Source organism: Haliotis rufescens, unplaced genomic scaffold (genome assembly GCF_023055435.1).
Source record: "Haliotis rufescens isolate VD_foot unplaced genomic scaffold, xgHalRufe1.0.p SCAF_1, whole genome shotgun sequence".
NCBI classification, from domain to species: domain Eukaryota; kingdom Metazoa; phylum Mollusca; class Gastropoda; order Lepetellida; family Haliotidae; genus Haliotis; species Haliotis rufescens.
Genome location: NW_025963779.1, coordinates 50,371,949 through 50,444,037, shown reverse-complemented (window position 1 = coordinate 50,444,037; position 72,089 = coordinate 50,371,949). Strand labels below are relative to the sequence as shown.

The 72,089-nt window shown below is 39.3% G+C and overlaps 2 protein-coding genes across 2 annotated transcripts in view; both read right to left on the bottom strand.

Moving 5' to 3' along the window:
* Positions 1 to 14,144, bottom strand: part of LOC124131459 — a 22,756-nt gene extending 8,612 nt beyond the window's left edge. Inside the window, exons 1-2 of the mRNA XM_046494744.2 lie at positions 13,975 to 14,144; positions 12,907 to 13,049 (exon numbers count right to left, since the gene is read on the bottom strand). Of these exons, the coding sequence (XP_046350700.2) occupies positions 12,907 to 13,049; positions 13,975 to 14,029 (198 nt within the window). The 5' untranslated portion in view covers positions 14,030 to 14,144. The remainder of the gene's footprint in view (positions 1 to 12,906; positions 13,050 to 13,974) is intronic.
* Positions 14,145 to 39,734: 25,590 nt separating this feature from the next.
* On the bottom strand, positions 39,735 to 67,476 carry LOC124131444 (putative ammonium transporter 3). The gene is made up of 8 exons (XM_046494728.2): positions 67,220 to 67,476; positions 58,832 to 59,381; positions 44,169 to 44,240; positions 43,565 to 43,624; positions 42,987 to 43,063; positions 41,792 to 41,940; positions 40,986 to 41,153; positions 39,735 to 40,624 (listed from the first exon to the last, which is right to left on the bottom strand). The coding sequence occupies exons 1-8, from the start codon at positions 67,347 to 67,349 to the stop codon at positions 40,337 to 40,339; spliced, it is 1,494 nt and encodes a 497-aa protein (XP_046350684.1). The 5' UTR covers positions 67,350 to 67,476; the 3' UTR covers positions 39,735 to 40,336.
* Positions 67,477 to 72,089: the final 4,613 nt, after the last annotated feature.

The following is a 72,089-nucleotide window of genomic DNA, read 5'->3' as shown; positions in this document are numbered from 1 at the left end:
CGTAGATGAAAGTGTCAATTTTGAAAAAGGGGGCTTACGTGCCTACTTTGGTCCAATGAATTACAATCACGTGAATGTGACATGTGCAAACTATGCACAGACAAGCAAACGAACTCTCTCAGATACCGGTAATAAAATCAGAAGTGTTATCGACTTGTTAATGTTTGGAAATGTTGACAATATTGTTTGAATCAGGTGGAAAATGAGAGAATGTTTGTTTGCCTTGTCACTGGATTGTTTCGTGTATGCCTACCTATGTATTTTATGCCGGTGGATCCGGGTATGTTGCGACAACTATACATATGCTATGTGTTTGCATGGGCATGTCCATTAGATGTGTCTCCCACTTCTCCTTCTCTCACGTTCAGAATTCGAAGAAAATTTATCTTTGACAAACAAATAACAGTGCTTTCTTCTGTTTTGTGTCAACAGATCTTTTAGAACAATTATTCATCCGATGTTTGTTGATTGTAAAAAGCTACAAAGTCGGATTGCCTAATCACCAGATATATCGATTGCCTCATATGTGCCCAGTGTGCACTTTTTTGGAACTCATGTTCCATATCTGGAAATATTAAATCCCGATGTTTGCCATGAATAAGAAAAGGTGTTGTTCTCCATTTACGCCCGAACAGGTTGTCAGTCGTAATGTGTAATGCATTATACCTCATTTCGCACGCGAGATTTCATTGGCTGGTTTGGATCTCAAAACACAGAATTACATTCTTTTACGAATCGCCAATAACAGAGACCGCATAAAACGTGGCTCTCAATAAGAAAACAACCGCAAAATCACAGGCATGTTATTGTGAACTGATACCTCAGAATAACCTATCTGAGGATATATTACACAAATAAAGTCAAGTAACGAAGTAATTATGGTTTAGCGGGAGTCGAATAAATGTATGGTGCCACCAACAACCTATTAAAAAAGGATCATATCCAAATGGGACAATCTATATATAACAAATGGCATGTATCATGCTTCATGTCTGTCTATGTTAGTTGGGATGCAAGCCCGAGGAGTACTTATGACAGCGTTGCTTCCTCAACAGTTAAAACTTTTCAACGATAAAAACATCGGTTGTGTGCTGTCTCGTTTGTCTGAAATACCTATTGTAACATGAACACTAAACCATCAGAGTGAGTGAGTGTTATGCTTCTTTTGGAACTATTTCACCAAGAATCGGCGGCAATCGAGACCGTGTCTTTAGCGTGATTTAGGAACACTTTAAACCGATACTGCCCCATCAGCTCGTCAGAGTTATGTACTTTTATCAAACAGTACATTTACATGCAGTTAAACTAGTCTTAAAAGACAATATGAAGTGCATATTAAACACAGTGCGAATATTTAGGTTTCTCTTTTCCGGAAAACTTCCCTCAATAAGTGGTAAGTGTGAAACGCATAAAATACATGTGAAAAATACCAAGAAAGTTAAAGATTGTTGATGGAATCTGGCAGGTATCCGGATGCAGCTTTCCCCCACTTGATTATTGCACTAATAGTAATCTCATTCCTCAGTATCCTCAGAACGTCGAGATCCATGGACGCGCACACTGCATATGGACGTGTCTGACATAATCAAATGTTGCAGCATATAAAAAGTCACTAAAAGAGTATTCGGTAAACGTTTAGTGATCGCTTTTCTGCTAGTCTCCATAGGGAGTGGAGGGGGACAGTGATGCACATCCATGTTGGAGACTGTTGGTCTGATGCTCATGCCTTCCTGCTGACAATAACGTCGACATGTACCATGTGTAATATAATTGTCAATATATATAAACGCCAACGCCAGAGGCTAATCAGTCTCCGAAACAGATTCCATTGAGTAATATAGCAGTGAAAATCATATGAATGGATCACTAGAAATCAGTGATGACACCAGATGTTCGCGAAAAAGTGTAACCAAGATAACCATTGAAGTTATCAATCACCGAAAGATAGGTGACGGCGACGAGTTGTCGTGATCGATCGAAGCCAAACAATTATAAACGTTTGGTGATATCTTTCAATACATTGTACAACAAGGACAATGTCGACTGACAGGCAGATAGCAGGCCCATTTTTTGTATACATTGTACCTTGTACCGTGCACATATTTTTGTGTGTAATGTTAAGTTTTCAAGTAACAGCCAGACTTCTCAACAATGTACAGCAGCAAGAAGGATTACCTGTTTCCAGGCACTAGTGCATGCAATGAGACTTAGACCCCGGATGCGCAGTCCAGATTTATGGCTGCCTGCTTGGTTAAAACTATCTTTCTCAGCTGAATGTTTTAGACTAATAATACACCAGTAAAGACGACAGGTTGAGCAAAGGGAATATCAGTGTCATTTATCCTACATTTACATACACGATCGCCTCTCTTTCACCTGGGGAGAGGATAAACTTGTTTGCACAGCGACCAGAGATCACTGAGGTTCCGTGTGTACACTGTGTATTTACCCACACTTTCATTCCATTGAATTGCTACGTTAATTTTATTTAAGATTGCCTTGGAGGGAAAATAAAATGAGGGTGTAAATATAATGGGAAACTTTAATAATCCGAAACGCACGAGGGACACTCGGTTCAACCTTTTTATATACTCTTAAAAAAAAGTAACTTGACACTGACTTTCAAAATATGATATAATGCGATTGTTTCAAAATAGGACACAGAAACCATAATTGAAACACTGTTTGAAGATCAATGTACACAATGTTCAAAACATTAATCGTGTCACCTAGACAGACACACGTACACGATACAGTTAATGTCACAGGGGTACAGAAAATGTCAGTATCGGTTGTGCCCACCACGTGCATCAATCACCGCTTGACACTGACGACCCATAGATGCAATCAAGTTGTCAATAACACGCTGTTGGATGTGCTGCCATTCATGCTGAAGTGCATCAAGAAGCCCCGGAAGTGTTTGGGGCGGTGAAAACCTTCTTCGAACGCGTCGATCCAACTCGTCTCACAGATGCTCAATCGGGGACAAATCTTGTGACCGGGCTGGCCAAGGTAATGTCTGGATGTTGTTGTGCTGTAAGAAGTCCTGACAAACACGTGCAATATGCGGTCGAACGTTGTCCTGCTGGAACTGTCCACCATAAACGTTGACGTGAGGAAGAACGTAATGCTGTAGGATCAAGTCTCTGTAGCGCACACCTGTCAATGCACCTGCCACATGCACGAGAGGCGTCCTACCACCGTGATGAATTCCGGCCCATACCATGACATTCCCGCCGCCAAATGGGACAACCTGCTGCACACAGTTGGGGGCGTAACGTTCACCCCGATGTCTGTAGACACGTGCGCGCCCATCAGCACGTGTGAGTAGGAAACGGGACTCGTCAGTAAACAGTACATTTCTCCACCTTGCACGTGCCCATCTAACCCTCTGTTGGCACCAAAGCAGACGGTCCGCCAGATGACGTTGGGTCAATACATGACGTCGAACAGGTCTTCGTGCAAAAGGTCCAGCCTCCCTCAGTCTGTTGCGTACCGTTTGATCTGATATTCTGCGTACCCCAGGGATCTGTGTGGTTGTAGACGTGGATGTGGTAGTGCGGTCTCGGAGGTGTCGCAGCCGGATGTATCGATCTTGTGCTTGGGTTGTCACCCTTGGTCTTCCTGACCTTGGTCTGTTGTCAACTCTGTTGGTGTTGTTGTATCGGGTCCACAGTGCGGAGATTGTCTGTCTGGATACGCCAAAGTGCCTGGCCACTTCTTGCTGAGTTGCTCCAGCTTGTAATCTCCCAATGGCGTTGTTCCGTTGAGCTGCATTCAGTCTTGGCATTCTGTCACCGCCTCTACTGTCGTTATAAGGACTGTATGAACAGCCGTTGATGTGGATTTTTATACCCATTCAGCAGGGGGGCCTGCATGCCTAAATGCAGGATCCAGTGCTGGACGTTTTTAACAGGCGGTTGCGTTTGGATGAAGCTGTAAAATTGATCCCCAAACGCTACGTTTATGTGCTTTGCATGACTGTGTTTTCGCGAATTATAGACACATCATCTTTCTGTTTGACTTATTTGGTTCTCATTTAATGTAATTATTTTAGATATTTGGCAAAAAGTGGTTTTACATCTATGTCAAGTTTCTTCTTTTGAAGAGTATATAATTGAATGATGTTTATTTGTTATATATTCCTGCCATATGACGGCGGTATGTAAATACTGGAATCTGAACTAGACAAGCAAGTGATTGACACAATGATCATCGATCTACGAAATTGGGATACTATTTCAAGAATCAACAAGTCACCGACCCTGACCACCTGATCACCATAGTCGCCTCTTACGACAAGCATCGTCACCTGTTACGGCAAGCATGGGTTGCTGAGACCTATTCTAACCCAGATCTTCACGGATGTTAAATGATCAAATGTTACTTTCCATAAATAAAAGAAGGGATTGACAGCGTATATGTTTAAAATGCATGTGAACGTCAATTCCCACAATTAACCTATTGGTTACGTTCTACCACTTTTCATGGGTTTCATTGTAAATACAGAATGACATCATGAAGTTCATAAGAGTGTATGTGGATGCATTTTGTCCAGTTGATTCATTCCATTATTATGACATTATGTGGGGTTTTAATTATGATGTGTTTTCGTTAAAATTCAAGACTATCATGTCAACTTTTCGTGCTTTACTCATCATTAAATCTTATTCTCCAATAGTTTTCAATGTCCATGACGTATTGACAGAAGATACTGAGAAAGTAACATGTATGAGAAGATAAGGAAAGGTTGTTATGCATGAATCCAGTTAATTAATACCAGATTTAATGTTATGAATTGGAAACTAAATTCTTAAATCGAAAAATATAATTCATTTGTAACATAATGCCAGTAAAATATGTTTTGCATACTGAAACTAGGGTCTCAGACAGGGTCTTTCATATTTACAAGACTGTGAATTCAAATTGTATTCATAAGACATGACTGACCCTTAAAATTATCGCAGGTTATATGATATGACCCCTGTCTTTGGTATTGGGCACTTCCACCCACTCGAAGACGGCTAGTAGGTAACTACCCTATAAGAAGATATTCCATCCTTTTGGATTATCGTTTTGATCCCTAAACGTGTTCTCCACATTTTGTTTCAAAATATATTTATTCATATGTAAGTTGACCACATTTATATCATGATTAATATGTTTGTAAATTTTGCCAAGAAATGTACTTGTGTATTATGCTCTGAGATGGTTACAATAGAACAACGTCAACGTATACCAACGCGTGTAATAATGGAATGCCACTACATGTAGACTATATTCCATGAACCTTTAGATCCGTTCATGTCTAATGTTTCATCAACAAATGTATTTTAACAATAGCAACAAACAAACACCTTTCCATAATCATAAAGTTGCAAATTAAACTTACGTTTGTGTTTTTGAATTACTATCAAGGAGTATTGACACCTGGTTTTCGAAAAATGGTGAGCGTATCCTGCTGATCGGTTGTACGCGTCACAAATACATGAAAAGAGAACATATGGTACAAGACAAGATAGATAGATAGATAGATAGATAGATAGATAGATAGATAGATAGTGTTCACTTGTATACTCATAACAAAACCCTAAGCGCCACCTGCATTTGCAGTGATTAACACGACCAATGTCTTCCCGAAGATGTAGTCATAACAAAATGAAACCTGGCAATATTAAAAACTGAAAATTCCAGTTATTGAGGAAATAAACGTTGAAAATCTGATCTGTTCAAGGAAAAAGCCGTTTTTACAGAGAAATTACAAATGCATACATTTTTAATAAAAAAAACATATATAGAAAAAGCTTTGCCGTCAGTTACTCAAATGTCAATGCGACTGAACTGGTGGGTCCCAGAAATGTCATTCCTAATGTCAAGAAAGAGTTCGGACTGAAACTTCTCAGTAACGAGTGTATGCGCCATGTGCGAGATTACAGACTTCACATTCCGTCTCAGACGTTGAATTGTAAGTTGTGTCAAACGCTGCCACTCCTGATGTTAGGCAGCATATAGTGACTACCTCACCTTGATCGCCACGTGCATCGAGCAGCACGCACTAATCGCTTGAACTGTCGGAGGACGATCACAATCTATGTATGGTAAAACTGTTTTGTCATATCAGTTTGTCATGTTCAGTTTCACTTTGTAGATGTCATTATTTGGGACTTTGGTGAAGGTGGTGCTTAACCTTTTGTTTTGAGTGAAAACGAATATAAATATGACCTAGACTTTTTTCAAATCGTTGAAAATACACATTTTTGCTAGGTCACATTCTCTCTGCAGAGTGAGGTCCGTTAGGCGCGCAATGATCCTATAACATAGGACTGAGATTCTTCCTCTTGTTTTGTCAGCACGATAACCGTGCTCGTGGGTTTCTTCCACGAACAGTGACAGCTGTGAAAATGACTGAAATACCGATCAAAGAAGCACTGGCCCCAACTCACACACACCACAACGTCTAGCAATTTGTTATAACCACAATTATATTTTTATCTTTACTCCTTCGGTTGAATTCATGTATGTGCACAAATGCCATGGCTAAATATAAATACACGACTGATGCTCCTAATTAATCTTTGTAGTATGCCCTACTACAGACTGGTATAGTACTGACAAATCTCCATTTCCTTTCGAATATGCGCTAGGTTTCATGGCATTAAGGATAAAAATAACCCCAATCACCATCTTAAAGGAAATAAAGTGCTTAATCTTAATCTTTGGAAACACTTTGAACTTCAGTCTGGCCTATGCACACATTTGAGACAGATCGTCTGATGAACACTCATTTTTCAGCCATCAGATATTATGTACAAATGCAAAACGTGATATCTGTTAATAACCTGTCTATTTTATAGCCTGTTTGTGATTGTTTATCGTGAAACATCAAAGGGAATCAAGCATATATTGTGACATATGACACCTATTGGAAAATTCGAGTATACTACTAAGTTCAGAGCATGTAGATGCAACATCTATAACCTTGACAAAATTAACCAAATCCTTTGAAAATAATCCGAAGCTTGTAACCAAATCACAAGGAAGAAGAGATTTTTAAAATAGTTTCTACAAAAATATTTTTTTGTGGTACATGTACATTGTATTTGATTCTTAACACATTTGATAGTTGAAGATGTAGCACACATGTTCAGGTGTGCCACAACGGCAGAGTACATGTAACATTAGTGACTGAGGCACACACGCGCATTTGTGAAAATAATTCAATCTCTCCAAAGAAATGTATCATTATTTACATACACAATCATATGGATGTTGAAAAGGTGCCCGAGACACCGTTAAAGGAAAAGGGTTCATCCCAGTTTCTGTGGCGTGTATACTGCATTGACCGGGCTTGTGGTCCATTCTGTTGGATTCTGAATTATCGGTTGCTACATTTGTCCAGTTAGACGTGAGGTTATCACAACGGAATGTTGGTGTTGCTCAATACCGATGACGCTTCCTTACCGATGGCGTAAAGACAGAACACCACCAAATCGATTGTCTTTGTCTGGTACGTAAAAGTGATAAAACTCTTTACTCCTAGTATTTAGACGCGTGTTTATCAGTGCCATCCAAAAAGAACATTGACTCATCTACAGGCACCAAAGGTTTCCAATCTCCATGATGGGTGGCGACGTGTCTGAACGCTGGTCTACTCAGTACGTCTAGTTATTAATAAGCTTGACCCCAACAACCGGACGTGTTGCTTGGGGTATGCGTCTTTCTTTATCATTGTTATCCGCCTTTGTTCATGCCTAATATGACTGGTTACATCAGTTTGTATTAGGAGCGAGGGAATGATGGGAGATATGACACTTATGTACAAAATATATCTTTGAAAAAATTATTTACCTAACATTGACCTACTGGTTTTGATTTGTAATAGACACTGTGACCGCTGCCTTCTCGCACTAATACTTGCCACGAGCCCTTTCGCGTGGAAACAACAACAGCAATAAAATTATATTTCTGATGCAACATTTACATATTTGTTAAGTTATTTTCACGTTGAAAACAGATATTACAGGTTGAAATGTTTTCATAACGTCATGTGAGTAGTGCATTAGAGCTTTATCAAACAATGCACAATTTCATCGTTGAATGCATGGCAAACATAATTGCACAAGTCTCCGATTATGGATTGTATATGTAACCTTATGTGACAATCCGTTATATTTAAACCACACTTTCTACAATGTCGCTATAACTTTTCCAGACTTTGAGGATAGACGTCTCAAAAATAGATACATTTCATTGCCAAATCAAATCAGAGTTAATCTTAGTAGCGAGATAGCCGCAGATTACTGTATTGATTTTATGTTGAATCTCATCCTTTCAGAGCAAGAAATCTCTAAAGAGTCGTTGCTGAAATAATAAAAAAGATGTGTATATATTCCCGATGAACCATTCGAATTAATTATCACATTCTAGTCTGGGTAACATGTAAACATGTCAACGCTGCAACTGATCTGATCAAATTCAATTAAATATCAATATCATAATATAAGCGAAATCGTGTGTGACATTTTCATTAGATGAAAATCGATAGTCACTGGTTAGATCTTGATTGAAGATCCCAATTGGGTTCCTGATATGAACATGTATGCAATACTTTACGGAGCTGCTAGGACTTACTTTCAAGTTCTTTACCCTTATTATATTCTGTGAAATACATTACACGATGAAGTTTGCATACGTCAGATTGCAAAAGCAAACTGTGCATGGCATGCACATAATAATGGACTTTCGTGCAACCTATTGGTGTTATACTTCGTTAATTATATTCTATTTCAAATATGCAGTGGCAGACAACTGCGTGGACACTTTCGTCTAAAACTAGTTGCAGGGTGTTTACAGTAAGAGGCTTGCTCATAGCTGTGTCGTCCTCATTCTGTAAAAATAATTTGATGTCATTCAGCTGTATAAATATGCATGTCGGAAAATTGTGTTTGACGTTTTATTTGTCTCGTAACACAAACGTTATGAATTGAATACAGTTGGCGGAGATAAATAGCTTTCCAGATTAGGCTTGAGGCACATGCAATTAATGACCCTCCTGTAAAACTTTAAACCGAGAGTGGCTTTGAACTATGTGTTTTGCTTCTTTTCGTTCAGGTTTTACGTTTACAAACGATCTGTTGGGTCATCTTTTATTGAGTGTAAAATACGTCATTTTGAAATGTGGCTGTTTGACTAGTGCTTTTGAAGAACACACATTTTGTCGTAATCCATTTAGTGTTCTTCATACACGTATACTGTCCAAATATTGCCAACCACATCATATTTATGAGATAAGAATAGGAACGCGATGATTCATCTGTCCTACCTTTTCATCAATGCAACCCACTAGCGTTCAGGTTTGAAAGTTTTAAAATATTTCTGATTTATCCCAATGGAAACATTTCATCTACAATGCGAGTGCGTAACGCTGCTTTGAAAATATGTCATTCCTATCACGACAAGTAAGCTATATATTCTTGATACTATCTGCTTCTACTTTGTTTCTACTACCACATCGTAGTAAGACTTAAAGTACAGAAGCAAGAACGTTCACCACTGATCAGAGGTAAGCAGCTGACAGATATATAAGGTATCACAAGATCAAGTATCGGCGAGAATACAAGAATGGAACCAACGACTTTAGCCAACAGTGCATCCTAGCAGTAACGGATGAGCACAAGTGGGAAATCATTTAATACAAAGCTATGTATCATAATCTGTGATGTTCTACTTTGAAAATCAGTGTATGCATGTACGGAGATAATTAACTTAGAGGCATTACGGGGACGTGTACTGGCATTTTCAACTTTGATGTGCCAATAAATCTGACAGGTGTTTTTCGGATGTGACATCACCTTACCAAAGTTTATTTCTAAATGCCTGTGTATATGTCATGGGATATAGCTTGGCGAGGACTCCATAATAGATTCATGCCTGAAGTCACCGGACTTGTGATACAATTTCTGATAACAAATGGTTACCGGTATTGACAAAATAAAGTCTGCATTAATTCCTTGTTTGGCTTTTCAAATATTAATATGTTTCCCATTAAATACATAACTATGTAATAAAAAGACACATGCTGCTGTTACTTTCGTGCTTTATGCATGTCAATTTAACTTCAGTAGCATTTGATTATTACGAACAAATCAAACAACTAACTGAAGCCACACATTTAAAAAAAACCGTCTTATGTAAGTCTTATGTAAGAATTATACAATCCATATATTCATTGTATCATAATTTTATCGATCAAATGAAAGAATGTTATATTTATTAATAGCCTATAAATAAACATTTATTTCTGATCATTTAGAATTAAACATCAAAGAGAAAAATGACAGTTTCCATTTCGATATCTAACGGTAGTCGAACAACTGAATATTCTACTTCCTTTTAAGCATTAAACTGCTTTTTCGGTAGGCTTTATCTTGTGCAGATAATTCAAATTCAGTATCTTACGAAATGCGGTAAAATTGAAACTACGCTCGGTTTACTGGCAGTCCAACCAGATTTCACTCTCGTCCCTCAAATAAGAGTGAGATGGTCTGCTGGATCACATTGTATGACGTATACCAATTTAGCAGTTAATAATAACACTAATTACGCTAAGTTACACGCGTGGCATAGTGGCCCTCTGATATATAGCAAAAGAAGAAACAACTACTAGTTTAATCAATGCTCCATGTGTTCGGTTCAGCAGAGTTATAGCATAGAGCTATTCCCTGTGAATAAAGGAAACAAACCTTCAATGAACACCTTCAAGTGTCTGTCATTTATGGATACCTGAGGTATCAAATTGTCCCCTGAACAGCGCAAAGGTCCCTTATCAGGCGAAGTTAAGCAACGCTCATCGTGCAGATATTGAGAAGCTGTGGTTTACCCCGGAAAAATACGGAACGTGGAGTAGGGAGTGGTCGGCACGCCTCACCCTCGGGGGCGTCTCACCACAGCCACCTTTCGACTTTTAAAACAACACAGCAAGTCTCACAATAGCGAACTGCGGTATTCTTTGAGGATTATAAATTTTTATAACATGGGGAGTCGTGTCGAGAACAAGATTAAGTAGGTGAGCGATAACTAACCGCTGGTAAGAACAGAGTGATCAAGCGATGATAGATTGATGTAGCATCTATTGGTGAGTAAGGATTTCGATGTTCATCATCACTTGCATCATTGCTGAATCACAACTAGATTTGTAGTATTATTCCTTCCCGTCGTGGAGGCAAAATATTGTGTTTCGAAGGTTTCATGTACAGATACTTATAACAAGACCAAATATGCTTGGGAGATAATCGACAGTCAATGACAGCTCAACACAACCATTTATGATTATATATTTTAACAAAATGTTTCAGGTGTGTTGTAACTTGCATTGTATTATGAGCCACACTAATAAATTCTCTTTTTTATTTCTTGTGCATGTGACTTTTGTTTGAATTGTGTTAAAATTTGTATATTAAATCTAACAAAAGTTATTGTTTTAGAAACAATATCGAGGATACTACAAACTACAAAACCGTAAAAAGATGACATAAACGTCTGAAGAAGATATTAAAAAGGCACACCCTGGTCTGAACGAGTTCGTTACATTCCTGAAGACAGAAAAGAAGACCAGCGCAATACAAGTGCAGAATGCGACAGGCGGCCCCAAACGTGGAGGAGAAACTGCAACGGAGAGGCCATATTCCAAGTCCTGAACGATCAACTTCTGATGGGCGAACTGACACTTGCAGACATTGCTCATGAAGTGGTTCGCACAAAGCGTGCCTCTGTCTTATTTTTTAGACGCTCCCCGTACGCGTATCTCCCATTGTTCCCCCCTTCGACTACATCAGCCAAAACGACTTCCAGTCCCACCAGAGCGACCTCTTTCACTTTTATTTTGGACCCAAGCGAAGCTAAGGTCGTCCTCGTGACACCCTTCACACCCCATTCCAAAGGCTACCGCTACCCAATCCATGTATGTTATATTACAAGTACAATATGTGGTACATTTTTCACTTCACTTGCGGGGCCACGGGTGGCCCAGTCGTCTAAGGCGCCGCGATTCGCTGTGCAGAGTTGCGTCCCTTGGGCACGCCAGAAACCTATGATTGTGGGTTCGAATCCCGGTTCGCCCCGATTATGTTTCTAGGTTTCTCAGCACCATACCCGTGCACGTGGGTTTCACCGAAGTGGTAAACGTCTGAGACCTGCATCACCTCGGGCTTTCCTCCCACATTAAGCTGACACGCCGCGATATAACCGGAATACTGTTAAAAGCTCACTCACTCACTTCACTTGCCCTTTAAACACAGCACCTTCGCCTATGATGCATATATAACAGAAACCAATATTGTTTGATCTGGATCTGTTCCACACTGACACACATATTCACACGAACTCTTCAGTTACTTAGACCTATGCCGCCATAAGGGAGAAGGATTAAGCAGCTGGCGCCTCATAAACGCACTAATATAACAACAATAGTGTCACTAGTAGAACACACGTAAGCAATCCTGGAAAGACAAAAACGAAGCCACGGAAATATACCTATTGAAAAGTTCCGGACTGATGTGGATCTAGTTTTATGCAGTAGAACTAACCAGTAAGCTCATCTTATAACCCGGCATGTATAAAAGTGTAAAGACCACACAAAGACACGTTCGTTTGGGGTAACCATCAATTGTCATGCATTGCAGTTGCGTAGCTTTGCTTTGGTCAACTATTGCGCGAGACTCACAATCGTATGTTCGATTGAATATTACTGATAATCTTATACACAGGGTTTTCAAGATGCTACAAATAATGCAACATGTACTACAACAAAAGGACTTTATTTCGGAATGACAGATAACTGTGACAATATATCTGAAACACATTATTGTTTATCATTTTCGTCCGATCAATGATGTGTCGGTCCTCTTATCCGTCAAGAGGTAAGTGCGCGCAAGCCATTTCTGTGCAGAAGACAAAACCATTCGTGCAGCCGCAGGTATTGCATCCATCAGTTGATTTGAATCCTTCACCAGTGTGGTATATTTGCCCATTGTAGTTACAAGTCTTCTCGGCTGTGGAGAATGATGTTATAGGAACTCACTACAAGATATTTGTTATATATATTCTATATGCCCTGTCGATGGAAAACAAGGGACAAAAAGACAAAAGAAAAAGAAAGTCTGAAAGTTTACATACTACCACAATGCGCACTCGGTTACACATTCAATTTCTTCTGTGAAGATCCGGTTTCGAATAGGTCTTCAGCAAACCATGCTTGTCGAAAGAGGCGACTAACGGGATCGGGTGGTCAGGTGCTTTAATATGACTGGTCCACCCTTGCCCACTAGACAGTAACATAAGGTGATTTATAATGTATTATTTTGTGTTTCCTGGCCTCAGTAAAGCTTTCAAAATGTTTTATGATTGGCATTTGATAATGGTCGGTGCTAATCTGGTGGGTATACACGTGGAGGACAGTGACAAAAATGATGTCCGATGCAATTCCCTATTTTGACTCAAACCAAATGTTCACGTTGTTTTCAAGTGAACAACTGACTTGCCTTTGCATGTGTATGGACTGGGTGGCATCGGTGGCGCAGGATACTCTCACCTTTTAGCGAACACCTGGTATCATCACTATGTGATAGTGATTCGTAAACATGTTTATTATATGGTCAGATTCGTACCATAACCCTCCTTTTAGCTACAAATTGTTATGAATATGGAAAGGGTTTTGTCGCCTATTTATGCAGAATTATCTACACATAATGTAGTAATTTGTACACAGTTGTAACTTAATTTACCTGTCTTTATAACTGAATATTTTATATAGCTTTAGTAATTATGAATTATATTAAATATAAGCCTCAATTTTACAATTCGCGGATGCCTAATAATTGTTTGTATTACTCGTTCATCTTACATTTATCTCTGATCACAATATAAAAATCAAAGAGGAATTATTTTTATCCAGAAATACAATCAAGATGGTTTTACCTGCTACAGTAGTGACTAGAAATCCGAGCAAACAAATCAGAATCGGGAGCTTCATTTTTCAATGGGTATACGAAAATTGTCCACGCAATCTGTGAATGATTAGGCGAGAGACGTGAAACCAAGCAGGCAAGGTGTGGCACCAAAGTGTGTCAGAGAATGGCAATTCGACCAAACTACGGCCATCGGTGTCAATGTGTGCCTCTAATGGTTATTTCCACCGATCCCTTGCCGCTACTATCAAGTAAAGTGTAGCTTAACCGCGTGTGTTGAAATAAATCAGAATCTAGGGTAGCTATGTGGCGGCAAAGCACCGAGGATTACATTTGCCTCACTTTGACCAACAATCCAGCGAAAGGAAATGACTTTTATATGAGACAAAAAAACTCTTGTCCATTCGTAAGATCGGCTAAGAAGATTGTTGTCATTTGCTGGTGCAAACAAGCTTTCACAAAGCTTTCAGGTGGAATTATTGGCTTTTCCGACTCGATAAAAGTAGCTATTACCACAATTGTTTTCACAGTGTCGTGCAAAGCTATGATGCATCACGCCAACGGTTATCTAATGCAACATGGTCGTTTGAGTCCTAAGAGTTATTCCCCTTGACTTGTTTTGTAAGGAATAGAATTGATACATCAATAATTATCTTTGAAAAGAAAATAGCCGTAATTCGTGACAGTGTTATCTGTGTCAATGGTACGTGTGATATGTATTTTGGCTTTGAAGCATGTATGGATGAACTGCAGTGCAAATGTATATTTATGGGGAAGAAATGTTTTTTGAACATGTCGGGAACAAAAGCAAGTACCTGGATAAAGAGGTTAGCTGATTGAAATGGCTGAGCTATGTATTTCAACGATTGTATTGTCTTGTCTTGTAACTGAATCGTTATGTCTTTTCATACAAAGGATAAACTCCGGTAAAGGATCATATTTAAAACATGTTGAATCTTAACTTCAAAGAATCTTGTTTTCAATTGGTTTTATAAAGGTCACACAAGATGAAAAAGATATATGGAAATATCTTCATCCATCGGTTTGCCTTTTTGATGTGCTTTTTTATTATCGAGATTTGCACACACCCTTCGCCTTTGTGATCGAAACATATTTAATTTCACACAAATATGAAAATGGATTGAAAAGCAAGCGACACATAATACATGATACAATTCATACACAAGTGAAGGTGAAATGTAACTAAAGGAAACATGCGAAACTAGATGTGTATATATGATAAACATATTTGCGGTTATATCAATCAATTCATTAACTGGTCTGCGTTAAGATCACTGCAGCCAAGCCTGAGACGACTTTGAAAAACTTGACATAACCGAGATGTTTCCATAATTCAGTGCATCGCATTATCTCCCCTTCTCATGAAACAAGTTCTAACATTTGGTAACGGCCCGTCTTAGGTTTTCTGATGGCATATTCCAAAGATTTGTTGTAGCTTGTATACCTGAATCTGAATATGCTTTACAATTTACTCTTCACTATTTGAACATTAGCTTTATCTATTAAGTTACTATTCTGGTTTATGTATTAGTACTAAGCCTACAAAGATATTCGGGTGAACTTCATTTTGTAAAACGTGACCAATTTTGCATTGTATCCGCTGCCTTTTAATAACTTAGAATTTGATTCTTTGGAAATTGTCTGATGCGTCGTTACCCGAACAGCACCACATATGGTTCTGTCTCATAAATTAGCTTGTACAATAATTAAAAAAACAATAATAAAAACAATGGTCAAATATATGCGATATATGGGGTAGTTCGGGATAAAAGACCTTTATATCTTCTTAAACAATTAACCATCGGTTGGCTGGTTTGTTGTTTAAAGCCGCACTCAGCAATATTCCAGCTATATGACAGCGGTCTGTAAATAATCGATTCTGGACCAGGCAATCCAGTGATTGATATCATGAGCATCGATTCACGCAATTGGGATCGATGACCGTGCATCAACCAAGTCAGCGAGCCTGACCACCCGATCCCGTTAGTCGCCTTTTACGACAAGCATAGATATGAACTATACCCATCATTAACAACCTTTTGATATCGATTTTCTAAGTAACTATCAAACCTTCTCATCAACTTTCCACAGAAACCATAATGTTGTAGTTTATTAATTATCCCCTTTTGACAAACTTTATCAAAAGCTTTACTCCTATCACAAAATGCAGCTCTAACTTCCTTACCTTCATTTACAGCCTTTGCAATAAAGTCATAAAAATTTCAGCTGATTTGGAGCATGACTCCAGATTGTAGGCTAGTAAGTATACACTCTTCAAAAAAAAAGAAACGCACAGGTAGTATGTAGTTCATTGAACCTGACTACCAAAAAAATCCGGTATATAAATTGGATATATGTTACTGAAAAATGTTGGTGGCCTGATATTCTACAAACGGTGCGTCAAAACGCAGCCATTGTCGACTTGCAATGTCTTAAACGGCATTGTTTTCACACTTGTTCGAAAATGTCATGGAGGAAAACAGTAAAGCAAAATGCACTTGCAAGCAATGGCATTCGTAACTCGTGGTAGTGGCTATAAAAAGGCAAGCATAACCCAATTATTAGTCATTCAATTGTCAACATTTCGAAAACGCCGAGACTCGGCGCTGCCGATCGGAACATTACCATAGGACGTATCCAAATAGGGGAATCGCAGTCTTCTGTGTCCGCCACTTCAACGTCCACCACAGCACTATTTGCCGCCTTTAGGAGGACCGATACAGACGCCCAGTCAGCCTGCTTCTGCCTCGAAATGTTCAATGCATGTCTTGTTGTTGTTGCAGTAAGTATTTAAGAGGTCGCCGTCTGTTTAAGAAATTTCGGCTGACCTGTCCCTGTTTGGGACTCATGTGTGTACGTAGGGTACACATATCTATTCTTTTTGTGAGTTTGGTATTCACATATTCACATAATTGTTGACAGGATTCTTGGATCCATCAGAGTATATGGGCCCAGCTGTCCCAGGTAGTTTGAATTTTAGTGATAGCTACTGATGGTAGTAGGGTTGGGTTTTCCTTTTTAGTGACTTCTGATGTTAACTTTGATAGTTTTTAAAGTCCAGGGAGGGTGTAACCCTTTGTTGTGACTTTCTGTTGGCTACATGTCATCACAATTGTGACTTCGGATGAGATCTCGTACTAATATCCAAGATGGCTTCAGTGAGGGATTTTTCCGAGCTCGGGCTTCATCACGAGTGTTTTTGTCTTGCCATATCTTTTTAACGAAAGGGTTTGATGTTTATCCCCAGGACGATAATATTGCCTGCTCTCTTCTCAGTTTCGATGGGAGTATACTTGTAGTGCTTCTAGTGATCATGAAGTGCCTGCTGCTGCTGCTCCTGTCCAGCATTAGGCTTTGTATTGTATTCTGTCGGCTCAAGACTGTATTTGATGCTCAAGACTGTATTTGATGAAAGGCCTCACAACCATAGTCTATTTTTGATCTGATTAGTGATTTGTAGAGGTCCAGCTGAGTGTCCCTCGATGTGCCCGAAGATGTGCCCGTAATACGTAATACGTCCTGGTCTTTTTTATTTCTGTTTTCCACATATTCTATATGTTTGCGCCAAGTGAGGTGTTGATCAACGATCACCCCAAGAAATATTGCGGATGTTTCGAATTTGATTGGTTTGCATTCTATGGAGACACGGGGTATCGTAGCATCTTTCCCCTGCGAACTCCCAACAGTTTTTTTCACTTGAAAGGGTAAAACCCTCATTTATTGCACCATTGATCTACTCCGTCCAGGGCTGACTGTTTTTTTTCGGATTTGTGAAATATCTCTGTGTTTTACCCATATGGCTCCGTCATCAGCGAATTTAGAAGTTTGAGTAGGAGAGCTGACATGATCAAAAAGATCATTAATCATGATGTTAAACAGGGTTGGGTTTATAATGCTGCCTTGTGGCGTGCCATTGTCCAGTGACATCAGATTGATTGTTCCCTATTTTAACTGATAGCGACCTGTCTTGCAGGAAGCTCTCTATGAAGTTTGCCATGTTTGCCTTTTACTCCATTTTGTGATAGTTTTGTGTGCCATACCATGTCGAAGGCTTTGTTGAAGTCCAGAAATACTGCGGCTAGGTATTGTCTGTTTAATTGAGCTTTTTGATTTCATTTTCCAGTCTTAGGGTATGATTTAGACATGAGTGTCCCTTCCTGAAGCCGCTTGGGTCATATTTTATGTGGGTGCCAGTTTCAAGGTGATGCATGAGCCTCCGGTTACAGGCCGCCTAAGCCACATTTCGAAAATAGATAGCTTAAATTGATGTGGCTCTCGTGGCAATGGTTACGTGATTGTGGAATGTGGCTCTCGTGGCTATGCTGTCAAAACATGCTTTGTGATTCTAACAGGTTACCGTATTTAACAAAACAAGTTTTGTTTTCTCATTTTGTATTCAGATCATAACAGGGATAATTTATTCAACATTACATTGATGGATATCATGACAGGTCATATTACATTGTCACATTACAGGTCACGATTGTGTAATGAATTGTACTTCCTTCTTCGTGAAGGTTCTGACCACTGGTGAGAGGGTCTCAGGACTGCAACCTCTGTGAGTGACTGCTCGCGCTGAAAGAGCTTCACTACCTCGTAGATCGGCACTACCTCGTAGATCGGCACTTCGGGTGGCACTTCTTGACAAGTCTCTTTTTCTTGTTGTGCCAACCTTCTAGGTGATTGTACGTACGGTGGCCTTGTGACGAGGTGGCGTGAAGCAACTCACCCTGAGTTGTGATCCTTGCAGTGCACTCCTTGACAATACAGGACCAGTATCTTCTTTCACCACGACTGCTCTTACACCGAAACTTAAAGCCATCATAGTACAAAATGACGCCTCCTCTGCCACTTTCAATGAACTTTATTTGAACTTGTGCATTTGCCATGGTTCTGACATGGAGTGAACAGGACGTCACTTAAATATGTTATGAATAACAGGATTAACTCAATGTCAATTAAGAACGCCATTGATCTCTAAAGAACACCACGCTAAGTAATCTCTACAAGCTAATTGAGGTGAGTTTACTCAATATAAATGTGAACGTACAATCGACCATGAACTATACACCTGTGAAGACCTACCAACTAATTCAAACAATAAGTAAGTATGACAAATAAAATGTGTTATGCTAAAAGATAATTATCTAGCAGCCTGTCTTTTATAATAGATAGCTTGTATGCAGGCTGATAGCTGCCACTGAACCTGGTCAGTGCTCATAAGCCAAATTATAAGACTAAGACTAGTAAAAGCCTTATCAACATTGTCATATGATCTGAACAACATACTTCTGAACTCGTAATTGGAACATTCCTACAAGAAATGTATTTCATCTTCTATAACGTTCTGGACACACCCTGTGCAAAGTCTACCTTCTAATGGTGTAACCGGCTTGTTGTATATTCATCGAGCCATCTTTCCACATCTTAGGGATGCTAACAGTCTCCCCTGATGTCTTGGAATAGACATACTGACACATGCATATGTACTTATGTCTTGTTTACAAAACGATTACGGAGAGTGTGATTTCAACATTTTCGCTTGGGCATTTAAATGCTTTCTATGAATATTATTATTTTTCTCTTTCGGAAATTGAATAAATATATCTAAGAAAATTGATATTCGCAACAAGGACGCAAACATTGTTTTTACTTTACTTCGCCTATGATGCACATACAACAGAAACCCATATAGTTTGATCTGGATCTATTCAACACTGACACACATATATATGCGAACTCTTCAATATTGCTAAGACCTATGCCGCCATGAGAGAGAAGGATTAACCATCTGGCGCCACATACATACCAAATCACAAATATAACTCACAAATATAACAACACTATTTTCACCAGTAGAACACATGTAAGCAATCTTGAAAAGGAGACCACGACATTTGGTTTCAAATATACCATTTGACCAAACAGCCCGGACTGACGTGGATCTAGTTTTAAGCCGCAGAACTAACCAGTAAGCTCATCTTATAACCTGGCATGTATACAAGTGTAAAGACCACACAAAGTCACGTTCGTATGGGGTAACTATTGATGGTCACGCACAACAGTTGCGTAGCTTGTTTTAAACACTTGGCTTTGACAAAATATTGCGCGAGTCTCATAATCGTATGTTCGATTGAATATTACTGATAATCTTATACAAAGGGTTTTCAAGATGCTACAATTTATGCAACATGTAGTACAACCAAAGGACTTTATTTCGGAATGACAGGTAACAGTGACAATATATCTGAAACACATTATTGTTTATCATTTTCGTCCGATCAATGATATGTCGGTCTTTCTATCCGTCCAGAGGTAAATACGCGCAGTCCATTCCTGTGCAGAAGACAAAATCATTCGTGCAGCCGCAGGTATTGCATCCATCAGTTGATTTGAATCCTTCACCAGTGTGGCATATTTGCCCATTGTAGTTACAAGTCGTCTCGGCTGTGGAGAATAGTGTAATATAAACTAACCACCAGGTATTTGTTTATCTATCGGCAGCGTTGATGGGAAACAAGGGACAAAAGAAAAAAGAAAAAGAAAGTCAGAAAGTTCACCTACTACCACAATGCGCTCTCGGTTACACATTCAATTTCACCCGTGAAGATCCGGTTTCGAATAGGCCTACAGCAGCCCATGCAACTATACTTGTCGTAAGAGGCGACTAACTGGATCGGGTGGTCAGGTTCGCTGACTGGGTTGATGAATATCATCATACCCAAAATGCGTTGATCAATGCTCATAATGTCAATCACCGGATTGTCTGTTCCAGACTCGAGTATTTGCAGACCGCCGTCGTATAACTCGATTATTGTTCAGTGCGGCAATAAACATTCTTTGTAATCATTCTTTTTGTATTTCAGAATATATATCAACTCATTTGTAAGATAATTCTTCTCCGAGGTGTATACGTCCATTAACGTACTGCAAGAGAGTGGACACGTTCCCACTACAGCCTCCGTTTCACGAGCTTTTGCATCAGTATGATATGTTTTGAGAAATAGCTCTAAGGTTGATTATTGTAAATTAAATATAGGTGATACAATGGTGTATGTGTGCGCGAGCGACTTGTGCACGAGGGGATGTCTGATTGACTCTTTTCCTTTATCTATTATTTGTTAAACTAAGATGAGAATGGTGTTTAACGTCGCATTCAAGATAATGTTAAATGATTTTAGATTAGATTTTATGTTTGGATAACATTAGTCCCTTTCACTGACATATTTTAAAGTTAATTAACTTTGTGAGTTCCACTGTCCACTTAAACACTAACGTGTTAGTCGACTTTAGTAATCAGTTGGGTTTTTTACTAAGTGGCGTGTCGTCACTAACTGAACATTGTGAAGTAGTAATCAGATATACTTTCATTGTCAGCTTCCTGTTTGGCATACAGCAACAAATTGACGAACACAAAGAATTTTATACCTCGGTGGTATTCGAGTCTGCACCCTATTTATTTGTATTCCGCCACGCTTCGATCCGTGTTACGGACGCCGTTGTCACCATAAGTGTCCATTTTCCTTGTCAGCATGAGCTTGGTTTATTTGTCCATTTTTATGTTAATATTGTACCAAGTTCGTGGCGGTATATGGGGTATGCAAGTGCAAATATATATGTCATACATCTCCATATTTTAATCGTCTGATGATATCACTTCATTAAACATGTTTATATTCTAAACATGTTTAAAGGTGTTTAAATTCTAAACATGCCCTAAACGTGTTTAGAAAGAACTTACCAAAACATGTCTTGTATGTGTTTACATTCTTAACACATTTTTGACAGTGTGGTTTAAGTAGTGAATTATAAGTAAGCAGAATTCACTAGCTTTATTGATTCATTTTAAAACTGGTAATCCGTGAGTCTTATATGACTGGATACTGTCCTGAAGGATAGAACAGGAACTTAATTATGCCCTGTGTTGTACTCGTTCATACGACTATTGACACATATGGGATACAATATACTGTTAGCGACATACGCGCCAATGAAGAAAAGGTCATTCAACGGTCCTTTCTGAAACAATTACATTATTTTTATTTAATCTAAAAGCTAATTTTATTTCTACGCATAGTGCCGACAGCGGTATGTCACGGGATATCGGATATAGAGCTATTAACAGACCCGACGCTTGAGAAACATGATAGTAGGCAGATCCTATCTTCTTCCCGATTAATACGTTGATATGTTTAGAGCGGCGTTGTGTAAGGGTTTAAATAAGACTCTTTGTAATTGTATGCAAAGTTCAAAGTGCTGACGAAACGTCGGGTTATGGTCGGTGCTAATCTGGAACACCACGACCAGCATATCCTTAATTTGTTTGGTAAAGGAACGAACATGGCGAATGTAGATGACTGTGCACCCTTGTCAGTAAGATAAGGTGATTTATGACGCATTGTTGTATATAATTTTGTGTTTCAGGGCCTCAGTAAAGCTTTCAGAAAATGTTTTTGGGTATACACGTGGAGGACATGTTCAGTTCGACGCATCAGTGACCAAAATGATGTCCGATGCAATTCCCTATTATGACTCGAACCATATATCCACGTGTTTTTTCCAAGTCAACGGCCGATCTGCCTTTAAAGTGTTTATGGTGGGTGCCACCGATGGTGCAGGATACGATCACCTTTTCGCGAATACCTGTATCATCACTATTTGATAGTAATTCATAAACACATGCTAATTATACAGTCGGAATCGTACAATCTGCTTTTAGCAAATATTTCTTATTAATAAATTATGGAAAGTGTTTTGTAGCTTGTATATACAGACTTCACTTCCTGCAATGTAGTAAGTTGTGCCAAGTTTTAACTTTACCTTTCTGTATCATTGAATATGTTATACTTTAGTTGTTATGAATGTTAAATTTAATCCTTTAGGAAGCCTTCCTCGTTTTTTACAATTCGTGGATGCCAAATAATTGTAGGGATCGCTTGTTCATTTTGCATATATCGTTGATCACAATGATGAAATTAATTTGGAATTAGTTTTATCCATAAATACAATCAAGATGGTTTTACCTGCTACAGAAATCCGAACATACAAATCAGAATCGGCAATTGTCCATGCAATCTGTGAATGATTATGCGAGAGACGTGAAACCAAGCAGGCAGGTGTGGCACCAAAATGTGTGAGAAAATGGCAATTCGACCAAAGTGCGACCAGCATTGTCAACGTGTGCCTCTAATGGTTATTTCCACCGATCCATTGCCGCTACTATCAAGCAAAGTGTAGATTAACCGCGTGTGTTGAAATAAATCAGAATCTAGGGTAGCACTGAGGATTACATTTGCCTCACTTTGAGCAACAATCCAGCAAAGGGAATTGACTATTATATCAGACAAAACACTCTTGAACGACAAAGGAGATTGTTGTCATTTGCTGGTGCAAACAAGCTTTCACAAAGCTTTCAGATGGAATTATTGGCATTTCCGACTCGATAAAAGTAGCTATTACCACAATTGTTTTCACAGTGTCGTGCAAAGCCATGATGCATCACGCCAACGGTCATCTGTATGCAACGTGGTCGTTTGAGTTGTAAGAGTTATTCCCCTTGACTTGTTTCGTTAAGGAGCAGAATTTATACCTTTGACATCAATAATTATCACTGAAAAGAAAGTAGCCGTAATTCTTGTTATGTGTTCCAATGGTACGTGTGATATTAATGTCGGTTTTGGTGCTCTATTTAAGAATTAGTAGTTTGAATTTTAGCATGTATTGATGAACTGCAGTACAAATGTATATTAATGGGGACGAACTGTTTTTGAGCATCTAGAGAATATAATGTAATACTATTGTATTGTCCTGTAAATGAATCCTTATGTCTATTTAAACAAAGGATATAATATCCGTTTTTTACTATTGAACATTTATATTGATATTTTGTTCATTAGCCACAACACGTACTGATCGTTTCAAAAGTATTGTTTCCCATTAATATAACTTTGCAGGTTACCCGTGAAGATCCGGGAAAGAATAGGTCTTCAGCAACCCATTCTTGTCGTAAAAGGCGACGCTGCTTGTCATGAGAGGCGACTGACGGGATCGGGTGATCAGGCTCCTGACTTGAGTGGATCGATGCTCATGACATGACATGACAATCACTGACAATCACTGGGTTGTCTGGTCCAGAATCGATTATTTACAGACCGCTGTGATATAGCTGGATTATTGCTGAGTGCGGCAATGTCTGTATACGTACGAGAAAGTAACATATGTAAGTTAATGTATCTATGTGGACGTGTTTGTTTGTTGCTTAACGCCGCACTCGGCAATATTCCAGCTATATGGACCCGTGAGGATCCGGGGAAGAATAGGTCTTTAGCAACCCATGCTTGCCGTAAGAGGCGACTAATGCTTGTCGTAAGAGGCGACTAACGGGATCAGGTGGTCACGCTCGCTGACTTGGTTGATGTATCTCATCGTATCCCAATTGCGTGGATCGATGCTCATGATGTCAATCAATAGATTGTCTGGTCCAGACGCGATAATTTACAGACTACCATCATATAGCTGGGAACCAAAGGGAAGTGCTTCATCTTCATCAAATTCGAAACAACAATTATGAACAATTGTATGTTTCAAACACACTTTCCATGAACCTTAGGAAACGGACGTAAAACATGGTTCACATGGAGATTCACACACAAGGCTACTGATACGGAGGTTGCAAGTTATATTTTATAAGGTACCATCCACTGAAATATTAAGAAGACATTTGCATATTTCTGCAGGTAGATTGTGTGCAAATGTGCAATAAATCTCTTGCGAGGTACTTTCTGGAGAAAGTCCCTGCTGAGAGGTAAATCTACGAAATGAAGGTCCCGTAAAAATAGGAGAGCGTCACTAGAGGTTTATAAATGTAGGATGGGCTTTGATGAGATTGAAAATCCAGAATGCAAGGGATAAAACCGCGGGACGTCAGCCCTCAGTGTTCAAATCCAAAGTAAATTTCTAGCGAGAAACATTCGTATGTTACATTATAAACGGAAGTTGTATTCATAAAATCTCTGGGATATCATATAAAATTCCCAGGATATTATATAAAATCCCAGGGATATTATAACATACCCGTTTGTGAGATTTAACCCGACTGCAGAACAATAGGATGACGTCACTGGAGGTTTATGAGATATGCTTAACCGGCGTCTCTCGCAGGTTGTCTTCTGACTGCATAGATTTGGGTAGATTAGCGTTAGGGACCACATGCCCAGAGGTTGCTTCTGGCAGACAGGCATAGCGTAGCATAGATTACACACGTCTTTTTACGTAGGCCACTGTCTAAAATGGCAAGTAGTGACCCGATACGGCAAGAGAGGTATATTTTTCATTTGTATCTTCTTTTACCGAATGATCCCTCAATAAAGTACGATCGGAAATGCTAGAAAAATATTTATTTATAAAGATTCGTCCTCGGTAGGGTATGAATAATTTAATATGCCTTAGTTTTATATGCAATGCTACAGGAGGGTATTTTCATCCAAAGTAGTTGGTTGGTTGGTTTGTTGTTTGTGGGCTATACCCGACAGAGCTCATCTGGGCTAACTGCGAAATGTTTATAGCTAAGAATAACATAACCTTCAAGATGAAAGATGTCTTCCTTTCCAACAATCACTCCTGAAGTTTGGTAAAAAACTACAGATCATGTCCTTGACATTGAAAATCAGTATCGCCAACGTGCTGGAGTTTATACCAGCCCCGTCGCCCCAGTCATCATCTCTTTGGATGACACTGCTACCGATCTAGATTCTCCCTCTGACGAATCAGATATTGAGCTGTAAGGTTCCCCCAAAAGGATCCCGTTTGGTTGGGCGTCAAATAGTATTAAAAGTACAATATATATTTAAAAACGTATTTTGCTAATGTTATGCTGTTTGGTTTTCTTAATGTCACACGTGAACATCATATATCAAGACATCTAGGAGCATTTACGTCTTTTTTTTAAACTGAAACTATAATGTATATTTCAAAATGATATCTCACTTTACTCAATCAACCAGTACATTGGGGGCACGGGTGGCCCAGTCGTCTAAGGCGCCGCGATTCGCTGTGCAGAGTTGCGTCCCTTGGGCACGCCAGAAACCTATGATTGTGGGTTCGAATCCCGGTTCCCCCCGATTATGTTTCTAGGTTTGTCAGCACCATACCCGTGCTCGTGGGTTTCACCAAAGTGGTAAACGTCTAAGACCTGCATCACTTCGGGCTTTCCTCCAACATTAAGCTGACACGCCGCGATATAACCGGATATTGTTAAAAGCGGCGTTAAAACCAAACTCACTCACTCGCTCAACCAGTACATTAACATTCCAAGTATATTCTGTTATTCCGTCATTAGGATGACTTACAATTCTCTATTGCCGTAGAACACGTTTCAAGGGCTGCAGTCTCTGCACTTTCAAATGGTAACTTAATATGTTCTATCTTCATTCCCATTTTCATTACATCCTAACGTGGAATATTTGCATTTCGATTTTTTTAGAGTCTCCCCAATACATTGACTGTTATATGTCAATGGTCATCTGTGCACCTGTCAGGTGACAAGACACCAGAGTGTTGTGGTCACTTGTAATTAAAGACTTAGTCTATTTCATACACCCTGGTACACCACAAGTTTATCGCAATTTTACCTGTAAACATGATAATTCGTGGTAAAATGACATCTAATTTAGCGCTAGTATGCAAAATTAGTACAATAATATTTAATATTATATCTTTACTTTATAAACCATATGTTTAAAGAGAAGTGGAAAACTCGGTTTTCTAGCCTTTCCGACAATAATTTAGCCCCCTGGACAACAGGTGATTAAGTGGTTTTACTTCTCGTTAAAATGTCGATGTGTTCATCAAATATCTCCATGTTCAACTTTATCATAAGATGGGTTTTTTCGAAAGCCTTTTTTTCTTTTTCTAGACTTTCCGTCCAGACTATGAAAATTCAATATGACAAGTTTAAATATCAAGGTACTTTGCTGATATTTCTCATATGCTGAACATTAAAGATAATACGTCGAATGTCTGTATTACTTCTGTGCGGCGTTAGGCAACACGCACTTATTCTTTGTGCAAATTATGTTTGTGACGGGTGGTACCCGTAGGGCAGGACATGTTTACCCTTTTGGCGAAGACCTGATGTCATTCACATAGTGTGTACTTCTATTTTGCCTGCTAAGCTAAATGGAATCTGTTTCGGCAGATCACCCGGAATGGTTATCCTCTCGCGTTGACTTTTACGTTAGAATCTGTCAGATCTTAGTATGACTATCGTAAAATATTATTTGCAACTTGAATGTTCAAGAAAGAAAATTACATGGACTTGTTTGGCTTCCGTCGGTTTTCGTTACACATGTGCTGAGACGGGTAGTCCTCGCCCCTTGAAATAGAATCACGAAATATCCCGATGATTCATTAACGAGGATAGCTGCATGTGTGCTTATACTTGTAAAGTGAAAGAAGCCATTCCTCCGCGATGATATCTTACTCACAGTGATCAAAACTCAATGGTAATGTTTGTCGCTAGCGAAAATGGATATTTCTTGAAAAGTGCACTTTGCAATTTTGTCATTACTGCAAGTAAATATATAATTCCTTATCGCCGGAATGGCTTGTTTTCACTTAATAAGAATGAGAACTAATGCAGTTTACTCGTAATTATTAATATGTGTATTTCGTGATTCTATTTCAAGTGGCGATGACGATAGCAATATAGAGTTGTTATTTGTAAAGTGTATCATCAATATATCCAATTTAGATTCATGAAGAAACAACGTGAACCTTTTTTCTGTCGACACAGTGAGTCTGTGCAAGAGGTAGTGGAAAGTCCGCTAATTTTAGCAACGCGGAAGTATGCTCTACTGTATGCATCTCATGCAATACATGTAGTCCGAATAACTGAAGGGAACAATGTAATAGTGACTTTTAGTTCGTTTCCAGCAGGCGACACAGCAGATATCACCACTGTCCACTCCAAAAAGGATAATACATGACTTTAAATACATTAAGTATCGTGTATCAAAAGAGGTAAGTAGTTTGTTTTCACAGCTGTCTTTTAACCTGCCATTACATACTATGTAAACGAGGATATATTGTATACAAATAATGTATAATTTGTGTGTAATATCTGTTGGTTTCATGCGTTTAAACATAGGTAATTGAATATTTTGATCGTCTCTCATAAATCGCTGGCCATTGGTATTTCACAATATTTTCATAAATGTATATTTTTCTGTATTTTAATATATCTGTTGTACCAATGAGACATAAATAAACATATCTGTCTCTCTGAACACGAAGCGACGGCCCTACAGCTGTCACAGCGGTAGTTCAAGTATGCGAAAGAGTGTTGTGTGATCGGAGCCGAATAAAGCGCCAGTAAAATATGCATCGTCATCCATGTGCTCATTTGGACTCGTGAACGTCATAATCCACTTGTTTGAGCAAATGTTTATAGTAATCACTCCAAATGTATCTTTTAATCTCAAAGTGAGATATGCTAATTAATGTTTTTAAAATATAGAATCTGAACAGATATTTGACTGGAACAAAGTGTGTTTTTATGTTGCCACCCCTTCTCAGGTAGTGTGGTCATGGTTTACCGTCGAAAGTCAGCGACATGATTTCTATTTTAAATCATGTCTGACAAAATGTCAAGGTCAAGCAACGATCGCGTGCATGGCCATCGATCTACGCCGTGGGTGTATGGCGACACACATTCACACAAGCATAGGTAACAGGAGATCTTCACTACCCACCAAATTCCACAGAGATTGATTCACAACGAATGATAATGTCATCGCCACTTGACAGACCAAATCAGCGGACGTTCTCTCTAGTGTTCCGAACGATCAAGCAGCCGAGTGTAATTTTCCCAAATTGAACACACGAGTTTCGCCAAAAATTGGAAGTAAAAATTTGGTGAGTAGTTAAGTTCACTACTTACAAACTTCATAGTTGGTCCGTGAAGATCCGGGTTAGAATAGGTCTTCAGCAACCCATGCTTGCCGTAAAGGGCGACTATGCGTGTAAGAGGCGACTAACGGGATCGGGTCGTCAGGCTTGCTGATGCATGTCATCGTATCCCAGTTGCGTAGATCGATACTCATGATGTCACTCACTGGATTGTCTAGTCCACTCATGCTGCCGAGTGCGGCGTTAAACGACAAACAAACAAAACTTCATAGTACTTGAAGAAAGAATATGTGTTTGTCTTCAGTTTTAGAAATGTAGTGCTTTAGAATTTATAAGTATTTGTGTTTTTGTAAGGTGTTATGCGGGCATGGTGTTTCAAAGGGTAGCATGTGGTTGTGGTAACACGAGTCATTGGCTGGAGTTACTGAATGGACTTGGAGTTACTTACTTTTGATAATGGTTTTTTACAGATACATAATAAAGATGGACATTTGTCTGGAGATTACTGAGTATGTCATATTGCGTTATAAAACGAGTGAAATATGGATAATATGATGCGAATGGAAACAGCATAGAAAACCCACATCGTCTAATTCTAATTGCTTGTGCCCGTTTTATAGGTGAACACATGGGAAGTGGGTGGATACCGTGTGGGTACTGTCGTCCAAAGAACAAGTTCCGACAGTTTTGTTAATTAACATGCATTGTGTTTTTCAAATGGGAAAACGGTCGTTGCTAATTTATTCATGAAAATTAATTCAACGTAAATGTCAGACAGTTACATATGTTAACCCAAACATTATACATTACACACTGACACTGTTACGGAAATGAGTTTTGTGTAAAGACGCTTAATTAACTTAAACGGCGTACCAGCTTTATGAACAACCGTAATGTAGGTCTTATAATTGTACCACTTTGGCGATCCCAACAAGCACGGTTTTTTTTGTTCATTGATACTTTACAACAAGCGTGATGAGCAAGTGTTTTTTATCACGCCCAGACGCAAATTTAAGTACATTGAATACAGCCATAAATATGTTGATACACTACCATCCTGTTTACGAATGAGCAAAGTAAGTTTCACCCTACCCGCACGCCAAAACAATATCGTTATTCGGTGTTACATAGTGCAGCACACAATACACCGCATGAACCAAAGTTGAATAGTATGAGAACATTGCAGGTTGGATGTTTGGAACCTTTGAAGACTGAGTACATTCCTTGTTTTTAAGATCCCAATGGTAAATTATCATGGAAAGACATCTTATCCCATTTGTTGCTATGGTAACTAAAATGTAGAGTAATCGCATCAGCATAATGAAAATGTACACCATCATGATGTGGTCGTTAAGCGTAACTAAAGACATGTATACAAATGTTCTCGTAAATTATTTTCCTTGATCTTATAATAAATCCTTTGTTATTAATCGTCGCTTGGGGCGGCTTAAACACGATCAGAGTCAATCGTGGACAACCACTGATCACTTAGACGTTGCACGAAGTATATTATTTAAGCTTGGTTTAACTATTTAGTGGATCGAAAAGCTATTAGTATACGTCTATGAACTTCCTCGAATATTGAGGTGTAAGTTTCCTCATTAGTAACACTGTTTTATTAATGCCAATATCCATTCGTCCGGAGTAAATAGACAATTGAGCTTTTCAGCGATATCGGTTGGATGAAGATATATCTGAATCACCAATGTCAGATAAAGGGCAATGTCCGCTTGATTCAAGGTGCGGCAATTACAGTATATCCTGAATGAAACATTTGTTACCATCAGTTCCACATTATTTGGAAATGTATCAGCATGTCTGTTACCAAAGACACGTTCAGTGTCTCAATGGCGTGTCGATAAATAGGTGTAGAAACAATTAGGCCCGAAGCAATTATAGACATTCCACACACACACACACGCACACACACACACACACACACACACACACACACACACACACACACACACACACAGATGAACATGTATTGCCATTGGTGGAATTAATGCAGTTTAGTAACCCTGCTTGCTCATCATCGACATTGACCTCTGTCGGCTACTTGCACAACGATCTATGACAAAGACCACTAGATATCCACACCTTAGGAAAGGACTAAACACTTAGAAATCTTCATGGCAGATATCAGATTTCTTCATTTGAATATGAATTAATCTCTTTTCTTATTAAGACTTGCACGGGTGGACTTACAACACCATTTACAGATATAAGCTAAAATTGGTCAAATACAGATTTTAATGGCGTAAAGGGGGTATTTTTTTAATATATTTCAACACGTCCTTGACTCATATTCCCAGAAGATGTATGAGAAGACAATACAAGTATTTGGCAAATTCATCCTTGTTACGACTTCATGAACTTTTACTTGAATTTCGAAAAATCAGTCTCTTACTCATTCTGTACACACTTGTGAAGTCGCTTACGCCTTTAAAAGAATGACAATGGCGAGTTGTCAGACATGTGAACATGTCCGATAATGTTCAAACAATATGTTTCCAAAACTTCGCTTTCTATCATTTCCAGTGGGCTCAAAATAACCTAACCATGTCGACTCCTTTGTTTACTTCACCAATTTAACTGCAGTTGACATCATGCAGCTGGTTTCCATGTGAAATGACGTCACCATCATAATGACGTCACAGACATCATTGCTGACGTAATGTTGACACGCCTAGTTTCTCTACTAAGGTTTCAATGCATAAACACTGTTTCTTACAGTTCTAGTTCAACATATGTGAATTTCTAAAATGAATAATATTAAGCACGTGTGTTCATCAGCATTGTTGGATAGTGGCAACCTTGTTACATGACGTCACTGTGGTAATGAGGTCACTGCGTATTACTCTTGACATCATATCGACTATGCCTCACGACTTGGTATCACAATTGATAATCACAAACCGTCCAAGTGAGTATTACATTTGTTTGTGAAGCAGCATATTGTTTGCTGGAAATCAGTGTTACCATTCACTTTGCCTTGCTCAGTTTCGTTTTTAAATACAGTAGCCCTGGCGTTTGTTTCTTAACCCAGTATTACACACGCACGCACACACACACGCACGCACGCACGCACGCACGCACGCACATTCTCTCCATATCAGGGACATTAGTGATCGTGGAATCGAATCCCGGCTCGTCCTGATAAGGTCTCCAAAGTGGTAAACATCCACAACCCATTAACTTCAATTTGGGCTTTTTTCCCCACAACAAGCTGTGTTATAGCAGATCTACTATTCAAAGTGATGTAAAACCAAACCCACTTACTTATTCTGTTCAAGCAGATGCTTTGATAAAATCAAACTGGAATAACAAAGGACGTAACAATGGCGACGTGTATCAGTACGCAGGACTGACAGTGTAGAGACCGACATGCTGTGTTTTGAAACATGTCCTTGTTCTCGTTTATAACAGTCGAACGACATCTCTTGTGGTTATAACAAACGACAATTACTATTTTACTCGTATCTCTATCTCAACAGATCACTGGACTGATCGTTGGATATTCTTGTGTGTGTATGAGTAATTTTTTCCAGAAGATACTGTGAAAATGATTTTGCCTCAGGTCTTACGCAAAAATAGATTTCTCATCCCTGCAATACTATATGGTCGATGCCTAGTGCAGAACATGATGTAGCCCTGCAGAGAGTCATTGCGGGAGTACTACAGGGCGAAGTCATACTTTTCTATGCAACTTGCGTGAGTGGTGTGACAGGGGGAACAGGGCAATGCTAACACTTTTGGCGAACACCTGGTGTCATCAATGATTCATATATTCATATAATTGTCACCGCTACTTTGCTTTTGCGGTCAGTGGAGTCTGTTTCTGCAGACGGACAAGACTGATTGTTCTCTGGCTTTGACGTTTTATATTAAGGTGACTGTCATTATATCGAGGGTGACAACCATCTGCGTAATGTGAAGCGGCGCTGACACATCCCGTATTTCTTTTATACAATATCGAATGCTGGTATCGACTTTAAGGTGTTTATCTAGCAACATTTGACATTGCTGCAGTAACATTGCGTCTATTGCACCTGGCTAGGGTGGAATTTTGCTGCAGCTGCATTTTGACAAACAGAAATCCTGATCAGAGCTAAAGTGGGATTCGAATCCATGATTTAGGATTCTGGCACAAAGAATAAGACCACAATTGCCACCCTTTCTACAATAGGATCCCACATAAGATTTAGGATTTTCACTTAAACGATGATCATTTTGTTATTCATAGATACTCATGAGGGTTACGCTTTATGTATTTACAAAAAGTAAGTAAAATGATTCACCCTTACATAAATTATTCACAGAAAGCACGGATGCATTCACCCGTATGAGACGAGTCTGTTTTGCGAAAAGATTTTCTGCTACCATTGTGAAAACAGTTAATTCCATTTATGGTCATGGAATATATAAGATCCTGTTTGGGACAAACTGTTTGTGTACAAGGTTATAGGCGATCACAATCATATAATAATACGATTGTATATTCACAGTTCATGAATGATTTGAGAAAGTAGAGGTGATAACTTTGAGTCAGACTTCAAGTGCGTTTCGGTTAAAAATGGCCCATTTTACTCAGGTATCTAACTGGCAAAGTGTATCTGTTTTACCGGCTGTTCATTAAGGTGGCGATATCAGCACGGAAACGCCATTAAACCATAGATATATCAATTGCTTTTACTTGATAGCTCAACTGGTCGCAGATCAGCAGAACTTCTACAGTGATAATACTGACGGGATGGATAATTCTGAGATAACTAGACTTCCCAGGGCTTCTCCGAAGTGAAATTGCATCTGATATAAAGACTCTTCATTTGTCGTTTACTTAATCTTAATGAGAATATTTTTTACGGTCATGTCTTTACAACGTGTTTTCTACCTGGCCTGATAATGTTTCGATATTTGTTAAAATTTGTATATCTGTAATTTCTATTTTGAGGTAAAAGTTTCCGCACTGCGATAAAAAAGCGACAAAACCATTCCATAACAACCATGACAAACCATAATAATTTTCTACTATAAGCAGGGTGCGGTGCGGTAGCCTAGTGGTTAAAGCGTTCGCTCGTCGCGCCGAAGACGGGTTCGATTCTTCACATGGGTATATAGTGTGTCCCCTGCCGTAATATTTCTGGAATATTGCTAAAAGCGTCCTAAACCATACTTACTACTATAAGCAGCGTCCGTTGTTATATTCCGACTATACCAAAAGCATGTGTTTTTAACATCAGTTTGTGACGATAACAGGTGTCGACGAAATGGTCTTTGTCCCTGAAACATCACTATATGTACCGTACCACTATACGGACGTTTTAGATTATCAATAGTTGTGATTGTACGTGCAAATAGCAATTTTTATTTTAAATAAAGTAAAACCAGGGAGACAAGTAATTTGATTAAATACCATATGGATTTCAATACATCACGCTGTGTTTATTGTGAATATTTTAAACCGATTCAACTCTATACTCATCATCTTTCTGCAGAATGAATGTACATTGTTGTCCAGCCGGAATCTATTTCATATTACATTTTACATTCAACAAACAGAATTCAATTAGAGAAAATGTTACTACAGTACGGTGACCGCGAATGGCGCCGTCATACAATGTTTATTCACTCACACACAATAGTGAGTGAGTATGGTTTTACGCCGCTTTTAGCAATATTCCAGCAATATCACGGCGGGAGACCCCAGAAATGGGCTTCACACATTGTACCCATATCGAGAATCGAACCCGGGTCTTCGGCGTGACGAGCGAACACTTTAACCACTAGGCTACCAGGCCGCCCCAGTACGGCCAATGCTTCCAGTTGAAATTGGAATCTATTTCTGGAAATTGTCACTGTTAATTGGGGTTGGGTGGCCTAGTTGTCCGAGGCGTTGCAATTCGATGTGCAGAGACCCTTATGCGTACCAGAAACATATGATCGTGGGTTCGAATCTCGGTTCACCTTGGTTATATATTTTGGCCTGCCACCACAATACCCGTGTTCGTGGGGTTAAGCGCCTAGGACCTGCATCACATCAAGCGGTCACGCCGTGATATAACTGAAATACTGTTCGAAGCGGCGTTAAATCGATCTCTCACACTCACCATATTTTCTGTTTGCTTCGTACCAGTTATTCTTATTATGGACATCAGGAGAAGCATCGGATCAGTCATATCTAAAAACGTTGAATGAGCACCAAACGATTACGATATATATATATCGCGGTGTAACTGAAATCTCTTCTTTGCTTTCATGAAACAATTCTACTTCAGCAATCTTTTAATAACTAACCGAATGTATCACTGTGTTGTATGAGAGTGTCGGTGACACGCCATATCTACCCCTGTACGTTCTCTCCCTACTACATACCTAGACCCCGGAGAGTACGTACCAGGATTGAATCTAACCCTAACAGATACTATTCAATATCTTCCCCGATATGTTTATGGTGTGTTTAAGTGTAGTATTAGACGATTGTTTCTCGTATATCTTTTGTCAAATGACGAGGTAGGACAAAGGCTGACAAGTTGACAAGTAACTATGTTTTTCTTTCTTAAATAATGGATAATGGACTTGCACATTCCTACATACATACACATACGCGCGCGCACACATACACACACACACACACCACACACACACACACACACACACACACAATCACACACACACGCACACACGCACACACGCACACATACACACACATACATACATATCAGCAAGTCCATTATCCCAAGATGTGGTCAAACGATCGGATCCAGAATTTGACACCTGTACCTGTGACCAGTCAGATTCCCTTGTGCAGTGGTCCTGTGAAGATCCGGGGTAGAATAGGTCTTCAGCAACCCATCTTTGCCGTAAAAGGTGACTATGCTTGTTGTAAGAGGCGACTAACGGGATCAGGTGGTCAGGCTCGCTGACTTGGGTGATGCATGTCATCGATTCCAATTGTGTGGATCGATGCTTATGATATTAATCACTGGATTGTCTGGTCCAGACTCGATTATTTACAGACCGCCGTCATATAGCTGGAATATTGCTGAGTGCGGCGTAAAACAACAAACACACAAACCCTTGTACAGTGACCGTGTCCAGCGTGCGGTCATAGGAAGACAGCCCGCCACCATGACTGATCCTCAACCACTGTGGGACGAATGTCCCTGAGCGTGGATACCTTGTTTCTTTGCCACCCAACCCGAATACGTCCACCTGTGACACGGAACAACAATCCCCATTCAAATATCCTCCACACAATATCACAATGTACTTGAAGAATGTGTTTTGAATTAGTTAATTACTTCAATAAATTTTTCACTTCCTGGTATAATATACAACGGGATATTGCCAAAATAACATAAATACTCCGGATTATATTGACAGAAGTACCCATATCCTGACACGCATTCTCATTAGTTTGCGCCGTTTCGACACACGGGGGCCTTCTCCCCTCATCCGTCCAGTGCATCTTCTTCCATGTCCTCAGGTTCCAGCTATGCCTAGCCAGACGCAATGCCAAACGGTTCCTGAAAGATCTGAAAGCATAGGGCGCTTGATCACTCTCCTTGACTTCAAACCTCCTTAGTTGAGTCGAGTCCTCGATGTCCCTGGTGACAATTTTCTGTGGGGTATCCAGTACTCCTTCAGATGTTCGATTTCTGACGTCACATGCGTTTTTGGTCCGTGGACGTTTCTTTACGTTGGTAACAATTCATATCGTAGCTAAGCATAACTGTTCGTGTCAGTGCCAAACTTATTTAACCAATTACATTTGCTGAGGTCGCGCGACAGTGATTATTTTTTTCGGAGGGTGCTTCACTTTTTACCAGGTGTATCAATAGACATGGAGTGATTGAATGAACAGGGTTTAATGTCGCTGTCAACAGTATTCCTGTTTTATGACGGCGTGTCAGCTTAATGTTGGAGGAAAGCCCGAAGCGATGCACGCACACGAACATGGGTATGCTGCTAACAAACCTAGAAACATAATCGGGCCGAACCGGGATTCGAACCCACAATCATAGGTTTCTGCTGTGCCCAAGAGACCCGTGCCCCCCAAATAAACTTGGAAAAATCGCGAGCATTCATTAGCTCAATACAAGGAGGAAAGGGCATCTTTAATGCATACCTGTAGTTGAGGGAACATTTGGAATAATGTCCGGTAAATATTTGCTTCTAAGACAGGCCAAATGCATTACCGATATTCCATAGAGTGCTCGACTCCATGCGGCTTAACAGCCTACAGTCCAATCCGTAATCAAAGTAACCGAATTATGGTACAGAAAACGTATACTGAGAAGTATCCAAGATTCCATCTTTACACATTCGTCTATAATTTTTTTTTTTAAATACATGATCAAAGAAGAAAAACACACCAATGCCATAGGTAAGTAACAACATTACTTTATTTTGGAGTCGAGGAATACTTAAAGGTAGTCATCGATTACTCATTTCAAGCACTGCTTAATTCCAAAACGAGGCTTATACTATCATGCCATTATTAACGTCACTGGGGTTTTCTGCACAAACGTCCTAACTGGACACTAGTGATGCTGAAAGGGAATTTCAACTGTAACGTATTTAGGTCATGTGTTACCTCAGAACAGCAGCCTTTGGGTATCGCTCGATATCTTCCTTTAAACCAAATGCAATTTGTTCTGACAGATTGAGATAGCTGGCCCTTGAACGTTCTTTTGAGACGGTTGCTTTTTTAACTAAAACCGTCAATGGTTTCTGTAACCGAATTACTATGTCACTTGTGAAGGTTCTGTCCACATATTGTGCTTCATGAAATAATTAAGGAAAATAAAAATAACTTTTGTTTAAACAAGACATATCGATAATTATTGCTCTTCCAAAATCTATTAGCATCAGGGTGTTTAACTTGGGGCATCCTTTTCTTCACTTTTGGCTTCAGTAATAGATTTAAAGCAATAACGATTCTTGTGTCAGACACGTTTCTAAACTGAAGTAGTGAATGTTCATATTGTGTCAATGAGTGCTTGAAAAGAGAGTACTCTGTCTTCACACTCAGGGGACCACGCTCTAAAAATATAATGAATGAAGAACAAAAGAGTTAAAGAAAACTGCAGCTCGCATACATATGCATGTACTTACACGATTACATATATGAGTAGGGGCGGTCGGGTAGCCTAGTGGTTAAAGCCTTCGCTCGTCACGCCGAAGACCCGGGTTCGATTCCCGGGTACATGGGTACAATGTGTGAAGCCCATTTCTGGTGTCCCCCGCCGTGATATTGCTGGAATATTGCTAAAAGCGGCGTAAAACCATACTCACTCACTCACGTATATGAGTGAGTAGCTTAATGTTTAACATCGCGTCGGCATTGTTCCAATCACATAGCGACATTCGGGAGCATTTCAGGCCAGACTTGAAATTAATGCTTTTACAGTGTTTAAAATTGCAAGACATACAAATGTCAATTGTATATATACCAGTGAAACGCGATACTACATGTAAGTAAATCATGAAATTCATTGGTATATGATAGTTTGATATTCAGGAATATGTTTTTCTTATTGTGTTTTGCCATATAACGATGCACATTAACATAATGCCGTTTACTGGGGGTCAGGTGGGTACAGAGCTGGGCCTTATTCATTGTAGGTCATCGTGCCAAATCGGCGCGAATCATTGCTCATTCCGATTACTTACAGGCCATCGATATGATGCTGTAATAGCCCAGGCGGCGTAAAAAACATTTACTCACTCAACTTTAGGGCATCCATAATGTTTCTACACGCTTTGCTGCAGGAGAAGTGGGAGGGCGAAAGAACAATTTGTAAACAGTACCAATGATAAGTTGTGTGTTGTTGCAAACAAATGGTTCAGAAGTAAATTTCTTTCCCGTTCGGGATGATACATAAGCAAAGGCGGGAAGTGCTTGATGTAAAAAGTGATTGGATTTTGGACTGTTGTTAGATGTGAAAAAAAGAACTAGGCAAAATATTATTCTAATATATTTTTATAGCCACTGAAAGATCTTATTTAGACTTTATATGTAAATGTTGTTCATCTTTGATGGATATTATATCACAACAACATCGAATCGATAGAATAGAGGAAAGCGCGAAATGATGCAGGTTTCAGACATTTACTACTTACTACGTTGCAGATTATTAAATTAAATATGATTAAACTTCTTCAAAGACCTACGTTCTACCTAGTGCATTATTTCACTTATCTGTACAACAAATGTAATAAGATGAAAAGTAATACACTAACTGGTATGATATGTACATTGGATTATATATACCTGCAATATACATACCACTGCTTTCTATTTGGCATACTGGGGATGTAGGTTATGTGAGGGAGTTGTATTACAACATATATAAGAATTAGAAATGATTGACTATGCACATGTAGTTAATAAGCCCATACGAAAATGTCACTTCCGTTACAACGTTGTCCGGTTTATATATTGCAAGTGATGTTACCCCCATGGGGATGCTGGTATTGATAACCATAGCTTTCTTTTCACACCAATTGTTTTGATTGTTTACGAAACATTCTTTAGTAAAGTGAAGTCATATAATTGCATTATCACAATATAGATGACGTCATCTATTCCTCATGACGTCATTTATGATGAAATATGATTGCCTGTTTATTCACGGTGTGGGACGTTGCTCGTAATATGAATTAGTAGTTTGCCTGGTCAATATTCCAGCATTCACCTGTCGTCATCCATCTTCCCGAGGCAAGAGAGTTAACTGACTTTAAAAGTCCAGTTTCCACCCTTGTCGAACTAGGCTGGAATTCCTGGGCTCGATCGTAGCGCTACCAGTGGCTATTACGAGTTATGTCCTTTCTATGCCTCTCCTATTGACCAATCAGATTCAACCTCTCGTGTCACTTGCATTTGTTTCAAACAAAACGGTGGCGCCCAGTCAAGACGATCTGATCGATAATCAAGAACTATATTGCATCGCGAAGTGCATGAAATCACGTGAGCACCTTGATTATAAACATGAAAAGATTTAGAAAATATCTGTTGACGAGTTAGCGGTGCACATGCTTTGCAAATCCTGCAGTCGACCGAAAACTGCATGACACTCTACGAACCGGATTTCGATTTCGGTGCGCGATTTTGAATGGACTATACATAGACTCGTTAGTCCAGCCAAAATGTAACTCCATAATACCAGCCTAGTTCGGCAAGGGTGGAAACTGGACTTTTATAGTCAGTTAACTCACTTGCCTCGGGAAGATGGTCGTCATTATACAGCTAGATGTCATCATAATGTGTTTTAAACAAACCAAAATACACCAAACAAAGAAGGGATGAGCTACTATGTGCTTCTAAGAACGTTAGCGTTGTTTGTAACATACAAATCCGTCCGCAAACTATCAACACAGGCTAACGCTATTTTCCTATATTTTTCACTGATGTACCGCGGCCTCGTTCTCCCAAAACATTACACGTCTTCTTGACATATCATAGAAATGCTTTGTATTTCGTTTCCACCAGGCTTCCCTTTACGTTTCTTAAATAAGGACTCATTACTTTGGAGCGAAGTCATGGACGCGGCAATGTCGTCACTTCCGGTAGCAGTGGCAGGACGGAGATGCTTGGGAGGTGCGCTTGGCCGAGGGGAAAACAGAATAGGATCACCGATCCTGGCTCCAATGTTATGTTCCACAAGATCCGCCCCAAGCTGTTCTTCCTCAGGGTCCATACGGAGGCCGATTGTTTTCTTGATAATCTGAAATCGACAGAAACCGGTACTCATTGACGTACATTATTTTCTTGATCTCGTAAGTTGCAATATCCGCGGGGACCCTGATTACATTATTTCCCTTGTCGTTTCCTTACCTTTATGTGTAGTATAAAAATCACGCAAATAAACAATCACGGGCATCGTGTACGACAGAGGTGTGTAACAGAGTCGGTGTATTAAATTATTCACAAGCGTCCGTGAAAGAGCTGGTTTATTGACGAGTAACGTAACAAACAAATCTCGTTGAACAAAACATGAAACAAGTTTACCACATGGCGTACTATGCAAAAAGGTATACATTTTAGTTCATGCAGTCTCTGTGTATGGTGAGCTAGACGTTACTTACGAATAATATGATGAATGTTGTCGTGGCGCTCCATGCGATTTCACAAACAGCTGACAATGTCTGAATTCCAAGAAGATACCAGCCTCCCCCATGAAACAGCCCAGATGAACCCCCTGTCAAGTTTTCAATAGGGTCCTGCTCAACAAAAAGACCCACAGCAAGGAGCCCCTGCAACAAAGACATCAAAGTCTCTTATAAAGTATGAAAGCTCAAAATTAAAATCCCGTCATCTTAGGCGCCACTTTTCGATTTGCAAAACTGGGTGTGCAGGATCCTGGGTTCGGATTCCCGATTCAACTGTATTATTGCTCTTCGACCACAGCACCATACCCGTGATCAAGGTCATCATCAAACCGGTCACAATCTACGGCCTGACTCACTGAATTTTCTTCGCACATTAGGCTAGTATGCCGTGATATAACAGTAATATGTGTCAAAGCGGCGTTAATCATAACGTAGTATCATACGATTCTGGGACGCATTAGGTACTTGATAGGGAACTGCGGCTCTTCAGACGAACACCAATATCCCTACAGCCCCTCTCCCCTATTCCCCCGTCTCGCCTTACGATAGAAATCGTTTAAACAAATGCGAATCTGTTATAACATTATTAATATTTACAATATCCGAGTGAGTGAGTGAGTTAAAGCTTTACGTCACATCGGCAATATTCCAGCCATATCGTACAATATCCGAGGATATATATTGTTTGATTTTCAATCTCCAAATGTACATTCCATGGTGAAGGAAGCAACAGCTTGTGCGATGTTATGATGGCATGTGGAAGAGGTAAACTTGATACCTACCCAGAAACCGGAAGCCCCGTGGACGGCGACAGCTCCAACTGGGTCGTCTATGTGTAAAACATCAAGAAGCTTGGCACAACAGAGAGTTAGTATTGCTCCTATGATACCAATAACTATTGATTCCCAGGGTCGCACTAGGGCACAACTTGCTGAAAAGAAGAAACGGGCATATTGCAAATGAATGCTTATACGAACGATTAGCGTGCCAACAAGGCTGATATAAGGGTTTTCCAGGTAGGTTTACTCAGAGACATCAAACGCTCACCTTTTCTTGAACACATGGTATCATCAACAATTTGATAGTGATTCATAAACACAAGCTTTGATTATAGTTGGACTTTATTATGATTATGGAAAGGTTTTGTCACTTTTTTACACTAGATAAATATTTTCTAAAGAGACGTATGTTAGTAAAAGATAGTACCTCAAATAGTAAAAATCATTCACATGGAGTTGTTTAAAGCTCGGAATTGTCTCCAGACGTGTAGAAATATGGACTTTTAGCTCATTTAAGTCATTAATTTGCACTCGATTATGTCCAAAGTTCCAAATTCCAAAGTCTTGCAAGTGATTGACCGACAAAAGGCTAAGTGTCAGTGACAATGTGCGATAACATTCAATTCATGTTGAAAGTCCTCCGCAACAATGTACCATTTCTAGTTGGTTAAAATAACCCTTCTGCCTCTTACTTCTTTTAAACATGGGATGAAACATTCTGCATAATGTATACAGTGATATTTGTTTTAAGAGGAAATGTCGGTTCAGAGAGTTCAAATACCCCAAGAAGTCTTGTGTGAGGGGGTGAGTTGGGTTTAACGCCGCTTCTAACATTATTCCAGTTATATTACGACATGTCAGCTTGATGTAGGAGAAGCCCGAAGTGATGCAGTTACTTGACGGTTACCAAGTTTGTGAAACACACGAGTTCAGGTGCTGACAAACCTAGATACATAATCAGGGCGGACCGGGATTCGAACCACGATCATAGGCTTCTCCCGGGCCCATGGAACGCAACAGCGAATTGCAGCGCCTTAGACGACTGGGCCACACGTCCCCCATAGTTCTTACATTCAACGGATGGTACCTAAAAGTTTTGGACAAAAAGGTTATGTCGGTTAAGTCAAAATTACTGAGATAGGGGTTAAAACAGATCTGACTGTTTAGGCTAAACCCTACCTCCGCTAAACGTACTAACCTGTTATAGAGACCAAGGAACCAAGTACCGAGTTTATAAGGTATCCAACGTCGAACTTCCTCTTTTTGAAAACATAGCTGAAACGATATTATTGTCCACAGTGAAACCTAAAAGAATCAAGACAACAGACACACTCCTCAGACAAGCTCACGTGCAGTCTATTGTTTGTCGCAAGAGTGATATTTCAATTGTATCTTGCTGGCTTAATGTGGCAGGAAATCTCGAAATTATTCTGGTCTTAGGCTTGAAACCAACGAGCAAGGGCATGGTACTGATAAACCTTAAAACATCTTCCGGGTAATTATAGGATTCGAACCCACGACGATAGTTTTGTAGTACGCCTAAGGGTCCAACTTTGCCCAACGAATTGCGGTGGCACCTTAGCCTCACGATCCACCCATGCTCCCATCAGATCACACACTCAGTGCATAAAATGGGCCACCAACACCCAAATTTGGCCCCAAATGCCTCAAACACGTGGAGTCACACTTTTCGACATGTTCACTAAATCAGAACTACTCAATACAAATAATTCGCCTGAACGTTACACAGCTGAAGAGTTTGTTCAGTATTCCTACCTTATGATTACCCCGGCACTTCCACCTCCTGTTGAAGCCATCAGTGTCGTCACTGCTGCCCTGAATACGTACAAATATAGTGTAATAAGCAGGGCGTTCTCACACATGTAATGCAGTTGTTATAATGTCCACATTGTTTCAATCCCGACATGGGTACAATGTGTGAAGCCCATTCCTGGTGTCTCCCGCCGTGATATTGCTTGAATATTGCTAAATGCGGCGTAAAACCATACTCACTTACTCACTCCACATTGTTTCGTTGCAGGCTTGTATCATTATGCTTGATCCCCGTGTACATCTGTTGTCAATGTGCCATATTAACTCAGAGGTGAAACATAGCCAGATTGAAACGTTCTTTGGGTGCATACCTTCACACATGGGTTTGTATAAGTTAATAGATAAATGTTACATTATGAAATATGACGGCGTTGTTCCTATTAAGCATGACTACGGGTGTGTTTTAGTGTCAACTGTTTAAATCGAAAGTATTAAAGTGTTTCATCGACACATTCTATCAATCATCAGAAGCGTATCGATATAAAGATGCCAAAGGAGCTATTTGCGTGAACGCACGCGCATGTGGCTCCGTGTAAGTTTCGCTTACTTTGCTGCCAACTGCCATTTGCCACCAGAAATACCAAAGGTACTGCCACAGTTGAATGCAAGCCAGCCCCACCTGTAATGAAAGGTTAGTGTTATTAGAATAAAATATAGATAATACATGACCTAATCTAGACTTCTGTAGTGGGTGAGTGAGTTCTGTTTAACGCCGCTTTTAACAGTATTCCTGTCATATCACGGCGTGTCAGCTTAATGTGGGAGGAAAGCCCGAAGTGATGCAGGTCTTAGACGTTTACCACTTCGGTGAAACTCACGAGCACGGTTATGGTGCTGACAAACCTAGAAACATAATCGGGGCGAACCGGGATTCGAACCCACAATAATAGGTTTCTGGCGTGCCAAAGGGGCGCAAATCTGCACAGCGAATTGCGGCGCCTTAGACGACTGGGCCACCCGTGCCCCCTAGACTACTGTAATGTGCATGGGGGTATTTCTGAAATAATCAGTGCATTCTATTTTTTCAGATGACCCTTTCAAGGAAATGCCATACACCCAATATGTTTGAGTTGTTTTTACACTCAGCATGTTTTGATGTATATGAATATAATTTCCTTATTGAAGTACTGTTTGATCTATTGCAGTGTTAATTTCTGGATACTGTAGACACTTTGAAGATAGTGTTCTATGTACAGTGCTGTAAAATGTTTATGCATGTGGTATTTCTTCTTGTCATTCCATTTGATGGGACATAGTTTTGAAAGACTCTGACATTGGTGTTTGAATTACAATGCACATATATTAGATATACACATACACATACACCCATCGTATATGTGTTCTTACGTGCAATGACATGTATCTATTCATATAATTTTCACTGCCATTTTGCCTTTTATGCCCAAAGGAATCTGTTTCATCGGATAAAGGAGGTTATTTTCTGGCCTTGACGTTTTATATTTCCTTGCATACACCCGTTAACAAATAATATAAAGCTTCACGTTCCCACACATGAGGATGCTCCGTATCACAAATGTTAATTAGGAGATCGCCCTAACGTAAAGCATATATCAATATGGATGGGCTTTATTGATTTTGTATCCGCAATCAACGTAATTAGGTTTGTTAGACGTGGGGGGAAAGCCCTTGGAAATAAAGCGTACTAAATGTATTAATGTACTAATAGGTTTGCAGTAGGGCTTAATGACATGTCGACCTGCGAGTTCGGTACAAATGCAGGAAACCAAACCACGCGTTGTGGAAATGTAAACATGAAACACTTAAGGTTGAAATGTGTGTGTGTGTGTGTGTGTGTGTGTGTGTGTGTGTGTGTGTGTGTGTGTGTGTGTCTGTATGTACATGTATGTCTACTTGCACCAATCCGGACTAATGCCAATTTTATAGTGCTAGCCCACTGTGATACCAAGCCGCAGTTTAAAATTAATACCCCAATCAGAGACCCCGAGCTCCAGACAGAGGAACAAAAAGTACCATCTTTTAACGTCGTTTGCTATGACGCAGTCATTGATCAATCAATCTTTATCTCGTACTCAAGAGGCCACAGGCCTTTAGTACATAATACAATTCAACATAATTAATCATTACAATAGAACATCAAATTGAAATAAATTGTCTCCCACATATACACAGTAAAAAAAGTGTTGCCCCCCCCCCCCTATACTTTTTCATGGAGGGGTGTTTTGAAAGGGTGTAAAGATAACCGAATTAATATTATAACCAGGATTTCGTGTATACCAACAAACCAGTGTATTGTCTATACAATGAACTTAAATGGGGTATTCCATGACCTTATGGCATGTAATAATCTCATGCTGAACTTTTACGAAAAATGAACGAACAACGAAGACGCATTAAGTATGGTGACATCTCAATAATTTTTAGTGACCAAATTCATCCAATAGGGTAAGAATGTCATATGGAGATTTGACGAACACAGTAAGTCAATATCGAGAACTTCCACCAAGCACTTGGATCACAGCTTGAAGTCTTCGTCTCATACTCCTCACCAGACGTTGGAATCGCTCCATGGGCAGCTGTTGCCACTCCTCGTGTAATGCTGCTTCCAATTCACGCAAGTTCTGTGGAGGAGGGTCTCGACGATAAATCAGGCGTCCCAAAATGTCGCATACATGTTCCAGAGGATTCAGATCTGGACTCATTGCTGGCCATGGAATCTGCGTCAGAGCATTGTTGTGGATAACCTGGGTCACAGCTCGTGAACGATGTGGTCTGGCATTGTCATCCATGAATATCGGTCTGGTGGCCAGTGGATGATTGTCAAAATGGGGCACCACAACTGGATTCAGCACCTCTTGGATGTAGCGCTCCCCTGTCAAGTTGCCTCGTATGGTCACTAAATCAAGCTTACAATCAAATGAGAAGCATCCCCAGACCATAACAGATCCACCTCCATATGGTACAGTTGGCATGATGTTTCTTGCAGTATAAGCTGTTCCAGGACGCCTCCATACTCTCACTCTGCCATCCACAACATGCAGAAGGAACCTGCTTTCGTCCGACCAGTGGACTCTTCTCCAGGACCTCAAGTTCCAGTTCTGTCTCAGTCTACACCAGGCTAGACGTAGTCGTTTGTGGTTGTCTGTGAGTTTAGGTCGCTTGATAACCCTTCTGGACTTCAACCCTGCAGCTTTAAGACGATTTCTCACGGTCTGGGTACTGAACTGTTGACGAGGAAGCCAAAGACGTTTCAAGGTTGTGCTTGTAGCAAATGGATGACGCCTTACCACCCTCAACAACGCTCTGTCATCTCTAATTGTGGTCTTACGTGGTCTGCCAGAGGGTCTGCGATTCCTTACATCATTAGTTTGTGCGTGTTTTCTGACCAAACGGCTTATTGTTGAGTAGTGATGTCCGGTTCTTCTGCCAATCTCCTTGAACGAAAGACCTGCTCCATGAAGGCCAATAATCTGCCACTTGACTGCTTCTGACAATCGTCTACCCGGCATTGTGGGTTACAATAAACTGGGCTGTCAGAGAACATCTTTTATAGGCGATGTTGAGCTTAAGAAGATACTGCAATCTGCAAATGTCATGCACCATGCAATTCACGTGCTGATTGCTACGTTTTGGTGATCATCTTCCCTCCGAAAACATTACACATTTAACATCAGATCCCCAAGGAATACCTACCATTAAAACCAGAGTCGGGCGTTTTAAATGTTGTGATGTATCAAACGTATTAATGTGGGGATGCAACACTTTTTTTACTGTGTATATATACATCATGACAACCATAAATATGCTCATTTTATTCTGGCATAGATAGTATTTAATTAGCAGTTAAGGAAGTGATACTCGTCTTCTAATTCATTTAAGTTACACATGTTACATTTTCTTTGTTCTCGTGGGGTATTAATATATGTGCCTGTTGCAATATGTAGATCATGCGACATGCAACGAAACCGTGCCAATGCTTTTCTATATTTTGGTATGGTAATATCAACGAGATAGCATTCTCTATAAATGTAAGATTTAAACAGTTTATAATAAAAGTGTTTATCCGATAATGCTAATGAAACATATCATGATTGTAAATAAATATCTTTTAGTCTTTGTTTCAGTGACTGGATAAACTCAGCAGTATTATTAACCCGTTGATCATACCAAACATTACCGAAACCAGATTCAAATAAAAGTTCTCTAACACCAGTTGCCCAGTTTCTTTTACCATTTGAATCAAACAAAAATAACATATTATAACACTTCTTTTTAAATCTATACAAAGGCATATTTAAAATTCTTAACCAATATTTGATAACTTTCATATATGCAAAAATATACAGTTGATAGCGACCACAATCACCATAAACCATAACCCCGTGTGTATTAACTTTAACACCTAAATATTTCTTACATGCATACAAGTGAATCTTTTCTATAGCATCTACTTTTGAGAGTCCCCAAATCTCTGAACAATACAATAAAATTGGACTTTTTTTTACATCAAAAATTTTGAAAAGTGTATTATAATCAAAGTTTAGACCACATGCATTTCATTGTATACCAATGAATACCTTTTGAGCTTGTAAGGATGCTTGGCTTACATGATACTGTCCACGAAAGACGGTTAGTAAAATACACTCCTAAATATTTATAAAAACTTGTAATCTCCAATTGGTTACCTTTATAGTACCATTTTTCATATTTTGATAAATTACCGCCGTTTTTAAATACAACAATTTTTGTTTTATTTCTATTTACATTCAATTTCCATTCATCACAATACTTTATTAATTTGTGACTGTAGACCTTCAATAGTACTTGAAAATAGTGCAATATCGTCTGCAAACAAAAGTAAAAACAATTGTATTTCCTCTGGATGTAGTTGAATTCCATAGGAACAGTTATTAGATAATTTGCATTGCAAATTCATTGATGAAAAACGAAAACAGGAACGGGCTTAAGATACAACCCTGTGGTACTCCTAAATGACTTGAAAATGTAGGAGAAATAACTTGGTTATTTCTAACACAGACTTTTATATTTTCATAAATGCTACCTAACAATTTATTCATTTTAGAACTTAATCCATGAGTCTTCAAAAGATTCCAAAGTTTATTTCTTTGCACATATCCTTCTCTGAATCCAGCTTGTGACTAATAAATTGTGTTCATTGTACTAGCCCAATACACTTATCTTTTATTAATAATAAAAGAAAATATCTTGCTAAAAATGCTCAAAAGAGTTATACCCCTATAATTATCAGTGTTGTTTATATCCCCGCTCTTATGGAGAGGTACAGTACTTATTCCCACCGACCATGAATTCGGAAAAGTTCCGTTTTCTAAAATGACATTAAATATTAGTTCAAGATATGGTACTAACAGGTTTGCTGAATGTTTGTAAAATTCAGGCATTAAATTATCAATGCCAGATGATTCATTGCACTTAAGTTGTCGGATGCTTTCTAAATTTTTTTCTCTCGTAATTGGGGAATCAAGAATATCAGCTACAATGTCATCAGTTTCGTCGTTGTTATCATCCTCATTTACATTATCATTACATTCTAAAAATGACGCTTTCTCATTCTGATGTGACACTATACATATTTTTGAAATGACAATACCAGTCATCAATACTTATGTTATTCGTGTTTTTGGTGGGTTTTTTTGTATTCATGCTTTTAATTCTGACAAAAACAGTTTTGAATTATTTATATTTTTCTCTAACCTTTGTTTCCTCTCCATTAAATATTTATTTTGTTTATATTTACAGATGGCAGTATATTTGTTTCTAGCGGCATGATATTCTTTTAGGTTATTTTCAATTTTGCAATTTCTAAATCTATTTAAATATTTAAATCTTTCTTTTTTAAGCATTTCACACTCGTTATCAAACCATGGATTTCCTTTCACCCTTTCTCTAACTCGACTTACTTTTCGTTTCATATCACTAGCGGCTACACATAGAGCATCTGCAATAGCATTTACACTTTTTTTATATCAGAAAATACAAAATCGACACATTTATCTAGAAGCTTTTGGATATCGTCTGTAAGTAAATTCTCCCTGAATGTGTTTAACATACTATCATCCCAAGCAAACTTATAGCTATTAATTGCGCTTGCGCTATTATTAGGTGAATTTCGGGTTCTATTACAACTCCTTAGCTTAATGCAAAGGGGTAGGTGGTCAGATTCGGTTCTAGACTAAATTTCAAATCAACTATAAAATCAAACCCGGACCTTCCTCTCTCCGGGCGGACGCTATACCTCAAGACCATGGAGACCAGGGAGGCGGTCGAAAGTGTACTTTTCCTTGACAAAGTCTTTACATTGACTTCTCTTATAATTTGAATGTGAATATTTACACGATATTCCATGAGACGAGGGGTCGGTCACATGATCGATATACTGGTATTCATAAGCGTAACTATCATTTGAAATTCAATGTTCTTAAGTTTTTTTACGAGGCGGTATTCTAGAAATTCCTCATTCTCTGGGAATAACCTGTGATGAATAAATACAGAACCGTTGATTATGATCATTTAGACAATTTAACACAGCTCTTTTTTAGCAAACATCAGTCAGAGTGTTTTGACTGTATGCCCGTGAGATCCCCCCTACGACCCATCCTTTTGAACAAAAGGAAAATAGATGTAGCAATCTAGGCTTCGTGAGCACCTATTCTCTATGGTCACCTCGATCGTGTCGGGTATGCATTTCTCTTCACGCGCGCGTGTTTGACGTAGATCTTAACAGTCTATTTGCTACGCCTGAATGACTAAGGTGAGGTGAGCTGAAATTTGGTTTAACGTCGCCTCCAAGATTATTGCACTTATATAGCGATGTGCATGCACGTGTGTGGCTGCTTGTACTAGTCCGGACTGATGCCGATTATGGTGCTAGCGCACTGAGATGATCATGAGATGCCAACATTCAGTAACATTGTTAAAATTCGTCATCTCATGACATCAGATACAGCCGACAGACTTGCTCGAAGTCTTGTTCTCTCAAGGCTGAACTATTGTAATAATAGTAATATTGTAATGTAATATGCAGTCTCTCGTTTGGACTGCAATAAATCGTAGCCCGTATCATAGCTTTAATGTCTAAATATCAACATATCACCTGAGTTCCTTACATTGACTACCTGTAAAGGCCAGGATAGAGTACATGCATCTTCTTGTGGCGTTTCAATGCCAGCCTGGAATTTCTTCCGACAACCTCGTGGAGCCCATCAGCTTTTACATACCACCCACAAGCCTTCGATCAGAGCAACAACACCTACTGATTGTGGTTAAGACAAACCCGAAGTCCTAAAGTCACAATACATTCGCCTATGCAGCAACTACTCTTTAGAATTTTCTCCCTGTCGACATCCAGCAGTTTCCCTTCCTGGCCTTTTTCAAATCAGTCCTGAACAACCATCTCTTCAGACGTCACTACTTCCCATTCCCCCCTGTTCTTACTCGCTAACTGTGCTTTCGTGTTTTATGTAGCCCTTAGACCATGCACACATGTGTGGATATGGCGTAATAGAAATCTCCATTATTATTATCATTGTAAGTATAACACGTCAGCGAACAGCCAGTCTCGATTATCCACCGAAACGCATTCCATCGGACTAAAATCAACATAGTGGGGAACATTATATGAATGGATACCCAAACATCAGTGATGACACCAGGTGGAAAGGGTTAGCATGTCCTACCCCACTGGTAGTACCAGCCACTCACCCAATTTGAACAAAAAACGTATATGTAAAAAGGATGTAAGAAAGTACATCCTTCGAGGTACCAACAGAGATATACAAAATTAAGAATTGACATTGTGATCTCATTGATGTATGAATCTTCAAATAGTTAGGGACAAACTGTATGTGGCGAAGCGAAATGGTGTTTAAGGATAGTTCACTCATACAGCCGACAAGTCTTTGTATTATCCTCTTAATGTCAAACGCAAGGCAGGGTAACAACAAGTACAATCTTTTTACGTTTTATGGTATGACGCTCCATCCACTTACACCGCGGATGCAGTCCAAACTGTATGTACGTCGGAGCTTATTCTTTATATATAGTTTGGAATCACGCAACGATCGTTAAAATACTGTATGTGAGACCACACTGATGTATCGATACGAAAATCCCGATTCTGCTCATATATCCACCAGAGAGATGTGACAAGACACAAGGTTTTCCATGCTATACCAATCACGATACGACTCGTTTAATTGGCATAATGGCAATTAATAGCATTTCATCTGTTGATGTATTGTGTAGCTCAACAGTCACGACAATTAGTTAAAACACTTTCTGCTGGAACATATAATTGAAAACAGATATTTCCAATCTATATATAAATGAGGAAGCTATGTCAATAGGTACATACTGTGTAAATACCACATGGGTGTGGGGGTGAAGAATATATATGTTCAGGCCATGAAGATATAACCGTAAACACATTAAACTCCCATTGGGTTTTGCGACTGTTTCACAAATGGATGTTGATACAAAAAATGTCATACAAAGTTTGACACGCTATTTCATCATGTAAATTGAAACAACACGGTTACCTGGCATTTCCTTGGACATCACATCCAAACAGAAAGCCGTTGACGTTTTCTTTAGAAACCATGCCATAAAAGAAAAATTGATCAATGTAAATTATTTACACAGACTTAGTTCACGAGCATAAGCTTTGTATAGCTTTGTGTAGGTATAAGTATGGTACACAACGGTCGCCTGAGAACAAAGATGGACATTAATTGTCTTTCCCAGACAGTTCTTTTATCGTGTTCTCCGAACCAGTGTTATTGCCTATTGCAAACAACTGACTCCTTCTTTCAGCATTGTTCGTGTGTATAGCTTACACTAAATCTCATTTCAAGCTATTAACTTAAAGGATACATGAAACGAAGCGTAATGCGTTTTCAGTTTAACTTACAATAATTTGGAGTCATTAAAGCCCGTATTCAATTTTGTCAGTATTCAGCCAAAGACACTACACGTGGGCCATACACGCATTCATAGTTTGTTTCTTTTATTTTAAATCGATTTGAGAAATTAGACCTTTATATTTTAAATGAAACATGAAACCACATTCTGAAATATGATTGTTTAATCCGATCAAGAAATTTAAGCTGATAAAATTCTTTCTCTACGGTCATAAAACCCATTAATAATCAAAACTAGAAACGTTCGTATATATCAAATCTGGTACTCATAATGATATTAGTTTTCAAACGGAAACAACAGCGTATATCAAACCTCACAGAACATGTATCATCGTTCTTCTCATCGTTCGTCCCAAATAAAATGTTGGCCAGTGAAAAATTGAACTGTAGAAGTGAAATAAGACAGTGTTTCTGAGAACATGGCATTAATAAGAAATACATGTATGTAGATTTTATACATTTTGTATTCAGTTGGGAATTTCTTTTTCCTCTGTATTAATATCGACAGCTCTATAATAGCCTCAAAGAATATTATAACATCTTTGTAACACAGGTCTCAAGAATAATTCCTGTCCATATCAGGTGTCCCGTTTTAGTATGTATTGCTTCTCAAGTCAGGTTCGAGGACAGGATTTCCACGATTATAATCCACAATTGTCATTGCTATACTGGATCTTGTGGATTTCACGCGTTCAAAAACGCCTGTGCCATCTATAATGGTATGCTATTAATTGGATAGAGTGAAATAATTAGACGACCACAATCAGTAGAACATATTATCGACTTCTTATACCTGTGATGGGCAATGTTAATACAACCCTATTCCAAATACCACAAAAAGGATCACTATAAACATTGAAAGGGAATACATCGTTTTCGAAAATATATAAATATACAATTTCAAAAGCCCCTTAGTATACACTACCTCTAATGTTGTAGCCGTTTCATCGAGACATTCTCACTCACAGTTGCAAACACCTTAGAATGTTTAGTTTGTTTGTTGGTTAACGCTGAACCAGACAATCCCAACATTGATGCCATGATCATCGATCAACGGAGTTGGTATTCGATGACATGCATCAACCAAGTCACTGAGTCGGACCACCGATCTCGTTAGTGGCATCTTACGACAAGCATGGGATGCTGAAGATCAATGTTACCCGGATCTTGAAGGGTCACTTATCATTGCTGAAGGTGTTTATCGATTTGAAGTAGCATATGCATTCATTGGATAACAATCGTAGAAACGCATCTCCAGTAACATTCGTTCAGCAAACAAACAGCCTCGACAAACTATATCACCAGGAGTTGAATGTTCAACCGTCAAATATGTTCATTAGAAAAACAATCTTGATTTAATCTGTGGCAAGTAGTGCTATAAGGGGCAGTGCTATTAATGACAGTATTAACGGGGCATAAAATAAGATTATTTTCAAAAAAAAAAGACTTTAAAACCTCACGCGTGGATGTAGATAAATAACTGACAATTTACTGACACATGCTTAAATCATTGAGCACATTAGCTAATGCCACCTAGGCCTGCAATACGCTTTGTAGAAAACTTAATTGATCTTCTAAACTAATACCTTGCTTCAATTTCATTAATTAGAAAATAAAGTAGACATTGCAATGAGTTGCTTTGTCGCTGGCAATCAATGCCTCAATGTTTGCCATTAACTAGTTGTCATGGTGATACACACATAGCTACTGTGACTAGGCGTTGGTAAAGAACTGGGGGGGGGGGGGGGGTTGGGGGGTGGGGGGGGGGGCTGACATAAGCTAAATTACCAATTAGATGCTTCGGTTATATTGCCATGATGGTAAATCTCTGAATATCGATTTATCAGCTCTGCAGATGCCCTTTCCGTTACAATGGAAGCAAGGTAGTAACGTAAATAACGTCATATTGTATAGTGTCCCTAGATACACCTTTGTATCAAGATTTACAAAATCTTCAGTCATGACACATAAAGGAAACCTGAAAATAACGACCAGGTTGTCGTTGTTGAGAGGTTGTTGGAATATGAAAGGTGTACTGCACTTACACAAGTTCAATGGCTCTACTTTTTGTTGTTCCTGAATAAACGCGCACAGTTGAAGGAAGTTATTACGAATAATTAGTCTTCACTTTATTCAGTACTTGTAGGCCACGGGACTTTATGTACAAACGAAATACAATTTAGGTGCAAACAGTATAAAATACAACACATTCCTTTGCATTTTTTTGTTGAAAAAACAGTTTTAACATAATTGCATATTATCAAAGTTGGCGTATTTGTGTTCTTACAGCATTGGGGTAAAAACAAATACTTTTCTGTATTCATATTGGTAATAGGGTCTTGCGATGACAGTAGTGTATTAAACTTCAGAATATTTGGAAAGATGTAAAAACTTTGCCTCAGATGGCTATAACATAGAAAATATTTAAAAAGTGCAATCATTTTTTATATGGTTTAGGTTACAAAATTTACATTTTCTAAATTCACAAGGAATATTGAACTAAACCCAAAACGAGTCCTGATTTTTATTTACAGTTATACTACTCAAATAGTTCTCACATGAAATGGATGTTTTAAACTGTGCAAAATAAGCCATTTGGGTTTTTTCGCATAACTTACCATGCCAAACCCGAAAAAAGGTTTTAACCGCTGACGTAACATATTTAAAAACGCGGTTTTATTACCACATGTTTGAAAGTACCAGACATCTCTAAATCTTAATCTGAAAGTAACAGATTTAAGTTTCGTTACCCAATTTACGTGGCCTTGTTCATCGTACAACTGCAGCATATTGTAACATTTTTGGTGTATACGAGATTCCTGCATATTATAAAGAGACAGCCAATATTTGACACATTTCAAAACAGCGAGCGACTGAATAGAACATCTGCCATACTCGGTTGTATGTCACTGAACCCCCAAATTACAGCCCCGTATAAAAGTATTGGTGTTATCTTTGTATCAAAACATTTTAAGTAAAAGTGAGGCGAGTATGGTTTCAAGGACCATGAACACCTTTCTTGCCTCAATTGGAATATTATTTAAGCATTCGATCTCAGTAAGCTATTGCTAAAATACAAGCCAAGATAACTGTATCCAGTAACTACTTCATACGCATTTCCATCATAATACCATTTTTTCATAACGTGATAAACCTCCCCTATTTTTGAAAAACAACTAGTTTTGTTTTCGATAGATTGACTGGCATTTCCGATTTACAACAGTCATCATGTTAGATATTCAACTTCATTTGTACACAGTAAGGTCATCCGCTAATAGAAGTAGAAAAATATAAATAAATTCCGGATGTAACTTAACACCAAAACGACAGTTTTGTCTCAAAATGTTGTTGTCAAAATGAGGGACTACCACTGGACGAAGAACGGCATCTTGGTATTGTTGGCCATTCAGGTTTCAACGAATTGTCACCAGCGGAAGTTTGCAGCCGAAGGAAACACAAACCCATATCGTGACAGACCCCCGCCACATGCTAAGGTTTTCTGGATGTTCCTTGGTGCAAAACGAGTGTTACGCTGCCTCCAAACACGTATTCGACCATCAACAGTTCGTAGCAGCATTCGACACTCGTCAGACCAATGGATCCCTCTCCAGTTGGCCAAGTTCCAGCGACTACGGGCACGAAACCATATCAGACGATTCCGCATGTGCCTCTCAGTCAGTTGAGGACGTTTTACTGGTCTTCTGGCGTTATAACCAGCCGCTCTGAGGCGAAGCATTACGGTCATCGTCGAGAGTCTCTGATAGGTAATCCACTGCAGTCTTAAATCACACAGGAGCAAAATGCAACCACGTGTCTGAAACTTGAATTTCACTATTTATAGGGTAGGGGAACTGCAGCAACACGTAAAGCACGCTTTCCTCGTGGTATCTGGACAAATTTGAGTTCATGAAACTATGGAAGCCTAATTCAGTCATACATCATCATATTTCGTATTTCTGATTCCCACACGTGAAATCAAGAGACTATGAATATGGCGGCGCTTAACTTTTGTGCATGTGTATATATCAATAGGGTTGGGTCGTTGCAATCGTCCACACATACATTTTATGATGTCCCAGAAACGTGTAGAGTCTACCGCTGCTGCATTTTCTAGGTCACTCCTTTTACATTGTGCAAACTGGTCCTTCTTGATTCCACACAGTTATCTGTATTCATTGCAAACTTTGTTTTACTTAATAAGGTATGAGTTATCTTTAGTTATTTCTGAACGCATTACATAATGGCACCGTTCATGTTTTTTACAGAGACATTCATCATCATCGGGGTACATGTCACTCGATGCCAAACCATAATGTTTCACACTACTCCCTAAATGCCCAATAGGAGGCACTGGCCCAGTCGTCTGAGGCGCCCCGATTCGCTGTGCAGAGTTGCGTCCCTTGGGTACGCCAGAAACCTATGATTCTAGTTTCGAATCCCGGTTCGCCCCGATTATGTTTCTAGGTTTGTCAGCACCATACCCGTACTTGTTGGTTTCACCGAAGTGGTAAACGTCTAAGGCCTGCATCACTTCGGGCTTTCCTCCCACATTAAACTGACATTAAGCCGTGATATAACTGGAATACTGTTAAAATGGCGTTAAACCCAACTCACTCACTCACTAAATGACCAATAAATGTTCAGTCACCGATTTGATAGTCAGTCCCAAATCTTCCATTCACAATATGTATGTTCAGAATTGAACACATTTCCAAAAGAGTTTTTCCAAAGTAAATTATCACATGAATATCTTTCCATCTCAAATTGTGTAAAAACATCTATTAAGTAATTATTACTTTCAACATGGTGAATAACATCGCTCTCCACATAGTCACACCGGTTCTACTGTTCATGTACAATGGACCTGTGAAGATCCGGGGCAGATCAGAATAGGTCTTCAGCAACCCATTCTTGCCATAAAAGGCGACTATGCTTGTCGTAAGAGGCGACTAATATAACTGACTTGGTTGATGTATGTCCTCATATCCCAAATGCGTGGATCGATGCTCATGATGTCGACCACTGGATTGTCTGGTCAAGACTCGATTATTTACAGACCATCGTCATATAGCTGGAATATTGCTGAGTGCGGCGTTAAACAACAGGCAAACAAACAAACAAACAAACAAATCCAAGTACAATGCTAGAAATAGCCGGGTCTTCTTCCAGTGTACTCAATAATAAATACAACAAAATCTCTACCCCATTTTGTCTATCATTGTTATTATTACCAGGTCGATCTCTCCGACTGGATATATGTAAACACACATAATGTAGCGCTACTGAAACCAAACATACTCTTATCCAACAGAATAGTAATAGCATGTTATCTGTAGCGAAAATCAATAACACGTCTTACCAGTGAATACTTTATCAAAGGTATTCCTCCCGAATACCTCCCGAACATGGACCTTTTACGAATTATGCATATTACGAATAATTGCAAGAAACCGAGCAAAAACAATAAAAACGGGAACATAGCAAAATCCTATATTTCAAATAAAACTTTGTTTATAATAATATTTTACATTAAGGGGCGATATGTACGATATTAGCCCTTAATGTAAAAAAAATATTTTTTACATTAAGGGTTACGGGTTGTTACTCTTAATGTAAAAACGTAACCCTTAATGTAAATTTGTTTACATTAAGAGTAATTTTTAGATTAAGGGTTGTAACAATGTATAAATGTTTGCTTTTTGTCTTGTAAATCGATTAGCTACCAGCCTCAAAAATGCATTGTATCAAACATGCATGTACAGTTTTGTCTCACATGCAATAAAGGTTCGTGTTAATGTACCTTATGTAAATAGTATATATACGAAACTTTTGTTTTGATCATAAACCCAGGGTTCAAGGTGAATACTGATACAGAATACAGTTGCAAGCTTGTTCTTCAGTCAGTCACCCCCTGTGAGGAGTCATGAATGCAACATTGTATCTAAGTGACATGAAAATCAAAGGGGAAGCGAATTGTGTTTGAAAAGAAACATTACAGACTGAACTATTGGACCGTCGGTGATAAACAAAACGTTCTAAATTCAAGCAATTGGCTGAACAAGCCTAACACATTTCGGATACCCGCAAACAGTGTGTGCGCCATGAAAATGACTTTCCTTCCTGTAACAGCCATTCGACTGCTTGTTCAATGTTATTGCTTTCATGTTTTCTGTCAATAATTGTTTATTAAAGTATGGAATTTCCTTCCAAAAGGTACCAAATACATATGTTGAATTCTACTATCATTAATGTTTATTTCAAACACAGTACTCACCATAACATGAAGGTTCCAACAATTGCATTGGCTGGACTGCACATGGGAAGAGGATCAGTTCCATGGTCATATCTACCAAGGCGTGGTTTTAGTAAAAGAGATGCCACAAGGCCAGAGGATCCACCCACCAGATGAACAACACCAGACCCTGCAAAATCCACCGATCCCATTTGCTTAAGAAAACCATCAGATCCCCATACCCAATGGGCAGGGAAACAGTACACAATAGTGTTGCAAAATGAAAACAATATGTAGCTTATCAGTTTAGTCCGCTCAGCCATGCAACCCGAAACAATGGTCGTAGCTGTGGTCGCGAAAGACAGCTGGAACACAAATGTTGAAAACACGATCCCCATATTTTCATCACTGGAGTCGACAAAGAAGTATCCGATCCCACAGAACGGATTTGTACCTTTGTCTTCGCCGAAACTAAATCCAAATCCATAGGCCCAATATGTCAGGCCACCGAACACAATGTCCACTACGTTTTTCACCATGATGTTGACCTCGTTTTTGCTTGACACGGCCCCAGCTTCCAGAAGTCCAAAACCTGCAAATAAAAAATAATGATCAAAAAGATATTTCAAATTACAATAATAAATGTGATTGAAAAGGCTGATTTGACGTACTCAATATATATTTATTGGACAGCTCTTCTTTCTCAATCACAATACTATGTTGACAATCTAAAAAAATAATAAAGATATTGTCAAACACTTTTGTGTCGAAGTTGAATGGACATTCGTAAATATCAACAAAAAGTGAACTTGGCATACATTTGCCAATAGGACCAAGCTTTTACTTCGAGACAAACGTAGTTCGATACATCAAAGTTCGATACAACAGTGCTTGACTGTATGCACATTTGTAGATTGAGAAAGGATTTCATACAATATTTTCAAAGCACGTATGATAATACATATTTTGCAGAAAACACGGCAGCGATCGAATATATGTGAGTGAACGACTTTAGTTTTCCGCCGCTTTGAACAGTTTTTCAGTTGAATCAAGGCGTGTCAACTTGATGTTGGAAGAAAGCCCCAGGCAGGCCTTAGGATTTTACCATTTTTTTTTTCGTAGGCGACTGTCGCGTCGTATTGGTTGCATGCCAATCATAGAATAGACGCCATAATGAGGTACACACATTGACACACACATGTATGCACGTCGCTGTATAAGTGCAATGGGGGCACGGGTGGCCCAGTCGTCTAAGGCGCCGCGATTCGCTGTGCACATTTGCGTCCCTTGGGCACGCCAGAAACCTATGATAATGGGTTCGAATCCCGGTTCGCCCCGATTATGTTTATAGGTTTGTCAGCACCATACCCGTGCTCGTGGGTTTCACCGAAGTGGTAAACGTCCGAGACCTGCATCACTTCGGGCTTTCCTCCCACATTAAGCTGACACGCCATGATATAACTGGAATACTGTTAAAAGCGGCGTTAAACCCAACTCTCTCACTCACTCACTCACAGTATAAGTGCAATTATCTTGAACGACGTCAAAACCAATTTCACCTCTAATCTTCTTGGTTGTCAATTTAATGTTTACATACGTTATACCTACACTGCACACTTAATTTGCTGCCTCTCATATATGCGAGTAAAGTATATTGACATACAGACAGCAAACTGTAATGTTTAAGTACATACAGAGACATACATGTACTACCTATTTCACTCCTTATCTCCGCTGAATTTGCATTTACTATTGTCTGGGTACAGTAAAAATGTCGGTTTCAAATTCAGTTCAACGCCTTCAAAACTACAGGTATACATTATACTTGTTTCTGAAGGCATATTCTACTTTCTATTGAGAGGTATTGTTGGTATATTGACCAGGATATTGATGAATTATTTCCGAACACCTCAAACACAAGGCTTCGAGGAACAAACATGGTTTGGTTTTGCAACAAATAATATTAGATCGTAACACAGAGATTCTGGATGACGATTTTGTATACCCCTTCATACCTGTCGATTAAGTGAATGGAAAACAATTGGCCATCGACGGACTTCTCTCAACACTTCCACATAATGTTTACAGCATATGAACATGCATCTATTAATATTCCCAAAGAACAATGTCCGAATAGATGGATTGCCTTTGAGAACGATATCGTGAAAATATTTGTCATACCAAATCATCGCTGGCCATATTGTTCTGACACAAACCCAGGAAATTCTAGATGGAGAATCAATGTGATATTTTCCCTTCCAACAGGAAGGCTTTGTCAGCTTGTCACTTTGTTTCCATCGACCCCAGACGGCGTGGCACGACGCTCATAATATAAATCACTGGTTTATCCGGTCCAGACACGAATATTTACAGGCCGAAGTCATACAGATGGAATGCGGCTTAAGACAACAAACACATTCCCAAAAGAGTACAAACAGTAATAGTAACATATGATGTGTTTGTGTGCATTAAACACAATCCTCAGTCCAATGTCTCAGTATTACGTATAACGATGGGTATTCTCATTATCTCATTGAGCAGTATAGTTTTCTCTTCACATATGTTGTTCCATTGCTTAGATTGCTTATTTACGAAACAAAAGTAACGTGACGTCACATCTGTGCATTATCATGAAAAATTAATCTGACGCGATCTATTGTGCAATTATGGACAGGCGTATATTAGCGAAACATCAAGGCCCCTCAAAGCCAGAATGAAAGAACACCAAAGCTCAGTCTGTTCAGGAAACTACAAGCCATCAACATCGAAAGACTCCAACCATCAATTAATCTTGATCAAGGCTATTGCATACCTCCTGCGTACCATCAACTCATCAAAGACCCCAATCAGTCATGACCCTTTTGTTTTATACTACTGGCTTCACCGGTTAAGATGTTTACCTTTTTGTGTACATAACAGGCTTCTCCACTCAAGTGTAACTACATCCCAGTTTACTGTTTAAACACTGCCTCACACCTGTATATTTGTATGTCAGCCATATTCTTCACATGACTTGCTTGATAACGGTGTTAGAACATAAACAGAAACGTCGCCATTAATTGTAATGAAGAAGTTGTTCATCCATGTATCTTATCCTTACTTAGTACTCCGCCTTCTGAACGCCTCTCAAAAAGCCAATTATAACTTAAGACATCACGTCATCAACATGACTTTGTAAAATGCCTTCCAATACTTTATTGACCAAGCTGCTGTCACTACTTTATTTTCGGGACGCCATGCTTTAATTTCATGGTCTCATGGATAGTGTAAAGACTAACCTACGTACTTGTCCGAGAATTAAGGACCAGCTGTCCCTTGTTAACAGTCATCGAAATTTCTTCACTCTGGACAGATAATATCAAACCATGTATACTCTAAAGGATTACAGTTTATTGTTTAAGAGAAGCCCGAAAGTATTTGGAACCGATTGTAGCTGATCCTTCTGAGCTTTTTGGATATTATATTACAAAAGGGGATATTAGATTTTTTGCTAGTGTGACTTCTGTCACATGTAAACTACCGTGTTGTGTTGGTGACTTCGAATGCTTCTATAAACAAAACAAATAATAATAATAATAATAATAATAATAATAATAATAGTGTATACGAAAATATAAAACCACCATTTTTGTGTTTCATTACACCCGATTGCCTGAAAAATGTAATATTAGAAAGTCTAAATCTAATACGGCGCCAGAGCCTGATGGTATTTGAACTCTCCCCATGTGTTCAAACACCATTACTTCACTGTTTTAATTCTGTTGTGGATACGGGGGATGTTCCGCCTTGGTTGTGCAAAGGTTGAACAAACTTCTCCCAAATAAAGGTGATTTGACTGATCCCCAAAACGTCCGCCCTATTACTTGTCTGAACACAAAACAAAATATTTACAGGGTGTCTCACAGATATTGTGTCATCATACTGCGCATCCAATGACATTATTTACATGGAGCAGAAAGGAGCCAGAAAGGAATGTTGAGGTTGTAAAGATCAACTACTAGTTCAGAAAATGATCCTTGGAGAGGCTAAAACTTACTACCGTAACCCCTCAATGTGTTGGGAAGACTACAGAAAAGCTTATGATTCCGTACCTCACGAATGGATTTTGAGGTCACTGGAATGTATTGAGCTCACCGCGAGTGACTTCTTGTTTTTCCCAAGTCTTCAATGATTTGCTGGTCAACTCAACTCAGGGGCAGGTGGTGACTTCGGAACCCATTTCTATTAGAAAAGGAATATTTCAGGGCGATTCTTTTAGTCCTTTGCTTTTCTGATTGTCACGAAACCCTTTTAGCTTTTTGCTCAGCCAAGAGGAGGGTTATCACCGGGACCTCCTCAGCACCGGCACCTTTACATGGATGTCCTTAAAGTTATTGCCAATGGAGGACCCGCAGTCAAAAAACAGATTCTGCTTGTCGAGTCCTTTTCTAATGATATCGGCATGACCTTTGGACACCACAAATGCAACATTCTTCATTTGAAAGGTGGAAAGGTAGAAGAGAGAGGGTCAGTCAGTTTACTTTGGGGAGGAGTTATTGACAATCTCGTGGAAGGTCAGGCCTACACGTATTTAGGGATGCAGATTAGGGACAGACTCCAGAATGCCAATATCAAGGAAAACCCTCGGACAGAGTACAAATGTAGGCTTAAGAAAAATCTTGAGTTCAGAGCTGAATGCTCGCAATAAAATTAAAGCCACAAATACTTAGTTGTACCCGTCCTTTCACATTCTTTTGGTATTGTTGATTGGACGAAACAAGAAATGTAGGGTATTGACACACACGAAGAATCATTGCAGACCCTGGGGATTCCTTCGCTAGGATGAGGTCGCCTGGCCTGAAAAGTGATACAGAAGGCCTTCTGTTTGCTGCTCGGGACCAGTCACTTACCACTCGAAACCGTCAATGTGCGATTTTGCATCAAAATGTAAATATGAGATGTTGATTATGTTATGTATTTAATGAGACTGCCCGACACATTGTCAGTGGATGCCCAGCATTGGCACAAACACAGTATCTTAAGTGACATGATGGGGTGGCTCGATCATTTCATTACCGTTTTCGCCATGCTTGTGGTTTTGACAAAGAGGTCCATCCATAGTACGACCCAGAACGTATAGAGTGCGTCATGGAAAATGAGAAAATGCAAAATTCTTAAAATAGGCCCGTATACAGCCTCAGAGGTATTCAGGCCAACAAACCTGATCTTGTCCTTTTTGATAAATTCAATGAAATTATTTATATCATTGAATTTTCTGTCCCTTTTGACACTAATGCGATTGACAAGATTCAGGAAAAACTTTGCAAATAGGCGGACCTCGCTTTCGAAATGTCATGCTTGCATCCCAAGTACCAAATTGTCCGACACCCCATTGTTCTCGGTGCCTTAGGTTTGTTACCTCCCAATCTGTTGACTGGCATTGGGAGAGTACATGGGTTTGCTACCAGGAATACAGCCCTTCTGACAATCTGGGTAATTCAAGACTGCAGTTTTGGGGAGTCTTCACATTCTCCGAAAAGTCCTAGGTGGGTTGACTAGGTAGCGCGTCCTGGGAGAAGTCCCATTCGCTGTCTGGGCTGCGTGTAGAGGGGACAAAGGCCCTGAGCTGAGGAAGAGCTTAACCAGCCTGACTACTCTGCCAGGATCACCCAAACCCTATTTGCTGCATTTTAGTTTATTTCTATCTGTAAATAATAATTGAGTTTATGTACAGTGTGTTGAGAAGATCAGCAACCCTGCAGAGGCCTTCACTTTTATAAAGTCGGATGGCCTGAAAAGTTAAACAGAAGACTTTTTGTTTGCTGCTCAGGACAAGTCACTTCCCACTCGAAACCGTAAATGTGTGATTTTGCATGAAAATTTATATATGCAATGTAGATTATGCATGAATTGAATCGAACTGTGAGATGTTGCTGCAGTATGGTTAGGGCAACGGTTATGTCAGCAATACGCACACTCCGGCACCATCGAGCTGTTCGGCAACATTGAAGGGGTGAATAGAGAAGGGGATGGCCCAGTCGCACCATGATTTGTTTGCAGGCGTTGATATATTTTCCCGTCTCAAATACTTGAAGATGTTTAGTGGGATGGAATTATTTTCTGTGCACTTACTCAAAACCCTAATAGGTAATAGATAGACATAAACACCATTAAAGTAGCAATTAGGATTATCTGAGGCTCGTGAATATGTGTGATCCGATGGGGTAGAGTATCGGTAAATCTTCGTTGCTCGTTACCAGTGAGGACATACATATATGTGATCTATCGGCACATTGGCAAGCCCAATAAAGCAACCTGCAGTATAAGTTAATCTCATTACATGGTCACGTATATTTATAAATTCACATAACTCATCTTGTAAAAGATGGAGTCTGTTTGAGAAAACGTTGTAAAATGGGATTGAATCCAGGAAATCTTAAACTAAATATAATTTGCTTGTTATCTTTTTCAATCTTACATGAGAGCCATTTCGTTGCTTCTCTCAAATTTAGCTGGCCACGCTGGTTTATTTATCACGAAAGTATTCAACGTCATCCATTATATCAAAACGTCATAGCATTGCCGCGTGACGTCATAACATGCTGGAGTAGCGTCATGTCTGTCTCACAACCAGAGAGGCAACGGACACGAACAGATAACTTTTATAACATTTGAAAACTCCGGCTAATCTGACTTAAAACAGATGCGTGTGCCGGAGGTATTAAATGTTTAAAGCTTCGGGCATCCAATACTCAATAACACACGCAATCAGACGTGGTGATTTGTTTGATTGATTCCTAATCTAGCCTCACCATGAATTGTCATATTCTCTTTCTACCATGACATTGATAAATGCTTGATTCTGATTGGTTAAAAAGAGATTTCCTTTTTTCAAATATATTAAGCCTTTTCACCAAAAACGTGTGTCCACGAAAACATTGTCCCAACTGAAGTGACAGCTCATCAAACTCGATGAAATTCATTTCAGAACACGCACAATTAAGAAAATCATACACGATCCACTATTTCTGGGACACAAATGTCTAAGTTCTCTCACTATTTGGCTTTGGATCCGTGACATCTTGAAATTAATAGGTCACACCATGCAGATTCCTCGTTTCAAAATATCCGGCTCGTCTGCAGCCTAAAAAGCGGCTGTTCAGTCATACTCAGTCACATTGGTAATCATATGGATGTACCAGCAGGCTCGATCAATCCCAGAAAATCTACCTGTTAATTATATAATGCTGAACCACATCATAGATCGGGGTTGTCATCTTGCTTCATTCTATAGCTCGTTACCGAGAATGTAAACACAAGATTGTCAGCCATTGACAGCTGTGAGGTGTGAGTAACCGTGATGTAGGTCAAGTTCTGCCATTGTTTACTGGTGGTTATTGCTAACTAACTAATAACACTTACACATGTTAAATGTATAATAGAATGTTAATTCATAAAGTTTGCTGTAGAAATATATAATCGTTTGGCATTTTAAAATCTTTTTCTATTACCCGTCACCCCTACAATAGAAATGATGGCATGTTCGATTTCCAAGAAATGACCTCTCTCCAAAATTCCGAGAAATGACAGTCAGTCCACAGTGTTCAACAGTTTGGTAGAAATTAAAACATCTCTCCTTGGACTACGTTTTGCGTGTTATTTGTCAACTTCTTTTGAAAAACTATGTGTTTTGAACACTTATTATGAACTACTCACGACTATTTTGTTTTTAATCTTGAACTTTAGTAATAATTGTTACATATATAACTACCTGTGACCTCTTTTCGGAATGTTCTTAGATTGCGGATCTGTGCACCTGTGTTATTACGCGTTGCAAGAGAGCGCCCTTTTCAAAGGTTGTTGCCGTCATGGTAGAATGGAGATAAACCTACTGTGTTTTGAAATTTGATGTAGTCCCACTGTAGAATAGATACCTCTTTATTATAACTTGGAACCTCGCGCTAAAGCGCTCGCAAAATTAAAATAAAGAGGTATCTATTCTACAGTGGGACAACATCAAATGTCGAAACACAGTAGGTTTATCTCCTAATTGTAAATAGCTCTGAAGTTAAATACAACTTGACTGCCAAAGGTATGGGCAGCATTGTGTCTGTTGTGTACAATACGGAAGTTTATTAAAAGATGTTTTATACACTGATAGCAACAATGCATAGTATTACGCTAATATATGTGGCATCCAGTCATGTTAGTATAAACAATATGCTGAGACCTTATTGACGATGTCTAGAATAAAATTTAATTAAATTTAATGAGTTTTTTTTTTTAGTATCTTAATACAACATAAAATCAGCTGCAAGTAGTCTTTTGTCTTAAACACTATACTATAATAAAACAAAAAGTAGTTTTGGATCATACCCAAGATGCTCTTTTTGACACTGATCAAACGCAAATAATTGTATGAATGTTGTTATATAATTGTAAGCTACCAACCTGACTGCATAGTAAATATGATGAAGGCGCTGGTGAGAATCCATGTCGCATCGTCCCATGTGATGGGACCGTTGGCATTCACACCAGAAGGGGACAGCGTACTCGGGAATTGCGTCGTGTTGTTGCTCATTTTGGGACCCACTGTCTTCACGCGGTTGCAGCGTTTATCAACACACCTTTGACAGCCATCATCAACATAGGTGCTATAACTGAACCGCCTGTCCCGGTCGAGTTGTCTGCCAGTTCCGTGACTGGGAGCGTGTCATGAAGAAAGATCGATGAACTCACTGGCACTCGTCCTTGCTTTGTTACTTACACACCAAGGCATGTTCAGTTTGGCCTTGAGGTAATGTCTTACGTTAAACTTCACTATATACCCTACGCCAGTGTTTTTTCAATTAATTCTTCAAGGGACTCCATGTTCTATGTAAGATACGTTTCTAAGGTTTGTCTGGTGAGTGATACTAATAGGGCCTTTAGGATGTGTGTGTCTACATGTATATATGTTACAGGAAACAAGTATAATCAGTGATTAAGTCTAATAACGCGTCGCTGGATGATGGAGTGGGCTCTTCTAATGACTTGTCAGCATTGGAAACAGGAGATTCAATGGCCGAAAGTAGATCATCTTCTGACTGCAGTCGCTGAAAAACTTCATGTGGGAGGGTTGAAGATGCAAGGCCAGTCCGAGCATCAGATCCGAAGAGAGCTGCAAATAGTGAGGTTTTGATACCACTGTGGAGACTTGCATTCTTCTGAAACTGGACGAACTTAAGTCCTACAGTCCAATCACTGGTGTCATTGTCTCCAAGCCAAGCAACTAGAATGTCTTTAATGTCACAGTTAGCCCTCTCTACAGAACCTTGGCTTTGGGGATGTCGAGGCTTTCCGTTTTTATTACCGAGAGTACAGTACCATCAAATCTGTGAATAATAACCATTTTGTTGTGAACGAAGAGTCGTCTAAGACTCGGTGCAAAGTTGCGTCCCATATGCGTCCCGTACTGTTCCATGATCGTGGATTCGATATGATTATGGTTCTGGGTTTTTCGGCACCATATACGTTATCGTGGGTTTTGAAATGGTAAAGGTCTATATATCTGGCAACTGCATCACTGCGGGCTTTCCTCCTATGACGTCTTACCTACATGATATCCACATGAAAGATTACTTTCTATTCTGATCATAGTTTGTTTTGTTTGGTGCATAATTGTATGTTTGACATACACAGATGAAATGTCGTGTGTGGTTAATCTGCATCGACTTTTAATATTAAAAGTATGTTTATATGACTATTGCAATGTGACATAAAATATAAGCAATTATTCAGAGCTTTTTGTTCATGCATACATACCTAAGATACCCTGAACGTAATGATTATATACTTGAATATAATTATACATACCGTGTGGTGTGTAAGGTCAAACGTTAGAACAGGTATGCGAGATTCAACACACCTGCACCGGGTTTCAATTTCCTCCGTGGTCTAGTGGTAGAGCGTCTGCCCTAACCGAAGGTCGGGGATTCGATCATTCGATCATGCCAAATACGTTAAAAGATGGTATTTGTTGTTACCCTGCCTGGCGCTCGGCATAAAGGGACTAAAAGAATGACTGGTCGGCTCGGAGTGAGTATACTGTGTCTGAGTGGTGGTTTCATGTTACGGCATGGTATCTCAGTGGTTAACACTATAAAATCGGCATTAGTCCGGTGAGTGAATGAGTATGGTTTTACGCCGCTTCTAGCAATATTCCAGCAATATCACGGCGGGGGACACCAGAAAGGGGCTTCACACATTGTGCCGAAGTGGGGAATCGAACCCGGGTCTTCGGCGTGACAAGCGAACGCTTTAACCACCAGACTACCCCACCGCCCCTCATTAGTCCGGACTAGTACAAGCAGCCACACACCCACGTGCATGCACGTCGCTTTTTAAGTGCATTAATTTTGAACACTATGTTAAACCCCATTATAACTCACCTTCAATTGAGACACCAGTCATACAACAAATGCAAAGCGGTGTTCTCAAAACGGCGTAAAAATAGCTAACGTTTAAACTAATGATACTACATTTTCTCAATAATGTCGTTACTTGTTAAACTATGACTTCGTCTCTGGTCAGCTTTCACGACAGACAAACAGGCGACATGAACACACTAAATAATTCGAGGAAAGTATATTAGTAACTTTATGATAAATATATGCCCATGATTTCGACAATCATAACCTCCCCCAATATAGAAAATGTTCATTATCATATAATAAGAAACCATTGACCAAAATGGCGTTTCATACAATGGCAAAAACTTTATACTGTGTGTATGTCGGACCAGTGTGTATATTTGCCGTATACTGAATAAGGGCTGTGAGGGGTACAATAGTGAATGGATCACTGATATTCAGTGACCAGGATGTTCTTCAGTCTTGGTACCAACAATGTCTACAGGTATTTACAGTATTGTCACAACCCCTAGTGTAAAAGTACCTACACACGAGATCCTCGCGTTATTGGAATTATCCCATACTCTGCCAGGTTCAATACATTATGTACTAATCGATGGGTTCAGTGTATAAGGCAGCATCAATAATTCAAAACAACGCGCAATTGTATCAGATTGACCTCAGGTTAAGCATTTTCTTTGCTCAGAAATCACGTGCAAAATGTCCATAAATTTGCAATATTTACGCCCTTAACTTCTATCATCAACATAAAATTCAGAATATACGTATACATTGGCTGATACAGTATTGTTAAGAAACTGATTAAGCTATTGGTTGAAACATTTATCTTTACAGAATAACGTTTACCCGTAGTCCACGTCAGTGATTTTATGGGAAAAAGCGTCAAATTTTAACATAAACTTCCTGTATGTATACTGTACAAAAGAGTTAAGGATCACCAATACATTGGGGGATATTTTTTATAAAACTAACTGCTCAGTCTTCGCTACAAATATTCTTGATCCCTAATTTTGTGTCGTTCAGTAAATATCCAACTGCTCTTATATAATGTTACCTTAATGTTATCGAGTCATGCAGCCTGGCCATGGATCTCCCGTTGCTGGACATTGTTAAAGGTTATAGAATATGCTAATCAGACAGCTTTATGACTATTGAGTTTGTTGCATGTTATGTTCAGAAATTCCCATGAGTGCCATTCCAAATTGTTAACGCTAGTATTCAGCTTGTGAGGGAGCTATGTCGAGATCGATATGATATACAAGCTTAGTAACGCTTAAGTGATAATGACATGTACATTATGTATGCGTGTTTAACGCCCCACTCAGAATAACCCAGCGGTCTGTAAATTATCAAGCCTGGACCAGGCAATCCTGTGATTGGCATCATGAGCATGGATCCACACAATTAGGATACGACGACATGCATGAACAAGTGAATGACATTTTTAAATCATACTTCAGAACTAGAACACAATGTGGCTGACACGTTCTGAGGCTATGGATAGAAGTGCACTGTAAGGGGGCGAAGTCAGCAAGTGGTCAAAAGCGCCAGGTTAACAAGCGCCAGGTGCTGAGATCGTATCCCGCTAGTGACCAGGATGTTCTTCAGTCTTGGGACCAACAATGTCTACAGGTCTTTACTGCATTATGACTACCCGTAGTGTAAACGTACTTTCACCCTGTGCAATAAAAAGACACCACTCGTCCGACGGTAGATGACCAGATTGTGAAAACACGAACACGTACATCACCCGAAGCACACGTGTCAAAACGACATAGGGCAAGTGACATAGTTCAAATGTGCCTCTGTTCACCAGCAGGGAATGGGTATCCGATATCTGAGGTGGATGTGAAAACCCTCTTGTGGCCATAAGCAGCTTGAGATGCATACTTCCCAGGTATTTGAGAGTGGTAACTTGAATGCAAACAAATCGGGGAATAATTAAATTTTTATTATTTAAAAACAAACACATTTGAGTTGATACTAGTACCTGGATACGTGCGCTATATAAAATGTATAATATATATATTCATGGTACGACCCAGAATATGTAGAGGATGTTATGTAAAATGATAAATACATGTACAAACTTCTTTTGAATGTGCCCGTTTACAGCCTCAGACGTATCGAGGCCAACAAATCTGATTTTGTCCTTTGTGATAAATCCAATGAATTTTGACACTAATCTGATTGACAAGATTCAGGAAAAACATGGCAAATATGCAGACCCCGCTTTCGAAATTTCTAGCTTGCATCCCAAGTACCAAGTACCAAGTTGTCCGGCACGTCCGAAAAGTCCTGGGTGGGTTCGAAGAGACAGCGCTTCCTGTCCCATTATCTGTCTGGGCTGCGTGTAGAGGGGGCAAGGGCCCTGAGCTGATGATAAGCTGAGCTTCTTAAACTGAACTCCAACAGCCACCCATGCGGACATGCTGTCTGTCTCCTTTATTGTATGGCGCTCCTTATATACTCAACAACAAAAGTTCCTGTGACGCCAATATTTTAGTGTATTTTTCAAACAAGTAAAGTTTGGTTTTTAATATTGTAGTACATGTATGGCATCAAGTCGCAAAAACGCAACTGCTACAGAAAACATGCATTCCATGCAAAAGTTTACTTTTATGCAAGCCCCATGCATTTCACTACACAAGAATGGGTATAAAAATATGTGCATTAACGGGATTCCATATGCATTGTTTAGCATCGTGCTGACAACCACTCAGAAAAACACCAAAATTACGCAATTATTCAACATTACGAAATACCAGGCCTGTCTGTTTGAAGCAGGATGTCAATGTGATGTTGCAAGACAATTTAACGTCCACAGAAACACCATTTGCTGTTTCAACAGACGAATGCAGTCAGAGACCTCGGAGTGGCAGGCCACGCGTAACCAATAACCAACAAGA

Excerpts from the sequence above, each read along its gene's own strand:
- LOC124131444 (XM_046494728.2), bottom strand. The coding sequence starts at position 67,349 with ATGAGCAACAACACGACGCAATTCCCGAGTACGCTGTCCCCTTCTGGT. Across the intron at positions 41,941-42,986 it reads TTCCTTGGTCTCTATAACAG|CAAGTTGTGCCCTAGTGCGA; the intron begins GTTAGTACGTTT and ends TCTTCTTTTCAG. Across the intron at positions 40,625-40,985 it reads CAACATTCATCATATTATTC|ATTATCAAGAAAACAATCGG; the intron begins GTAAGTAACGTC and ends TGTCGATTTCAG.